Below are 69451 nucleotides of genomic sequence, written 5' to 3' on the forward strand. Positions count from 1 at the left end.
AATATCAAACGATATTGGTCAAGGCCGAGAAGGCAGCTCGTGTTTGGCTAGAAAACCAAGATGTAGAACATGTAGCCGTTTCGGATGAAAATCCGATGTTCTTGCTGAAGGCATGAATCTCACTGACTCTTTTAGCTGTGGTTAAGCATATCAGGAAAAGAGTCTTAAAGGTGAGATCATTCAGGGAGGCTGATTGAAGTGGTTCGAACCTGTCTAACATAAGGAATCTTAGAACCACGTCTAAATTCCAACCAGGTGTAACCAAACGACGCTCCTTCGTGGTCTCAAAAGACTTAAGGAGGTCCTGTAGATCTTTATTGTTGGAAAGATCTAAGCCTCTGTGACGGAAGACTGATGCCAACATGCTTCTGTAACCCTTGAAAGTGGGAGCTGAAAGAGATCGCTCTTTCCTCAGATATAAGAGGAAGTCAGCTATTTTGAGTTACAGAGGTACTGGTCGAGGATACGGATACTGACTTGCACCAGTTTCGGAAGATTTCCCACTTCGATTGGTAGACTCTAAGGGTGGATGTTCTCCTTGCTCTAACAATCGCTCTGGTTGCCTCCTTCGAAAAACCTCTAGTTCTCGAGAGTCTTTCGATACTCTGAAGGCAGTGAGACGAAGAGCGTGGAGGCCTTGGAGTACCTTCTTACGCGTGGCAGACGTAGCAGGTCCACCCTTAGGGGAAGAGTTCTGGGAACGTCTACTAGCCATCAAAGTACCTCGGTAAGTTATTCTCTCGCGGGCCAGAGGGAAGCAACTAGTGTCAACTTTGTCCCATCGTGAGAGGCGAACTTCTGCAGTACCTTGTTGACAATCTAGAACGGAGGGAATGCATATAGATCTAGATGAGACTAATCTAGTAGAAAGGCATCTAAAAGAACCACTGCTGGGTCCGGGATAGGTGAGCAAAGTATTGAGAGCCTCTTGGACATCGAGGTTGCGAAGAGATCTATGGTTGGCTGGCCCCAGGTGACCCAAAGTCTCTTGCATACATCTTTGTGGAGGGTCCAATATGTTGGAATTATTGTCCCTTCCTACTGAGACAATCTGCTAAGACATTCAAGTTGCCTTGGAAGAAACTTGTTACTAGTGAAAAGTCTAGACCTGTTGAACAGGAGAGGAGGTCACTAGCGAACTCGCACCATGTCAGAGAGTAGGTCCCTCCTTGCTAGGAGATGAACATCAAAGCAGGGAGTTGTCCGTGTTCACCTCCACTACTTTGCCTTGAAGGAGAGACCTGAAGCTTTTCCAGGTCAGACGTACTGCCAGAAGCTTCTTGCAGTTAAAATGCATTGTCCTTTGACTCGAGTTCCATAATCCCGAGCATTCCCTACCGCCTAAGGTCGCACCCCAGCCTACGTCCGATGCGTCTGAGAAGAGAACGTGTTTGGGAGTCTGAACAGTCAGGGGAAGACCCTATAAAAGGTTGATAAAGTCCTTTCATCAAGTTAGACCAGACTTATCTTCCGGAAACCGGGATCGAGACCGCTTCTAGCGTCTTGTCCTTTTCCAGTGAAGAGCTAGATGAAACCGAAGAGGACGGAGGTGTAGTCTTCCAAGTGACACCAATTGAACCACGGATGACAGTGTCCTAACCAGACTCATCCACAGCCTGACAGGGCCGTATTCCTTCTTCAGCATCTTCTGGATGGATAGCAGGGCTGGGGGTTGATCGTCTTGTTCAGCCATGTCTTCATCAGAGGGTTCCTCATCCGAAACTGATGAGGAAACGGCAACGGAGTGGGCAACGTCTGACTCGCTGAATCCGGTCGCACTGGTGGATGCGTGTCGGAGCCGGACACAAGATCATGGTACTGCTGCACAGTCTGTGAACTGTCCACCATGGGGATGCGAGGAAGTACAGCGACAACCCGAAACTGTCTAGACTGTCTGGGTAGTGCAGACAACCCCTTATCGGGTTGCTGAGGTTGCCGCACTGCGTCACAACAAGTCACCTCTGCTGGTTGTTGAACGTCTTCCCAGTGACACACTGAACGTCCACAACCACCTCCGAGAGTAGCTTAACGTCAACGTGCGACTGGCAACCCACACTGGGTCGCACCGGTGGAGGAACCATCTCAACTGGCGGACGTGAGTAGGATACCTCAGCGTCAACAGGGCGTACAACCAACCGGTAGGAAGGTCATTGGCAAGAAGGTTCTTCTCCGTAAAAAATCCTCTATCAAGGACTGCATGTCTTGCAACAAAGCCCAAGGTCTATGGGAGCAGGTGTGGCAACAGACGGGGTTAGCGACTGAAGCGGAACCATTTACCCTCCCTGGAAGCATGTTATGCTTTAATTAAAGTCCATAGGAGGCTAAGCAGCTTAAGGCTCCTCTCCAAATGACAGAGTCCTCAAGGGAATATCAGAAGGAGGGAGAACAGCACTTTCTTATCTACAGGAACCATGTCCGAGAAAAGTTAGGTTATCTCAGTGAGGGTTTCACTGGTGCAAAAGCAGCAGACCAGAAGGCAACGTTATGAAACTGCTTGACAGTCTGTGAACTGTCAAAAACTGAACTGTCAACCACAACAGGAGCGTGAGGACATACAGCACTGGTGTATTAGTAGCAGACCAGAAGGCAACGTCATGTAACTGTTTGACAGTCTGTGAGTTGGCAACAACCAAAGTTGTGTGGGGAAGCCTCAACTCCTGACTGACTAGTTTGCTGCGGGCGAGTGGCGGTAACCACAGTGTGTTGCGGAGGCTGACACACCGTGTCAAAACACGGCAGCTTGTGGTAGCTCACGCACGGCAACGGAGTGCTCCGTGTGTCTGTGGGAGTCATCATACATCTGGCAGGGTTGACTGTGCATGGGTGGAGGAGCTCTCACAACAAGAGTGTGGGAGCAGGCAGCCATGCCGGGCGTACAACCGTGGTAGGTGTAGGCCCACGGGTGCATCGTCAACCTTCTCCGCAGTCGGAGTGTGGGAGCTGGCAACAACAAAAGCGGAGTGCTGGTGCGTGGGAGGGACTGCCGTGGGTTGCGGAGCATGCCGTATGGGATGCGGAGCATGCCGTATGGGATGCGGAGCATGCCGCATGGGTTGCGGAGCATGCCGCATTGTGTCAAAACACGGCAGCTCTACAGCACCTTCCCACTGCTGATGCGGTAGCTCACGCATGTCAATGGAGGGTGCAGCATGAACATGCGTCTGGCAGGGTCGACTGCGCATCGGAGGTAGAGCTCTCACAGGTGGAGTGTGGGAGCAGGCAGCCGCAGTATCTGCTGAGCGCACAACCGTGGCAGGTTGTAGATTAACAGGTGCATTGTCAACCTTCTCAGCACGATACTCCTGCATGAAGGAGCAAGCTGAGACTGTATAGTCTGCAGCATGGACCACTAGGGTCTATGAAAGACGGCAACAAACGGAGCTACTGTCCGTTGTGACTGAGGGTCTAAAACAGCTGGTGCGGCAACAGACGGAGTTACTGCCTGTTGCGGTACCACCTTGCCTCTCTTGGGAGGTGTGCAGTCGTCGGATGACTGGAGCGAGTCCGAACTGACCCAGTGGCTACACCTAGGCCGTTGGACTTGCGCGGAAGGGACCGACTTGCACTTAAAAGCTGCAAGATTTGGTCCATGGTTTCTGCGAGAAACCTCTTCCGCAGACGAGGAATAAATGGGCTCTCTCGTCTTTGTGTGGGTGGGGTGATCACGTCGGCAACGTGTGTAGATACACCCGAAACCACGGAGGGAAACGTCTGTTCGTCGACCAAGGCCTGTGGAACCCATAAGTCCTTCGACATTACTTCTCCCCTGGGCTTGGGAGCTTGTAAGAGGTATCGGACTAGGTGAACAACTGGCACGAACAGACGAACCCTCGAACGCAACACTAACACTTTGCCCATATCACTTTATCACTTTTGATTTTCTGTTTGCACTTATTTCACTGAACTCGAAACTTTAAGTGATTTGTACCTGAAACACGCAATCCTATCCTTCATTAAAAGGTAGTAATTGCGAAAACAGTTTTACAATGCAACAGAAAAACATAATGAAAGATAAAGAATTCAGTGGCTGGAAAAGAGACTAAACACTAGATCAAATAAACTACGTTTAAAATCTCTCACCGCATAAAGCCTGGGAACAAGAATAAAACTCTAGAAACGTTTTACCTTCTTCCCCTATAGCGACTAGGGAGAAGAGTAAAAAAAAAAAAAAAAAAACGAGAACAACGTTACCCGCTTGAACGAAACGTTTATTCTCCTCTCTCTCCCTCCGTCTCTATCTCTCTCTCTCTCTCTTGACTTAGAACCTGAGAGATGAGCCCAATTATATATCGTTAAAACATATTATTTGTTAAAGGAAAAAAAACTGAAAGGTTTCCCAAATAAAAAGTTCCTTTATTAGAATTAAAACCATTTAAGCTAAGAAAGAATGAACGAAACGCTAGAATCGGTTTACTCTTACTGCAACGTGAAACCGTGAAATACTCTCTCTCTATCGTAACGATAGAGCGCATGTTGAACGTTCTGAACGTCAACAACTGCGGAGACTAAACTAAACGTTAGTTCATCTTTGAAAACAGTACGAGACTATCAAAGAAATTCTTTCAAAAACATTAAAATTAAAAAAGCATAAATTCTTAAAAGGAAATACGATATGACGGGCTCAAAGTTAATTAACTTCGGTTCCAAGTAAGGACCGCCTACTATTAGGAAAGGTCGCATATAAACAAACATAAAAATTAATTTTTATAAGTTTATAATAAATGGAAAGTTAATCGAAGAGGCCTATAAATGGCGGAGAGATATAAAATAAATCTATAACTTGTGAAGCAAAATTACCAAAAACCTAAACACACTTCCGTCTAAGGGAAGGGTCGGTCATTTAAAAGTGAAAGAGAGGCCATACTCTCTTCGTCACCAACACTTCCGTCTAAGGGAAGGGTCGGCCATTTAAAAGTGAAAGAGAGTCCATACTCTCTTCGTCACCATAATTAAATCTATCCAAAACGAGTTCAAGTTTTGAAATGAAGAAAAAACTCCTGCATAGCGAAAGCTCAAAACTGGAATACAGTGAACCCTCGTTTATCGCGGTAGATAGGTTCCAGACGCGGGCGCGATAGGTGAAAATCCGCGAAGTAGTGACAGCATATTTACCTATTTATTTAACATGTATATTCGGACTTTTAAAACCTTCCCTTGTACGTAGTACTGTTAACAAACCACCCTTTAATGTACAGAACACTTAATGCATGTACTACAGCACCCTAAACTAAAACAGGCACAAATATTAAAGGCGATTTTATATCATGTGTTTCCTAAACACCTAAAAAGCACGATAAAAAATGGCAACCAATGTTTTGTTTACGTTCATCTCTGATCATAATGAAGAAACAAACTCATTTAGTGTACACATATATGTACGTATAGGTTAGTTTTTGCATCGATTATATTGATTATACAGTACTGTATGTTGATTTTTTTATTACCAATGTTTTAGTTTACGTATTTTTCTTAAGACTTCCAAATGAAATCTTTTTCTTTATGACGCCGCCTGAAACGACGGCGTGTACGCTCAGTAAACAACCACGCTCAGAACAAACAAGGCATTTAACGCGCATGATGATAGTGATAAATAATGATACAGTACATACAGTATTTACAGTAAAAGCATTTACAAAATATGTTACCTTACAAATATAAATTATACAGTACTTGTACGTAGCAAAGCAGGAAAACAATTTGAGAGAGAGAGAGAGAGAGAGAGAGAGAGAGAGAGAGAGAGAGAGAGAGAGAGAGAGAGAGAGAGAGAGAGAGAGAGAGAGAGAGAGATTGTTTTACGTACGTAAATGTAAATTTTAAACAAAAAAAATATGATAGGTTACAACATGTAGACTTTTAAAACCTTCCCTTTAACTTAATGCATACAGTACGTACATTACTAAACTATAAAACAGGTTAAAGTAAAAAATAAAGATTGTTACTGTACTCACCACGAAAGAAGTTCAAGAAAAACTTGAATGACGATGGCGATGAATTTGCTGCACAGTAGAAATGATGATGATGAAACTGATGATGTGTTCTACTGTGCAGTCAATGATAGTATTTTACGTCTCTTCAGACGGAGGTGTCTTTTCCTGGGACACCTCTTCAACTTCTTCAATTTCTTCCGAAGGCGTACTAGCAGGAGGAACTGGCTCTTTTTTGCGAGGCTGGAAGAACATTGTGATCGGAAGTTGTTGCCGCTGCTTCTTTTTTCGATCCAAGAGCATCCTGTAGGGAGTCATGATGTCATCGACCTTATTTGAGAATTGCATCGAGCGAACCATATCCTCGTCCCACTCTTGTAACATTTCTTTCGCCTCCTTCATATGGTTGCAGAACTTGGCAAGCCGTTCTAATGTTAAGCCCGTTTCTTCAACATTTTCTTGGGTCTCTTCCTGGGTACCCTCACTCTCTTCCTCACTTGCCGATTTCGTCAGGTCTTCGAGGTCTGCGTCAGTTAGGGGCTGGGAATGGCAGTCCAACAACTCGTCGACGTCTTCAGTCGTCATGTCACCAAACCCGTCACCTCCAATTATGGCAGCCAACTGCACAGATTTCCATATTGCAGAGTGTTGGATTTCCGACGGAGTAAATCCCTTGTCGTCGTAAACAATATCGGGCCACAGCTTCTTCCAGCTCGCATTTACGGTTGCAGGTTTCATCTCTTGAAGTGCCTTTTGAATATTCTGCAGGCACGTGGCTATGGTGTACTGCCGCCAGTACGCCTTCAAGTTGAAGTCTTCATCCTCGTCATCTTGGGCAGCATCCACACACGCAACGAGGTCCGCCAAGGTATTCTTCGTGTAGAGGGCCTTGAACGCCCTGATAACCCCCTGGTCCATTGGTTGAATTAATGACGTGGTGTTGGGTGGCAGGAACTCAACCTGAACGCCCTCACGCGACAGGTCAGTTGCGTGTCCACCAACGTTATCCATAAGGAGAAGGATCTTGAATGGCAAGCCCTTCTCTAAGAGATATTCATGGACTTGCGGGATGAAACACTGGTGGAACCAGTTGGAGGTCAGCATCTTCGTAATCCATGCTTTTTGATTATGCATCCAGTACACGGGAAGGAGATTCTTATTTTTATTTTTCAAAGCGCGAGGATTTTTCGACTTATAAATAAGCCCTGGCTTTAACAAAAATCCAGCAGCATTGCCACACATCACGAGGGTAACGCGATCCTTTAATGCCTTAAAGCCAGAGGCTTTGGCTTCCTCTTTGAACAGGAAAGTTCGCGACGGCATTCTCTTCCAAAACAAGCCGGTTTCATCCATATTAAAGACTTGTTCCGGCTTGTATCCACCTTCAGCGATAATGTTCTTGAAAGTCTGGTTCACGTAAGTTTCAGCAGCGGCAGTGTCAGCGGAAGCAGACTCCCCATGCAGGGAAACGCTTTTCAGGGCGAAGCGTTTCTGAAACTTCGCGAACCATCCTTTGCTTGCGGAAAAACGTTTCTGAGGCTGGGAATCAGTGGATGTCCCTGGTTGAGGATCATCTGCATCATCATCATCTTCAGCATGGTTGCCGTCGTCGTCTTTAGGTTCCTTTGCAGCAAAATTCTCATATAAGCTCAAAGCCTTTGTTTGGATGGTGTTCGTATCCAACGCTATGTTCTTCTTCCGGCAGTCGGCAATCCACACAGCTAAAGCACCTTCCATGCGTACGATCGTTTTATTACGCGTTGTAACGACTCGCTTCGCTGATCTGCTAAAGGTGATTGCAGCAGTCTTTCTAATGTTCGCCTCGTCCTTCTTGATGTAGCGAACGGTGGATTCGTTGATGCCAAAATGGCGGCCGGCGGCCGCGTAACTTCTACCATCTTTTAACATGTCGAGAAGCGTAACCTTCTCAGCTATCGTCATCATCCTTCGGTGGCGTTTAGGCTCACTACCAGCCTTACTAGAAGCAGAACGCTTGGGAGGCATTGTAACAGAAAGTTCAACAAAAAGTTCAACTTAAAACAGTCGCACACAGCACAGATTAAACTTCACAAACTTAAGAACGTCTACTCAGCAATACGCGGAAAGAGAAAGTGAACGATGCAGCCCCGCGAGAACTTTGATGCTGCGGGTAGAAGATGCGGGCAAAACACCAATCACAGGCTAGATAACAAAACTTGAGTTTTGATTCGTCATCTATCAGCGCTTGAACCAATCACAACCCGTCTTACAGTACTATGGCGCGTTGGTTACTCATAGAAGATGCCCCCGCGCATACTGAACGTACGTAGATTAAGTACAATACCGTAATAATAATAAATAATGATAATAATACTGTACAGTAATAATAATAATAATAATGATTAATAATAATAACAATAATAATTTTATTAACAACAACAACAATAATAATAATAATAACAATAATAATAAAAATTTACGTACGCTATTTTACGCCTCTCTCTCTCTCTCTCTCTCTCTCTCTCTCTCTCTCTCTCTCTCGTACGCTTACAGTATTCGAAATGTGATTTTTGCAACAAAGAATATTATTGGATGCAGTACTGTACTACGTACGTATACATACAAAAGATTCATGGAAAAGAAGCACATCCATTACAGTACACACCATTCTAATATGGTATGACTGCATCTGATTTGCGTTTCATGTTCGATTTAATTTTACTACGTACTGAATTATCGTATGATCACATTCTCTTTTCGTGTTTTATTTCTTTCTGTGCTGAATTATATATCATATGTAATGCAATGAACAATCAGTAAGAGCAGATATTACTAATTACAGTATTAATGGAATTACAGGTAACAAAATATCGTATTTGGTTGTCTTCAGATTTCGCGGTATTTTCGAATTTTCCGGAAAATCCGCGATATGTATATATATATGGGTTATGGGAAAACCCCGCGAAGTGGTGAATCCGCGATTGTCGAACCGCGAAGTAGCGAGGGTTCACTGTAGTGTACTTCACCAAAAAGTTGTGAAAACAAATCCAGTTAGGGACGGCGTATTTAGTAGGTCTTGCCTGTGGCACGACAGAGGAAAAATTGAGTTCTTGTTGACAAGAAGTACTTGAGTACCTGCTCACAGATGGCGCTGTTGTGTACACCCCCACCTGTATAGCGATCGCTGGCGTATCCCGACCTTAGATTTCTGTCGGGCAACAGAGTTGACAGCTACATGATCATCGGGTAAGATTAATATTGAAAAATGATTTGTTCCAACATGAATACTTACCGAGAACTACTTTCTTAGGAGTTACTGGTAACCTCCTCTCTACCGACCAGAGTTTTGCGTAGATTACCCCCCACCCCGCTTTCTAAGGAGGCCTACCCCCGGCATTAAGGAATGTGCCCTGAGGGTAGGCTTATCGTAGGTCGATGCCCGGCTGGGTCAGCCTCACCAGTAAGTTCTATTGGATTAGCACAATGCTAGCAAGGGAAGAGAGGCCCTCGGGGAAGGAAGGGAGGGCCATTACCCGAAAGTAGTTCTCGGTAAGTATGTTAGGAAAAATAAAAATTACTTAAAATTTTTTATTTGTTCCACACGAATACTTACCTCGAACTACTTTCTTAGGAGACTTACACTTTAGGAGGCGGGAGTGCTATTCTGACCCCCTGACCCGGGACGTGGAGGCCAAGAGGCCCAGGGATAACGGGACCTACTAGAAAGCGGATGCGAGGGTAACTGCACAAAAGTTCACGTTAGTGTCTAAGTACTCACCTTTTGAAAAACTTCTTCTGACGTTCCTTCCAGTAGCGTAGTCGTGAAGAATGTGTTATCTAATGGTATCAGTCGGTACTCCCCGAAGACGTCCAGTCAATGTGCCCGGTTACCCAGCTCCCCGGCCCGAGACCTCGGCTGACGGAAGGGAGGGTTCACCGACGGAGGACTCCGCCTATAGGAGAGTGGTGGGCCTCATCAGAAGGCACCACAAAATAGAGGAACCTACGGCTACGGACGAGGATCACTGGAGGTCAAGCTTATTGAGGATCATGCAGACTCCTACCCAACCTAAGATGTCTCTAGCACTTCCTCTAGCCCGAGACCTAGTCCTAGGGCAGGAGTATGTGGACAAGGTAGTGGCTAGCAATGCCGAAGCCCCCAAAACACAGAGTTCCTCGAAATTACTCCAGGGCCTCAGAACCCAAGGCAAGGTCTATGTGCCAGCGGGACGACGCCCAGGCCCCTGTAAGGTGGAGTCAGCCATTGACATCCTGAGTCAGGGCGTCTCAGATGATAGAGCCTCTTCGGCCCCGGTCTGTTTCTCGCCAGCAACAGCCTCCATGATGGAGGAAATGTCGAGGGATTTGGTGAACGTCTCCTCTTGGCTGGACTGGTGGGCTTCCACTTTGGTAGGGGTACAAGCCTCTTTCGACCCCGCGGACCCTGAACAGCAAGGCCTCCTGAGAGACCTTATTACCTCCGGGGGTAAAACCCTTAAGTCTGTGACGTATCAGTCGCTCGCTCTGACGGCTAACTGGGTACTCCGTAAGTGAGACACTACTGGCGAAGGTGTCTCGGAAGGTACCAGACAGGGAAGCACGGGCCATTCGGAGCCTACCCTTGTGGGGAGAGTCCTTGTTTCCCCTGAAGGAACTAGAGGCCATCATGGAGAAGGTCTCGAAGAAGAAGGAGGCTAGCACCCCCAGACCTACGACTTCTAGGAGACCACCCTACAAGAGGTCCGTCTCGGATAGTGCCGCGACATCCCAAGCCTCTCCCAGCACTACGAGGAGAGAGGCTCCCTCTTCCTCCTGGTCCGCAACGCCTCAGCAACCCCGCAGGGGAGCGCCAGCGTCCTCAAGCTCCTTCAGGTCGGGTTACTCTGCCTCTAGGAGAGGCAGATCAGGCCGCTCCTCCAGAAGAAGATAGAGTGGGAGCCCCCCTATCCCCGCCCAAGCCTCGGGTTAGGGGATGCCTCAGACGTCAATGGCAAGCATGGAAGGCTCAAGGAGCAGAGCCTTGGACAGTGTCCGTACTAAAGGAGGGCTACAGACTTCCGTTCTTAACGGAATCACCCCCTCTTATCCCGGCCAGCCGGACGGAATGGCTAGCTCCCAAAGACCCGTTAAAGAGGACCGCCCTTCAAGAGGAGGTATCCTCCATGTTAGAGAAGGGCGCCATGGAAGAAGTTCTTCTCCCAGGGCCAGGTTTCTACAGTCGCCTGTTCCTGGTAGAGAAAGCGACCGGGGGGTGGAGACCGGTTATAGATCTGTCGGCTCTCAACAAGTTCGTCAAGAAGACGGACTTCAAAATGGACACTCCGAAGTCAGTCCTGCTGTCCTTGAGGGAGAAAGATTATATGATGACCATAGACCTCAAGGACGCATACTTCCAAATTCCGGTCCACCCCTTGAGTCGAAAGTTCCTCCGGGTGAAATGGGGTTCCCAGATCCTGCAATTCAGGACCCTTTGTTTCGGTCTGTCAACAGCGCCCCAGGTGTTCACGAGAGTCTTCACGACTGTCTCAGTGTGGGCTCACGAACGGGGCATTCGCCTCATCAGATACCTGGACGACTGGTTGCTTCTTTCCGCCTCAATGGTCCTCTTGGAGGAACAAGGGAGAAGACTCCTCCAGTTTTGCAAGGATCTGGGCATTGTAATCAACCCGAAGAAGTCAAATCTATCCCCATCCACCAGAATGAACTACTTGGGAATGACATTAGACACCATTCTGGGAAAAGCATTCCCTTCGGAGGACAGGATAAGAAACCTCAGGCACATCATTCAGCCATTCCTGTTGGAGCGCCCCACGAGGGCGAAAGACTGGCAGAAGCTGATAGGGCACCTGGTCTCATTGGAGAAACTAGTTCCCCAAGGGAGGGTAAGGCTCAGATCCATACAACGGAACCTGAAGAACCTCTGGTGCCAACTGTACTCGCAACAGGTGCTAATCCCAGTCCTACCAAACACGAGACCCTCCCTGGAATGGTGGTATTGCCGGTCGAACTCACTCAAGGGGATGCCCTTCGGGACCTGTCCACCCGAGTTACTACTGTTCACAGATGCCTCCAACCAGGGATGGGGAGCCCATCTCCTCAACGAAACGGCATGAGGGACCTGGTTGGACGGGGAGAGAGAACTCCACATCAATGTCCTGGAGTTGAAAGCAGTCCAGAAGGCTTGCCTACACTTCGCGAGTCTACTAAAGGGAAACACCGTGGCGTTGATGTGCGACAACGCCACGGTAGTGGCATACATAAAGAAACAGAGAGGCTTGAAATCGAAGGAGTTGTGCGATCTCACCATAGAAATTCTAGATTGGGCAGAAGAAAATCAAGTGGTGGTGTTAGCAAGGTTCATTCCCGGGAAGAAAAACGTTCTGGCCGACGGCCTCAGCAGAATGGGCCAGATAGTAGGGACAGAATGGTCCCTTCTCCCAGAAGTAGCCAAGCTCATCACTCAACGCTGGGGTTCCCCGGTGATTGACCTCTTTGCAACAACCTCAACGCCCAACTCCCAGTCTATTGCTCCCCTGTACCAGACCCGAAAGCAGCCTTAGAAGACGCTTTTCAGCACAAGTGGGACAATCTGGATGTGTACGCCTTTCCCCCCTTTCACGTTGATAAGACAAGTGCTCAACAGAGTAAGGACAGCCCGAAACCTAAAGATGACTTTGGTAGCGCCCTGGTGGCCGGAGAGAGAGTGGTTCGCGGATCTAAAAGACCTATCGAGTCAACCGCCGTGGCCTCTGCCCGTCAGGTCAGACCTTCTACATCAGCCTCATTTTCTCAGGCTCCACGACAACCCATTCTCCCTACGTCTTCACGCCTGGAGACTATCGAGCGGCTCCTGAAGAAAGAAGGATATTCTTCCTCCACGGCTAAGAGAATGTCTCTATACCTGAGAAAGTCGTCAGCCGCGGTCTACCAGGCTAAATGGGCCTCCTTCACGAAGTGGTGCTCTGAGAGGCACATTAAACCTCTTAAGGCCTCTGTCCCAGACATAGCAGATTTTCTGGTATTTCTTAGAGACAAAGTGGGAATGTCAATCCCAGCCATAAAAGGAGTTCGAGCCGCCTTAGGCCAAGTCTTCCTCCTGAAGGGCATCGACCTGGGGGCCTCGAGACATATAGCGATGCTTGTCAAAAGTTTCGAGCAGTCCTGCCCCCCACAGGTGAGTAAGGTGCCCCAGTGGGACTTAGCCAAGGTCCTGAAGATGCTGTGTCGTCCCCCCTTTGAACCCTTGAAGGATATCGTGGACAGAGATCTCACCCTCAAGGCCGTCTTCTTGCTGGCCTTGGCGTCCGCTAAGAGAGTGGGCGAGATCCATGGTCTGTCATACGACGTTTCTCATTCGAAGGGTTGGAGAGAAGTATCCTTCAAGTTCGTGCCTTCTTTTGTGGCTAAGACTCGGAACCCAGCAGTCTGGGATCCGAAGTTCGAAGGTTTCTCAATTCCTGCCATCCCTAAGACGGGTAATGCAGAAGATTTAAAATTATGCCCTGTACGAACTGTTAGAAAATACCTAGAAAGAACAGCTCATCTCTGCCCAGGCATCAAGAGCCTCTTCGTTTCCACAGGTATTAATAAGAAACAAGTTTCCAAGAACACCATTTCCTTCTGGTTGAGACAAGTTATTGCCAGAGCCTACAAGGAAGATGGCATAGCAGTGCCAGGCACCCCCCGGCCTCATGACATCAGGGGCCTCAGCACCTCCTTAGCCTTTGAGAAAAACATGGCAGTGGGTCGGATCCTGCGAGCAGGTACTTGGTCGAACCAGTCAACCTTTACTGCCCATTACCTCAAGGACTACTCGAGGAAGTCCTCAGACGGTTTCTCCATTGGAACAGTCATCTCCGCCCTCCAAGCGGTGTAACGATAAAAGCCCCAGGCGCGATCAAGGCTAGCAACCGGTAGGCACAAGTGCGGTTTCCTACCTCCTGCCCAGTTGCTTCCTTGCCTCTTCAGGGAGTACCGACTGATACCATTAGATAACACATTCTTCACGACTACGCTACTGGAAGTAACGTCAGAAGAAGTTTTTCAAAAGGTGAGTACTTAGACACTATCGTGAACTTTTGTGTAGTTACCCTCGCATCCGCTTTCTAGTAGGTCCCATTATCCCTGGGCCTCTTGGCCTCCACGTCCCGGGTCAGGGGGTCAGAATAGCACTCCCGCCTCCTAAAGTGTAAATCTCCTAAGAAAGTAGTTCGAGGTAAGTATTCGTGTGGAACAAATAAAAAATTTTAAGTAATTTTTATTTTTATAATAAAATAAATTTTTGAATATACTTACCCGGTGATTATATAAGCTGCAGCTCTGTTGCTCGACAGAAAACTCTACGTTAAAAATCCGCCAGCGATCGCTATGCAGGTAGGGGGTGTACTTCAACAGCGCCATCTGTCGTGCAGGTACTCAGTACTCAATGTAAACAAAGAACTCAATTTTCTCCTCGGTCCACTGCGTCTCTATTGGGGAGGAAGGGAGGGTCCTTTAATATATAATCACCGGGTAAGTATATTCAAAAATTTATTTTATTATAAAAATAACATTTTTCAATATTTAACTTAGCCGGTGATTATATAAGCTGATTCACACCCAGGGGGGTGGGTAGAGACCAGCAATAATTGTTTACATTATTATGAGCTAAGGATTTTTTATTTCATTTTAGCAGTTATTCAAAAATAACAAACATAAAATAAATAAGTACCTGGTAAGGAAGTCGACTTGAACAATTACTCTGCCTTTTTAAGTACGTCTTCCTTACGGAGCCTCGCGATCCTCTTAGGATGCTGAGCGACCCCTAGGAGCTGAAGTATCAAGGGTTGCAACCCATACTACAGGACCTCATCAAAACCTCTAATCTAGGCGCTTCTCAAGAAAAGAATTTGACCACCCGCCAAATCAACCAGGATGCGAAAGGCTTCTTAGCCTTCCGGACAACCCAAAAACAACAATAAAAACATTTCAAGAGAAAGATTAAAAAGGTTATGGAATTAGGGGAATGTAGTGGTTGAGCCCTCACCCACTACTGCACTCGCTGCTACGAATGGTCCCAGGGTGTAGCAGTTCTCGTAAAGAGACTGGACATCTTTAAGATAAAAAGACACGAACACTGACTTGCTTCTCCAATAGGTTGCGTCCATTATACTTTGCAGAGATCTATTTTGTTTAAAGGCCACTGAAGTTGCGACAGCTCTAACTTCATGTGTCCTTACCTTCAGCAAAGCTTGGTCTTCCTCACTCAGATGGGAATGAGCTTCTCGTATTAACAGTCTGATAAAATAGGATAAGGCATTCTTTGACATAGGCAAAGATGGTTTCTTAACAGAACACCATAAAGCTTCTGACTGTCCTCGTAAAGGTTTAGTTCGTCTTAAATAGAACTTAAGAGCTCTAACAGGGCATAAGACTCTTTCTAGTTCATTTCCAACCATATTTGATAGGCTTGGAATATCGAACGATTTCGGCCAAGGACGAGAAGGTAGCTCGTTTTTGGCTAGAAAACCAAGCTGTAAAGAACATGTAGCCGTTTCAGATGAAAATCCGATGTTCCTGCTGAAGGCGTGAATCTCACTGACTCTTTTAGCTGTGGCTAAGCAAACCAGGAAAAGAGTCTTTAAAGTGAGATCTTTAAAGGAGGCTGATTGTAGTGGCTCGAACCTTTCTGACATGAGGAATCTTAGTACCACGTCTAAATTCCAACCAGGTGTAGCCAAACGACGCGCTTTCGTGGTCTCAAAGACTTAAGGAGGTCCTGTAGATCTTTGTTGTTGGAAAGATCTAAGCCTCTGTGACGGAAGACTGATGCCAACATGCTTCTGTAACCCTTGATAGTGGGAGCTGAAAGAGATCTTTCTTTCATCAGGTATAAAAGGAAGTCAGCTATTTGAGTTACAGAGGTACTGGTCGAGGATACTGATACTGACTTGCACCAGTTTCGGAAGACTTCCCACTTCGACTGGTAGACTCTAAGAGTGGATGTCCTCCTTGCTCTAGCAATCGCCCTGTCTGCCTCCTTCGAAAAGCCTCTAGCTCTCGTCTTTCGATAGTCTGAAGGCAGTCAGACGAAGAGCGTGGAGGCCTTGGTGTACCTTCTTTACGTGTGGCTGACGTAGAAGGTCCACCCTTAGAGGAAGAGTTCTGGGAACGTCCACTAGCCATTGAAGTACCTCGGTGAACCATTCTCTCGCGGGCCAGAGGGGAGCAACTAACGTCAACCTTGTCCCTTCGTGAGAGGCGAACTTCTGCAGTACCTTGTTGACAATCTTGAACGGGGGGAATGCATATAGGTCTAGATGTGACCAATCCAGTAGAAAGGCATCTATATGAACTGCTGCTGGGTCCGGGATCGGTGAGCAATATATTGGGAGCCTCTTGGTCATCGAGGTTGCGAAGAGATCTATGGTAGGCTGGCCCCATGTGGCCCACAGTCTCTTGCACACATCCTTGTGTAGGGTCCATTCTGTTGGAATGATTTGTCCCTTCCGACTGAGGCAATCTGCCATGACATTCAAGTTGCCTTGGATGAACCTCGTTACTAGAGAAAGGTTTAGATCTTTTGACCAGGTGAGGAGGTCCCTTGCGATCTCGTACAACGTCATAGAGTGGGTCCCTCCTTGCTTGGAGATGTACGCCAAAGCCGTGGTGTTGTCCGAGTTCACCTCCACCACTTTGCCTTGAAGGAGGGACTTGAAGCTTTTCAAGGCCAGATGAACTGCCAGTAGCTCCTTGCAGTTGATATGCAACGTTCTTTGACTCGAGTTCCAAGTTCCCGAGCATTCCCGACCGTCTAATGTCGCGCCCCAGCCCGTGTCCGATGCGTCCGAGAAGAGAACGTGGTTGGGAGTCTGAACAGCCAGGGGCAGACCCTCTCTGAGGCTGATACTGTCCTTCCACCAAGTCAGGGAAGACTTCATCTTCTCGGAAATTGGGATCGAGACCGCTTCTAGCGTCTTGTCCTTTTTCCAGTAAACAGCTAGGTGAAATTGAAGGGGACGGAGGTGTAGTCTTCCTAACGAAACGAACTGTTCCAGGGATGATAGTGTCCCTATCAGACTCATCCACTGCCTGACTGAACATCGTTCCTTCTTCAGCATGTTCTGGATGCATACTTGGGCTTGACTTGTTCTGGGGGCCGACGGAAAAGCCCGAAAAGCTTGACTGTGAATCTCCATCCCTAAATACACAATAGTTTGGGATGGGACCAGTTGAGACTTTTCCATATTGACCAGGAGACCCAATTCCTTGGTCAGATCTAGAGTCCACTTTAGATCCTTCAGACAGCGACGACTGGAAGAAGCTCTTAGAAGCCAGTCGTCCAAATAGAGGGAGGCTCTGATGTCCGCTAAATGAAGGAATTTGGCTATATTCCTCATCAGCCTCGTAAACACAAGAGGAGCTGTGCTTAGGCCAAAGCACAGGGCTTGAAACTGGTAGACAACCTTTTCGTAAACGAATCTCCGAAAAGGTTAGGAGTCTGGGTGGATGGGGACGTGAAAGTATGCGTCCCTTAGGTCTAAAGAGACCATCCAGTCTTCCTTTCTGACCGCTGCTAGAACGGACTTTGTGGTCTCCATGGCGAACGTCTGCTTTGTGACAAAGACATTCAGCGCACTGACGTCTAGCACCGGCCTCCACCCTCCTGTCTTCTTTACCACTAAGAAGAGACGGTTGTAGAAGCCCGGGGATTGATGGTCCAGGACTTTGACTACCGCTCCCTTTTCTAGCAAGAGAGACACCTCCTGCTTCAATGCTCGTCTCTTGTCTTCCTCTCTGTACCTGGGAGAGAGATCGATGGGAGACGTTGCTAGAGGGGGTTTTCGTACAAACGGGATCTTGTACCCCTCTCTGAGCAACTTCACAGATTGTGCATCTGCGCCTCTCTTCTCCCAGGTCTGCCAGAAGTTCTTGAGTCTGGCTCCCACTGCTGTCTGAAGAAGGTGGCAGTCAGACTCTGCCTTTAAAGGACTTGGAACCTTTCTTCTTCCCACGTCTCCCTTCGGCACGAGCACCTCCTCTGCTGGAGGCTCTGCCACGAAAGGGCGGAATGAATCTGGACGCTGGAGTGTCCATCCTGGGTCTTGACAAGGTAGGCAAAGGGGTGGCTTTGCGGGCAGAGGACGCAACCAGGTCATGTGAGTCCTTCTGAATCAAAGAAGCAGCAATCTCCTTAATCAAGTCCTCTGGAAAAAGGCACTTTGAGAGAGGAGCAAACAGAAGTTCTGATCTTTGACACGGTGTCACTCCAGCTGACAGGAAAAAGCAAAGGTTCTCACGTTTCTTGAGGACCCCGGATACGAACGAAGCCGCAAGCTCACTAGATCCGTCACGTATGGCCTTGTCCATGCAGGACATTATGAGCAAGGAAGATTCCTTGTCAGAAGGGGAGATCTTCCTGCTCAAAGCTCCCAGACACCAGTCCAAAAAGTTAAAGACCTCGAAGGCTCTAAACACTCCTTTCAACAGATGGTCTAGGTCCGAAGGAGACCAGCATATCTTAGAGCGTCTCATGGCTAGCCTGCGGGGAGAGTCTACCAGACTTGAGAAGTCGGCCTGGGCAGAGGCAGGAACTCCCAAGCCGAGAACTTCTCCCGTGGCATACCAGACGCTCGATCTGGAAGAGAGTTTCGCAGGGGGAAACGTAAAGGCTGTCTTCCCTATGCTCTTTTTGGACTGCATCCAATCTCCTAAAACTCGTAAAGCTCTCTTGGACGAGCGGGCGAGGACGAGTTTCGTAAAGGCAGGCGAGGATGACTGTGTACGTAAAGCAAACTCTGACGGAGGAGAGCGTGGAGCCACAGACACAAACTGGTCCGGATACATCTCTTTGAACAGAGCAAGAACTTTTCTAAAGTCCAAAGAGGGTTGCGTGGTCTTGCGTTCGTCAAGGTCCAAATGTGGTTCATCAACGTGTGCCGCATCGTCATCATCAGAGAGTCCATCATCCGAGAATTGAGGAGGAAGCGGCAAAGGAGTAGGAATCGGCTGGTCAGCTGAGTCCGGTAGCACGGGTGCACGCGTGACTGAACCGGACGCAACGTCATGGAACTGTTGCCCAGTCTGTGAACTGGCAACAACCATAGCAGCGCGGGGACGCATAGCGTCTACTCCAGACTGTCTAGTCTGATGTGGGCGAGCAGAGGCAACCACACTGGGTTGCGGAGGTTGACGCACCGCGTCAAAACAAAACAACTTAGACTGTTGTTGTACCTCGCGAACGTCAACAGAAGGTTCCGTGCGTCGCTGAACGTCAACATGCGGCTGGCAGGGTACACTGGAACGCATGGGCGGCGGGACTCTCTCAGCTGGAGTGCGGAAGAAGGTCGCCTCAGCGTCCACAGGACGCACAACCGTGGTTGGTTGTAGGCAAGAGGTTGGTTCAGCATCAACCTTCTCCGCACGAAAGTCCTGCATTAGTGACGTTAACTGAAACTGCATGGTCTGCAGCAAAGACCACTTAGGGTCTACAGGAGCAGGTGCGGCGACAGACGGTGTGACTGCCTGAGGCGGTACCGCTTTGCCTCTCTTAGGAGGTGAGCAGTCGTCAGAAGACTGCAGCGAGTCCGAACTGACCCAGTGGCTACAACTGGGCCGTTGGACTTGCGGGGAAGGGACCGACTTGCGCTTAAGAGGCCGCGAGACCTTGGTCCATGGTTTCTTACGAGAAACCTCTTCCGCAGACGAGGAATAAATGGGCTCTCTCGTCTCTGTGTGGGTGGGGCGATCTTGGGTAGATACGCCCGAAACCACGGAGGGAACGTCTGTTCGCTGATTAAAGCCTCTCGAACCCTTTGGTCGTACGACATTGCTTCTCCCCTGGACTTGGGAGCTTGCAAGAGGTCCCGGACTAGGAGGACGACAGGCACGAACAGACGAACCCTCAAGCGCAACACTATCCACAACACTATCACTCACTTTATCACCACCCACTGCACTCTTACACTTCAGCTCCTTGACGTCCGCCATGAGCTGGTTACGGTCACTAGCCAAGGACTCGACTCTCTCACCTAGAGCTTGGATGGCACGCATCATATCTGCCATCGAAGGTTCTTGAGTGCCAGAAGGGGGATTAGGAGCAACCACTACAGGGGAAGGAATAGGTTGTGGGGCATGAGGAGAGGAAAATTCAACGGAGCGAGATGAACTTCTCCTGACTCTATCTCTCTCTAGCCTACGTGTATATTTCTGGAATTCGATAAAATCGAATTCCGAAAGCCCAACGCATTCCTCACATCGATCTTCCAATTGACAGGTTTTATCCCGACAATTGGAACAAACGGTGTGAGGATCGATAGAGGCCTTCGGAAGACGCCTTGAACAGTCCCTAGCATTACACTTCCTGAATTTAGGGACTTGAGAAAGGTCAGCCATTTTGAATTGGTCAAAGGGGAATTCAAAAACTATCCAAAGTCATCAACAAATAATCCGATATCAACAAAAGAATGCAAGGATTTATTGAAGATAAAGCCTGCAAAGCGAAAGCTCAAAACTAGAAACGTGTACTTCACCAAAAAGTTGTGAAAACCAATCCAGTTAGCAACAGCGAATTAGTAGGTCTTGCCGGTGGCACGACAGAGAGAAAATTGAGTTCTTTGTTTACATTGAGTACTGAGTACCTGCACGGCAGATGGCGCTGTTGAAGTACACCCCCTACCTGCATAGCGATCGCTGGCGGATTTTTAACGTAGAGTTTTCTGTCGAGCAGCAGAGCTGCAGCTTATATAATCACCGGCTAAGTTAAATATTGAAAATTTTATTTTTCCTAACATACTTACCGAGAACTACTTTCGGGTAATGGCCCTCCCTTCCTTCCCCGAGTGCCTCTCTTCCCTTGCTAGCATTGTGCTAATCCAATAGAACTTACTGGTGAGGCTGACCCAGCCGGGCATCGACCTACGATAAGCCTACCCTCGGGGCACATTCCTTAATGCCGGGGGTAGGCCTCCTTAGAAAGCGGGGTGGGGGGTAATCTACGCAAAACTCTGGTCGGTAGAGAGGAGGTTACCAGTAACTCCTAAGAAAGTAGTTCTCGGTAAGTATTCGTGTTAGAACAAATCATATTTCAGACACAACCATTAGTTTTGTAATATTTGCAATTAACTACTTTACTTTTTCTCTGTTAGGATGGACAAAATATTTCCACTTGTCTAATGAAATAAGGTGCCAGTTTTTTTATTGATTAATCAGTTTTTTAAAATTCAATAACCCAAAGATACATATTCATGATATCTTCCTTCCAATAATAACCAAATCAGCTCAGCTAATCCTTTTGCCACTGCTGATTATTTTCATTATCCAGATGCTGAAGTAAAAATGGCAACTCTTTACAGACAACTTTCCCTTATAGTTGCTCTCTTCCACTAAAAATTATAGGCATTAGCAAAAAACCTAGAAAAGTTACAGTAAAATTTGATCTCACAATAAAAATGTTAGTTTATTTAAAAACAATGATTTAGTCATTGTAATTATGGTATATCCAAATTTTAAGTGACATATTTGTTTATTCAAAAATCTAAATTCAGTAGAGAAACAACTTAGGAATTGGATAAAACATGAAAAGACTCTTCCAGACTCGGTATATATCTAATCTTGGTAAAATTTACATACTTCTTTCTGTGATCTGTTTAACATATCAGATCAAAGAAGAATATCTCTAGTATGGCATGGCTAAAATAAATTAGGACAATAATGAAATAATAAAACAATATCTGAAAATTATAATTTATTGCGAATCAAATAAAACTCCACTTATCTCAAACACAGCATCCTATGAAGCCTTATTTTGATTTTTTCCAGTTTACTCCAAAGTTCAAAATGGATCCGAGAATTTCAAATAATCTACAATAGCCCTTTATTATAAAACTAAATAACATCGATCATTTTACTCCCTGCTTGCTTCGCCAACTGACTAGTCTCTCCGTGCTGAAAGTCTACACCTTTCAATATTTACATGAAAAAGGTTATCTTTCCGTTCAAAATACAGGAAATGAAATTGATCATAGAGGAAAAGTTATTAATCAAACTATAAAACTTTTGCTAATACTGACTTAACAAATGCTCTACAGTAATATGAAAAAGTACTCCATCTTTCACAAAATAAGTTTCGAAAACAAATAATGTTGAAGCATTCCACTTTCAGAGAATGTAGTGATAACTGTTGAATGGTGGGGAAAATGCTCTTCACATTCAGTAGTAATGGATGCTATTCAAATCATAATGCCACTTCCACATCCTAACGATTACAGTTGAAAATCTACAAAACTATAATTTTATCCTACATCGTTTCAGATTTAATTCTATATTCCCCTCCACCCCTGTTACCACCAGTCTGCCAACTACCCGTTCCACTGCCCCCTCGATCACCAAATCCTCCGCTACCGCCTCTATCGCCAAATCCTCCGCTACCTTCTGTCACCAAATCCTCCGCTACCGCCTCTATCGCCAAATCCTCCACTGCCTCCTCTATCACCAAATCCTCCACTGCCTCCTCTATCACCAAATCCTCCACTGCCCCCTCAATCACCAAATCCTCCACTGCCTCCTCTATCACCAAATCCTCCACTGCCTCCTCTATCACCAAATCCTCCACTACCGCCTCGATCCCCAAATCCTCCACTACCTCCTCTATCACCAAATCCTCCACTACCGCCTCTTATCACCAAATCCTCCACTACCGCCAAATCCTCCGCTGCTCCTTCGATCGCCGTATCCACCGCCGCCACCAAATCTACTTCCACCACCATAACCACCTCCTCCTCTGCCACCATAACCACCACCACCTCGGCCTCCATAGCCGCCGCCGCCTCTGGCCCCGTATCCTCTTCCGCCACGTCCACTGCTCCCCATGTAGCCTCCACCGCCTCTTCCACCAAAACCTCTATTGGCTGTATACACTCCTCCAGGTTTGAAACCTCCCTGCATATCACCGCCTGTGAAATTTGATAAAATGCATCGATGTTAATGAAACGTTCTGGAATAAATCAATTTAATTGATGTTAATGAAACATAATAGTATATTGTAAAACTTTGTAGTAAACAAGAAAGTATAGATTCACTTTATAGTTTGTAGTAGTTATAACAGCTAAGGAGGGTCCTCAACAAACATTTGGAGATACATACTCGTTCAACTTAACTCCTAAATCTGGGATATTGTGGATAAAGTTTATATACTTTAATAAAACAATAATACTGTACATCATTTAACCCTTTTACCCCAAAAGGACGTACTGGTACGTTTCACAAAACCCATCCATTTACCCCATGGACGTACCGGTACGTCCTTGCGAAAAACTATTTATATATTTTTTTTAATATTTTTGATAATTCATTGAGAAACTTCAGGCATTTATTGAGAAACTTCAGGCATTTTCCAAGAGAATGAGACCAACCTGACCTCTCTATGACAAAAATTAAGGCTGTTAGAGCAATTTAAATAAATTATATTGCAAAATGTGCTTGAGCAAAAAAAAAATAACCCCTGGAGGTAAAGGGTTGGAAAGTTCCAAATAGCCCGGGGGTAAAAGGGTTAATACAGTAAACAAATCAACATTTTCAATAACCTGATATTTATTTCGCATGAAACAGGTCTATTTGTTGACTTTTATAGCTTGATATCAAAGGCATGGGAGTCGGGTTAAGCCAACACCAGGCCAAAATTTAAGAAAATTAAGACTTCCATATAGCTTCTTGGAACCTATTAAGCCTGTAACTTGAAGACCTATTATCTAATAGCCTAGCATGCATTAAAGTAAATTAGTGTGGACAAACAAGCTTATATTCATTCTAAGGCTTGGTTATTCGTGTCAACCATATGTATACTTGCATCCACATGGGTTCCTCCTAAAATTAGCGAGATTTTATCATACAATGTAAAAATGATACCTACCACTGGGACCATCGTCGCTCCTCATTCGTTTGTTTGGAGGCCCTCCGCCGAAATTGCTGAACTGGCGAGGAGGTCTAAACGAGTTTTGGTTTCCCATTGAAATGGGTTCCATTTCGTGCCTGCCCGCATTAAGTCTGCTCAATTGACGTACACAATTCAAAATCTGAAAACATAGAATATGATATTTTTTATTATTAGAGAGAGAGAGAGAAATACTCCATTGTCAAGCCAATTTTTTTTTTCTTTTCACAAAAACCTTTAACAATATATTAATCTAACCTGCTCGTCAAGATGATTTGGCTCGGTTATGTGCTCTGGAGTCGTGGTGCCCCTTACGATCAAAGCATCGATGGATGGTCTCAAAGTTACGATTTTTGCAGCGATCTCCGGATCAATATCCAAGTTTATCCGGCCATCCAAACGTACCTGCCGAGATAACGGTGACAACATTAGGTGGTGTCCTACACTGCATGTTGTACGAATGAATCCTTTAAAGTTCTCTGGCATCCCGACATTGAAGATCATTGACACCAATATAGTTTGTGAATAAAGAGTAAAAGAATATTCAATTAAAACCATAAAAGTTAAATAGCATTCAGAAGACCTGCTTCTGATATAAATTCAAAAATGCTGCTAGAATTATGTGACACATCACATCCAAGGATCTTGGCAAAGATGATACTGCATGTTGAATTAACACATCACGTTTGATTACACATTAAACAAATGTATGCCTCGATATACATGTTATACTTAGAACTATTTGTATAACACACCTGAGCAGGCAGGGGGGAGGACACCTCTGAAACCCCTTAGTCTTGGCTCCAATATTTGCAAAAGATAAAATAAAAATTACCCTGCATTGATAAACCATTAGAGCCAGGCAGTAGAATATACTTTCCCTTAAGTTCTCTTCCCTAACTGATTCATATGTGTGAGTGAATTTGAAAATATTATGATGGCCAAAGTTGAGGTATTGGCTCCAGTAAATTCTATTTGATCACAATGGTATTTTCATTATAAAATAAATTTTTGAACATACTTACCCAATAGTTATATATAATTAAAGCTATATATATATATATATATATATATATATATATATATATATATATATATATATATATATATATATATATATATATATATATATATATAACTACCGGGTAAGTCTTATGATTAAAAATGTTATTTTCATTAGTAAAATAAATTTTTGAATATACTTACCCGATAATCATGTAGCTGTCAACTCTGTTGCCCGACAGAATTCTACGGAGGGATACGCCAGCTATCACAATACTAGAAGGGGGTGTTCTTACCAGCGCCACCTGTGGCCAGGTACTCAAGTACTTCTTGTTGACACCTCCTCAATTATTCCTCGGTCCCACTGGTTCTCTATGGGGAGGAAGGGAGGGTCAATTAAATCATGATTATCGGGTAAGTATATTCAAAAATTTATTTTACTAATGAAAATAACATTTTTCAATATTAAACTTACCCGATAATCATGTAGCTGATTCACACCCAGGGGGGTGGGTGAAAACCAGTGTACAAGATTAAAGGATAGCTAAGTATCCCATATTTCATATAACAGTTATCTCAAATAACAATGAAATAATAAGTACCTGGTAAGGAAGTCGAATTGAACCGTTACTCTGTCTCTTTTTTAAGTTCGTCTTCCTTACTGAGCGCAGCGTTCCTCTTGGAGGCTGAATCAACCCAAAGGTGCTAAAGTATACAGGGCTGCAACCCATACTAAAGGACCTCATCACAACCTTTAACCTCGGCGCTTCTCAAGAAAGAATTGACCACCCGCCAAATCAACAAGGATGTGGAAGGCTTCTTAGCCGACCGAACAACCCATAAAAAGTATTCAAGAGAAAGGTTAAAAAGTTATGGAATTATGGGAATGTAGTGGCTGAGCCCTCGCCTACTACTGCATTCGTTGCTACGAATGGACCCAGGGTGTAGCAGTACTCGTAAAGAGACTGGACATCTTTGAGATAGAATGATGCGAACACTGACTTGCTTCTCCAATAGGTTGCATCCATAACACTCTGCAGAGAACGGTTCTGTTTGAAGGCCACTGAAGTAGCCACAGCTCTCACTCCATGTGTCCTTACCTTCAGCAAAGCAAGGTCTTCTTCCTTCAGATGAGAATTTGCTTCTCTAATCAGAAGCCTGATGTAGTAAGAAACTGAGTTCTTAGACATTGGTAGAGAAGGCTTCTTGATAGCACACCATAAGGCTTCTGATTGTCCTCGTAATGGTTTTGACCTTCTTAAATAGTACTTAAGAGCTCTAACAGGGCAAAGTACTCTCTCTAGTTCGTTCCCCACCATGTTGGACAGGCTTGGGATCTCGAACGACTTAGGGCAAGGACGGGAAGGAAGCTCGTTTTAGCCAAAAAAAAAAAACCGAGCCGCAAGGAACATGTAGCCGTTTCAGATGTGAAACCTATGTTCCTGCTGAAGGCGTGGATCTCACTTACTCTTTTACCTGTTGCTAAGCACACGAGGAAAAGAGTTTCTAATGTGAGGTCCTTAAAAGAGGCTGATTGGAACGGTTCAAATCCTGATGACATTAGGAACCTTAGGACCACGTCTAGATTCCAGCCTGGAGTGGACAACCGACGTTCCTTTGAGGTCTCAAAAGACCTAAGGAGGTCCTGTAGATCTTTGTTGGAGGAAAGATCCAAGCCTCTGTGGCGGAAAACCGCTGCCAACATACTTCTGTAACCCTTGATCGTAGGAGCTGATAGGGATTTTACGTTCCTTAGATGTAACAGGAAGTCAGCAATCTGGGTTACAGTGGTACTGGTTGAGGAAAACTGCATTGGCCTTGCACCAGCTTCGGAAGACTTCCCATTAAGACTGATAGACTCTGAGAGTGGATGTCGTCCTTGCTCTGGCAATCATTCTGGCTGCCTCCTTCGAAAAGCCTCTAGTTCTTGAGAGACTTTCGATAGTCTGAAGGCAGTCAGACGAAGAGCGTGGAGGTTTGGGTGTACCTTCTTTACGTGAGGTTGACGCAGAAGGTCCACTCTAAGAGGAAGGGTCCTGGGAAACGTCGACCAGCCATTGCAGTACCTCGGTGAACCCTTCTCTCGCGGGTCAGAGGGGAGCAACCAACGTCAACCGTGTCCCTTTGTGAGAGGCGAACTTCTGAAGTACCCTGTTGACAATCTTGAACGGCGGGAATGCATACAGGTTGAGATGGGACCAATCCAGCAGAAAGGCATCCACGCGAACTGCTGTTGGGTCTGGAATCGGAGAACAATACAAGAGGAGCTTCTTGGTCATCGAGGTAGCGAATAGAACTATGGTTGGCAGACCCCACAGGGCCCCAAGTCTGCTGCAAACATTCTTGTGAAGGGTCCACTCTGTGGGGAAGACCTGACCCTTACGGCTGAGGCGATCTGCCATGACATTCATATCGCCCTGAATGAGCCTCGTTACCAGCGTGAGCTTTCGATCTTTGACCAAATGAGGAGGTCCCTTGCGATCTTGAACAACTTCCTCGAATGAGTCCCTCTCTGCTTGGAGATGTAAGCCAAGGCTGTGGTGTAGTCGGAGTTCACCTCCACCACCTTGTTAAGCTGGAGGGACTTGAAGTTTATCAAGGCCAGATGAACTGCCAACAACTCCTTGCAATAGATGTGAAGTGTCCTTTGCTCCTGATTCCATGTTCCCGAGCATTCCTGTCCGTCCAGTGTCGTACCCCAGCCCGTGTCCGATGCGTCCGAGAAGAGACGGTGGTCGGGGGTCTGAACAGCCAAAGGTAGACCTTCCTTGAGAAGAATGCTGTTCTTCCACCACGTTAGAGTAGACCTCATCTCTTCGGAAACAGGAACTGAGCCCGTCTCTAGCGTCATGTCCTTTATCCAGTGAGCAGCTAGATGATACTGAAGGGGGCGGAGGTGGAGTCTCCCTAACTCGATGAACAGGGCCAGCGATGAAAGTGTCCCTGTTAGACTCATCCCCTGCCTGACTAAGCATCGGTTCCTTCTCAGCATGCTCTGGATGCATTCTAGGGCTTGGAAGATCCTTGGGGCCGACGGACAAGTCCGAAAAGCTCGACTCTGAAGATCCATACCCAAGGAAACAATGGTCTGGGATGGAACGAGCTGAGACTCCTCAAAATTGACCAGGAGGCCCAGTTCCTTGGGCAGATCCATAGTCCATTTGAAAATCTCCAGACAGAGACGACTTGTGGGAGCTCTTAAAAGCCAGTCGTCTGACGGAGCCGGACACAAGATCATGATACTGCTGCACAGTCTGTAAACTGACAATCATGGGCAAGCGAGGAAGTACAGTGACAACCCGAATCTGTCTAGACTATCTGGGTCGTACAGACAACTCCTTAACGGGTTGCTGAGGTTGCCGCACTGCGTCACAACAAGTCCCTTCTGTTGGTTGTTGAACGTCTTCCCCGTGACACATTGACTCCGTAAACAAAAATCCTCTAACAAGGACTAAGCTTGGACTGCATGTCATGCAACACAGCTCAAGGTCTATGGGAGCAGGTGTGGAAACAGACGGGATTAGCGGCTGAAGTGGAACCATTACCTTCCCTGTAAGCATGTTATGCTTAAATAAAAGTCCATAAGAGGTTATGCAGCTAAAGGCTCCCTCCAAATGACAGAGTCCTCAAGGGAATATCAGAAGGAGGGAGAAAAGAACTTTCTCATCTACAGGGACCTTATCCTAGAAAAGCTAAGTTCTCTGAGTGAGGGTTCACTGGTGCAAAAGCAGCAGACTAGAAGGCAACGTTATGAAACTGCTTGACAGTCTAGTGAGTTGGCAACAACCCAAGATATGTTGAGAAGCATGCGGTAAGGTATGCAGAGCATGATGAATGCAGAGTATGCTGTATGCAGAGCATGCTGTATGTAGAGCATGTTGTATGCATAGCATGCTGGATGCAGAGCATGCTGTATGCAGAGCATGTTGTATGCAGAGCATGCTGAATGCAGAGCATGCTGAATGCTGAGCATGTAGTAAGCAGAGCCTGCTGTAAGCAGAGCCTGCTGTAAGGAAAGCAGAGCGTGTGCATGGCGTTTAACATTTCTCAGAAATTCCATGACCAGTGCTAGAGTGCTTTATGCATGCTTGCATGGGGTTTAAAAATCAACATAATGTTTACCTTACATTCATAACTCATGATTCATATTTTTGCCATGGTTAGAAAATGGAGGTAAGGTATGCTGAACAGCAGAGTCAGAACGAGCTGGAACAACAACAGTGGAAGGTGCAGAAAGTTCCTGTTCCTGTGGTATGAGTGGAGCGTGAAGAGACCGAGGTTGCGCAGAACAAGGTAAAGTTCCCGCAAGCAGAGGTGTCTGAGGCGCAGGATCAGGGTGCACGGGTTGAACTCGGTGCAGCAGCTGAGGAGACTGACTCACAGGTGGAAGAGGTTGTACCTCCACCGAGAGTTGCACCACCGGTGGAGCAGCCAGGGGAGGAGGAGGAAGAGTGGGGTAATCCTCCTGATCCCAAACCGAAGGTTGCCTTAAAGAAGGCTGAGGCTGAACAACACTGGGAACAGCGAACACAGAAAGAGGTTCAACATCGTACGCCTGGCAGATGGTGCTGCGACTGGGTGCAGCGAGTGCAGGCGGGTTGAGCACAGGCTGAAAGGGTGCAGGGGAGGTGCAACACTCTCAGCCCGACACTCACACAACAGGTCCGAAAGCTGTGCTTGCATGGACTGTAGTAGAGTCTACAACATCGTACGCCTGGCAGATGGTGCTGTGACTGGGTGCAGCGAGTGCAGGCGGGTTGAGCACAGGCTGAACGGGTGCAGGGGAGGTGCAACACTCTCAGCCCGACACTCACACAACAGGTCCGAAAGCTGTGCTTGCATGGACTGTAGTAGAGTCTACAACATCGTACGCCTGGCAGATGGTGCTGCGACTGGGTGCAGCGAGTGCAGGCGGGTGCAGCACAGGCTGAACGGGTGCAGCCGGTTGGTGCACCACCGGTGCAGGCGGGTGCAGCACAGGCTGAACGGGTGCAGGCGGTTGGTGCACCACCGGTGCAGGAGGAGGAGGAGGTGCAACACTCTCAGCACGACACTCACGCATCAGGTCCGAAAGCTGTGCTTGCATGGACTGTAGTAGAGTCCACAACATCGTACGCCTGGCAGGTGGTACTGCGATCAGGCGGAGCGAGCATAGGGGGGGGGGGAGTGTAGGCGCACTCTCAATCTCTTCTGCAGACGAGCAAAATAAGGGCTCAATCGTCTGCGGGTGGGAGTGACGGTCTCGGTAAGACACGCCCACAACCACCGAGGATACTTCTGTGCGCCGATCAAGGCCTGCCGAACCCTTATGCCCTTCGACATTGCTTCTCCCCTGGGCTTGGGAGCTTGCAAGAGGTCCCGGACTGGGAGGACGACTGGCGCGCACAAAAGTACCCTCACGCATAACACTGACATACTTTGCGCTAATCACTTATCACTTTGATTTCTGTTTGCACTTATTTCACTGAACTCGAAACTTTAAGTGGTTTGTACCTGAAACACGCAATTCTATCCTTCTCAAAGGTTAGTAATTGCGAAAACAGAATTACAATGTAACAGAAAAATCTAATGAAAGAAAATTCAGTGGCTGGAAAGAGACTAAACACTAGATCACTCTAGAAACGTTTAGTTTCTTCCCCTAAAGAGACTAGGGATAAGAGCAAAACGATAACGACGTTACTCGTACGCCTGGCAGGCTTGAGGGAAACGTTTATCCTCTTTCTCCCTCCGTCTCCTCTCTCTCTCTCTCTCTCTCTCTCTCTCTCTCTTGACTTAGAACCTGAGAGAAGAGCCCAATCATATATATCGTTAAAACATATTATTGTTAAAGGAAAAAACTGAAATATTTCCCAAAAAGAAAAGTTCCTTATTAGGATCAAAACCATTAAGTTAAGAAAGAATGAACAAAACGCTAGAAACGGTTACTCTTTACTGCAATGTGAAACCGTGAACATTCTTTCTCTATCGTAACGATAGAGTGCAAGTTGAAACGTTCTGAACATCAACAACTGCCGAGACAAACAAAACGTTAGTTCAACTTTGAAAAAGTACAAGACTATCAAAGAAATTCTTTCAAAGACCTTAAAATAGCATAATATGTTAACAGGTAAAACCGAAATGACGGGCTCACGATAATTAACTTCGGTACCAAGAAAAGACCGCCTACTATTAGGAAGGTCGAATATAAACAAATATAAAAATTAATTTTAATAAGTTTATAATAAAAGGAAGTTAATCGAAGAGGCCTATAAGAGGCGGAGAGATATAAAATAAATCTATAACTTTTGTTAAGCAAAATTAAGAAAGAGAGTCTATACTCTCTTAGACACCAACACTTCCGTCTAAGGGAAGGGTCGGCCATTGAAAGGTGAACGAGAGTTCATACTCTCTTCGTCACCAAAAATAATCAAATTAATTCCAAAAGCTAACTAAGCTAAAATAGAAGTTTCCAGTAAAGCGACAGCCGAAATCAAAGAGAAATACTTCACCAAAGTCGTGAAAATACTCCAAGAACATAAGCGTATCCCAGAACGTCTTGTCAGAAGCACGACAGAGGAATAATTGAGGAGGTGTCAACAAGAAGTACTTGAGTACCTGGCCACAGGTGGCGCTGGTAAGAACACCCCCTTCTAGTATTGTGATAGCTGGCGTATCCCTCCATAGAATTCTGTCGGGCAACAGAGTTGACAGCTACATGATTATCGGGTAAGTTTAATATTGAAAAATGGTATTTTCATTATAAAATAAATTTTTGAACATTCTTACCCGGTAGTTATATATATATAGCTTTAATTACATATAACTACCGGGTAAGTCTTATGTTTAAAACCGACTGTTCACGCAAAAAACGATCACTAAGGGTTTGAAAGTCTGAAACCCAGTTCATTTCTACATGGATTGCAAATTACGACAAATTTAAGATATATTGAAAGAAAAATCTTGGAAAAAATGTTTAAAGTCTGATACTAATAAAGAAACATAATATAGGATATGGTTCTAAAAAGGGTACAGTAAATAACTGTGAAAATGACAAGTATCTAGCCAAATAAGAAACGGGTAACCATTTCCTTCTCTTATTAATTTTAATACTGTACATGACCTAACATTCAAATACATTAGAGACAGTAGGAATATCAGAGAATTATGGTGAACCAGTTTTTTTGTATTATTAAAGTTTTAATTTTTATAATTAACCACAGTTTATAAAAGCTTTGTCTCTTTACGGAGATGATACTATTGTACACACAAATTTGGAACAATATGCAAATAAAATTATTTTATTTTGTAAAACATATTAATCCCTACAACTGTGATTTTAATAAAGGTATAACACTGAAATTTTAACAAAAGAGTAATTGATAAAAACCATCTACCCCCCCCCCCCAAAAAAAAAAAATATCTAACTATACTCACAACGCCCTCGACTGCTTCAACTCTTCGAGCACCGAACAGCATCAAATGTATTGGAGTTACCATTGTCATCTGCTTGCAAGAGACGGCTTGCGTACGGATCTGAATTAATATAATACACAATGTCACTGTAATGTTATTATAAGAACATGAAATGTTTGGAAATAAGTATCGTTTCTACATAAACCCAAAAAATACAATAGTTTGTAGACTCCCTGTGAAATAGTTTTAGGAAGCGTAGTAATTCCTATAATCCTGCAAATCACTAGAGAAAATTAGAAAATTAATGCTATTTTTATCAGAGACTGATCATACAATTTCAATGGAAGCTTCTGAAAGATTGGTTAACAATAACTTACCCTATCAAAATTTAAAGTCCAAAGGAACAATTTTATAGTAATGGTAAAAACTAACCTAAAAACACAACTACATAAGGAGTGTTTTACAATAGTTAGTTACTAAATGAAAAACATTATTGACATTCCCGTTTTTCCTCTAACCATCAAACTTGCTTGTTTTTACATATTCCAAATTGATAAAAAAAAATTAATTAATTGACAAAGTATCATCATACATTAGTTCCACAAGATTCTCACAATATTACCAATAAATGAGAAGACAAATTTTCTTTCTGAAAGACTTAACGCCATCTTGCTTCCAATAAATTAACCTTTGACACTTTTCCAATCTGGATGCTTTGGTAAAGAGCGATTATAAGGCATGCTATAAAAAATAGGCAAAGTTGAGCAAGAAAAGAATGAAGAACTGAAGGTAGGAAGCACGGCAGCTGGAACCCATGGGAAGCTAATCTACATTTAGTACCGACAACTGTACCAAAATGAGACATATTAACCCTGGATAGGTACGATGGGTCGTTCGCGACCCCGAGCGTCAAAAAAAAACAGGTTTTTCTCACGTGACTCACCCCCGTGACTGAATTTGTGAGTGATCGACCTGCAGGAGGTGTCTCCCCTACACGCTCTAGTAGTGTCCAGATGTGCATTGCTGTAGCTGTACTCCTTCCCCGATTTCTGAGACGCGTCGGGGTCGTTCGCGACCGAGTTTACCCTTCTAAGGTAGTTTGCATAATTATCAAAGTTATTACGTATTATGAAATTGTCGTAGAATGGTGCAACTTGTATAGGTATCAGTTGTGGAAAGTCTTGGTGGATTGTTTGGCTACCATGTGCATGATTTTTTTTTTAGTTAAAATGTCGTTCATCACCACGAGGACCATTTTACCGCGAGTGCCCCTTTTTCATTTTTTTGCCAAGTCATTTTTCCGTAAGATATTGCCAAATAGTGTCGTAAAACTTTTGCTTGTTTAGTGTTGGAAAGTGTGTCTAGATGATCTGGCTACCCATGCATGACTTTGTTTTTGTCAGATACGACGTAGTTATTGGTATATTGGGTATTTAACTGCGGTTACCAATTTCTGTTTTTTTTCAATATTTGTAAAAATTGTAGTAAGGAATTGCCGTATATTATTCATTTTTTTTTTCATGTTTATGTGTTAGAAAGTGTGCCTTGATGGTTGGGCTAACACGTGCATGTCTTTTTTTTTATCTGAGATGCCGTATATTAGAATGTCGGGCATTTTACCGCGAGTACCCCTTTTTCATTTTTTTTCATTTTTTTGCCAAGTCATTTTTCCGTAAGATATTGCGAAATAGTGTCGTAAAACTTTTGCTTTTTTAGTGTTGGAAAGTGTGTCTAGATGATCTGGCTACCCATGCGTGATTTTGTTTTTGTCAGGTACGACGTAGTTATTGGTATATTGGGTATTTAACTGCGGTTGCCAATTTCTGTTTTTTTTTCAATATTTGTAAAAATTTACTACGTAGTAAGGAATTGCCGTATATTATTGATTTTTTTTTCATGTTTATGTGTTAGAAAGTGTGCCTTGATGGTTGGGCTAACACGTGAATGTCTTTTTTTTTATCTGAGATGCCGTATATTAGAATGTTGGGCATTTTTCCGCGAGTGCCCCTTTTTATTTGTTTTGCATTTTTTTGCTTAGTCATGTTACCGTAAGGAATTGGCAAGTAGTGTCGCAAAACTTATAATTTTATAGTGTTGGAAAGTGTTTCTAGATGATCTGGCTACCCATGCCTATTTTTTTTTTAGCCAGATATGGCGTATATATATAAGTATGTGTTCGATTTTCCTGTGATTGCCATTTTTTCGTTTTTTCCCATTTCTTTCAAAATTACTACGTACTAAGGAACTATCACAGAGTAATGATTCATTTAGATGTTTATTTGTCGGAAAATGTGCCTTGATGGTTTGCCTAGCACGTGGCTGAAATTTTTTTTTTCTGAAATGCCGTATATTAGAATGGCCATTTTTCCACGAGTGCCCCTTTTTATTTGTTTTGCATTTTTTTGCTTAGTCATGTTACCGTAAGGAATTGGCAAGTAGTGTCGCAAAACTTATATTTTTATAGTGTTGGAAAGTGTTTCTAGATGATCTGGCTACCCATGCCTATCTTTTTTTTTTTTTAGCCAGATATGGCGTATATATAGGTGTGTTCGATTTTCCTGTGATTGCCATTTTTTCGTTTTTTCCCATTTCTTTCAAAATTACTACGTACTAAGGAACTATCACAGAGTAATGATTCATTTAGATGTTTATTTGTCGGAAAATGTGCCTTGATGGTTTGCCTAGCACGTGGCTGAATTTTTTTTTTTTTTCTGAAATGCCGTATATTAGAATGTTAGCCATTTTTCCGCGAGTGCCCCTTTCTATTTGTTTTGCATTTTTTCGCTTAGTCATGTTACCGTAAGGAATTGGCAAGTAGTGTCGCAAAACTTATATTTTTGGGCTCAAGCCATGGCGTCCTGATGGAAGGTTCCTGTTTGGTAGCTTCCTTGGGTATAAGACTACTAAGATATTCCCAGAGAATTTAACCACAGGTTATCACAGAATTCTAACTTCTGGAGCGAGTATCTCAAAGGTTTCCCTTTAAGACATCGTAATACAACAGGGGACACGCATGTCTGGTCGTGCCACATAGCTATCTCCACCCCGAACAGAGTTAACGCTTCGGTGTGTAAGGGCTGAGAATAGCTGGGAGCCGTTCCACAGCTAATCTCACTCGTGGCTACTACTGATACTCGAGACGTAAACAAACGGACGCCATTGCTCTAATGACGTCACGCGCGTCTTTATCCTTTGTTTAGTAGCTGCCCTACTGAGACGGATTTTCCCTTGTGTGAACTTTATCGTTTTGCATCTTCGCTATGTCGTTACCTTCAGCCTCGCCTTCTTCTGGAAAGTTGAGTACAAGGTTCCAGTATTGTTTAATTAAGCTCTGGCCGTAAAGTAAATATTATTTTGCGAAATAATTGATGTTTTGTGGCAGAGCTGTGCCTCTACCGGACCCGCCATTTTATGGCGTCGTTGTTGTTTTGCATGACTTATTTAGTTAGCCACAACAACGCTTCCGGCCTTATATACTAATCGAATACATTAGTTTATTTAGTCTTCATAGCTAGGAACTTTTATATCGTGTTTAGACGCTTTTTATCGGTCATCGATTGACCTCATACCAGTCGGCTACTATAGCCCCCAGGCCAGGAGCCTATATACAAGTGTTCATGCATGATTTATCAGTGATCCTAGACTACGTTATGAAGATAGTGGCATTATTATTTTACAATACTTTTGACTAGTGATGCAAATGTTTTCGCCTTCAGGGACCATATAGGGGATAGGCTAGTCAGTGATTCTTACTAGCCTAACCTAACCTTAGGACCCCTATATGCTTCCTTCATCCCCTGCCTTGGCATTCCCTCTAATTAGCCTTGATCCCTTTTCTGAGTAAAGGGATTTATTGTCTAATAGAGTATTATATCGCCTCTCAGTCCTCCCTAAAGGAATGAACCCCCTTTAGGATTGCGTCTGAGAGTGAGGTTAGGCTAGCCTACCTCTATGGCTAGGATAGTCTGCGACTTTCCTGCGATAGCGATACGTCTTCTTCCTTGCCTAGTTCAGGACTTTTAGCCCTGATCTAGGTCGGGTTAGGAAGGTTTCTCTGTTCCATGCTGAAACTGTACTCTTGCACCGTTTTAGCCGATCAGCCTAATCTTAGGTTAGGGAGTGTCCTCCCTTCCCTTTGTGGCCGCTCTGGTACAGAAACCCTTCCTGGGAAGACCCCTCTCTTCTCCCTCCCCACCTATCTCTTGTATAGCCTAGCCTATGCTTAGGTTAGTTTATACTCATCTGTCCCCTGTCCTACAACTCCTCCTTAGGGTGGATGAGTAGGGCTACCCGAGCTTCCTTGTGCAGTCCGCTCTGGTACATATACCTTCATAGTGTCCTATAAGGTTAGTTCCTAGTGTAGCTCTGCATAAGGGAGTCTCCCCCCCCCCCCCATCTTGGGTGTTCCCTAGTCCTCCCTTGGACTACCTGCTCCCGGTCCCTAGTGACCCCTGCATATGGATGATAGAGCCTGTCTCTATCATGGGTACACCCCCTCAGGGAGGGGGAGGGATGTCTGGAACCCTGAAGGTACTTCCTGCATCCTTCCCCCCCTCCCCCTGTCTCTCTATCTATCCGGGTGCCGGTCTCTTGCCGCCTCTTATGCCGGCAATACCTGCCTCTTGGTGACTTCCCTACCCTTGCCGCCAGCCCCCCGTGTTCCGAGGGACTGCCGGCTGCCGCCGGCTACTACCGGCGGCTCTCCTACTCCTATCTAATCGTCCGCTTGCCGGTCGATCTCCGGAGTGCCGGCATATACTGCCGGCAACCCGATACTACCTGTACCATCCTTACCCCAGTCACCAATCCGGCATCCTCCGGCTGCCGGAGCCGCCGCTCCCTGCCGGCGTGCCGCCGTTGTGCCGGCGGCCGCCATCCTGGTATCTAACTGACCTTTGAAAATTGTCTGTTCTAATGCCAGAATCTATGCTGGAGCGAGCTCCGGCGTGCCGGCGGCTTGCCGGATACCCCGGAGGCGTCAAGAATACTTGCACCCCCTCTCTGTAGCTATCATAAGACTAAGATAGCCCTACCTGGCAAATAGATAAGCTGCTTCGCTTCTAAGATCAGTACCTAGTACTGCTCTATTAGTGATCATGCTGTCTCTTTGCATTCTTCTATTTCCAGCATGCTATGTGCATCTTAGCACGGCTGGTTGCCAGAAGCAGTTACCCTTAATGAGACCTTCTGGCTCTTATCTGGGAACCGAATGAATTCGATCCCAACCTTGTCCTTGGCTTTCCATGGAGTTCCAATATAATGGGAATCCTAAGAAACTATATCCAATGATCTCGGTCATTTGGATTATCCCAGGACCAAGCCTATGGTAACCAGCCGGGCGAGATGCATGGAGCGTGTTCTCCTTTACTGTTTCACTCTCTATGCATCACACCTTCTGTAAGTTAAAATTAATGATTAATATTAACTTAATTTAAGAGCCATTCCTATGACTCCCCCATACTCATTTTCTCTTTCTTCCACAGGAGGAGCAGATGAAGTGCGATTTCGCATACTGTGCCGTGAAACGCTCCCAGTTTTACGGACATACGGCGTGCAGGACTCACGCCCCTTGCTCAGACAAGAAAGGGGATTGGAAGTTCTGGAATCCACTGGAATGTACGGTCTGCCAGGCCTACCTAGTTGAGGCCTTCCATAACCCTCCCTCAGCGGAGGTTAGAGACATTGCTCGTGAGAAACTGCGCAAGTGGGTGCGTGGTTTTCAGAGGAATGCCACTGAACCGTACCTGGCCACCGAAGAACTGAGGTCCCTGTTGTTCCCTAAGGCCTCCCCTGATTCAGTGGTTCCAAAGGAAGCAATCCCCACTGTCCAAATTACGGTGGAACCTGATGTGGTCATGGCTCAGTCCATGCACGAGTGTCGCCTAGATTCCGAAGAGGATGAACAGATCTCTGACGTCTCGGAAGACACGGAGAAGACGCTTATGGCTCAAGGAGCCGAAGAGGACGAAGACAAGGTGGAATACACCGAGTCGGAGATTGGAGCTACTCCCTCGTCCATCCCTCCGCCTACTCCTACACCGACGGATGTGTCCATTCCGTCTACCTCCTCGACCCCGGATCCTTCCTCTTCTACACAAGAACTGATCCGACTGATTAGAGCTGTCATGGACGACAGACTGAAGGAGAACCAGGAGTCCATCAGGTCTATGATTGGATCCAGAGAACCGAAGAAGATCTCGGTTAAGGATCTCCCAGCTTGCTCTCATGCCAACCCGTGGAGGTATGCAGAGCATATGGTTATTGCGACCGGCAGGATCTTTGTTAGTGACAAAATCGGCACGGTCCCGTTGGAAGATGTGGAATTCTTCCCAAGCTTCGAGGCCTACCCGGACTGTTACGTCCGGCTTCGTTCTGAACCTGCCTCGAAGGAGGAGACCGAACCTAAGGAAGAGATAGTGTTCGATCTCGCAAAGGCCCAGGCTATGCTAGCCTCCGCATTTAAGAGCAGGGGCTTTACCTGCTCTAAGCTTCCTGCCTTGAGCAAGAAGCATCCTACTTATGTCGCTCCCGACACTGCGATTCTTCCATTTTTGGAAAAGGCCTTGGCTGCATGCCTTAAAGCGGCGGAAGAAGGGAAACCCTGCCCTGCACTGGAGGAGTGCAGACCCTTCTCCATCGTAACGCCCCCTGACACTAGACAATGGAAAGATGTCCAACATACTTTCGTTGTGGGTAGGCTCGATCCTGACGTTGCCGGACGTCAGTTTAATGAAGACCTCCCTAAGCTCAATGATCACCTCCTTCGCCGGGAACAAGACACGAAGGAGAGGCTTGCAGCGTCTCTTTCTCATCAAGTCCAACTTGAAGTTATGGCCTGTGACACAGCAGTACCCGATCACTACATGGTACTGGCCAAATCCCACTTACTCACGGTAATGAAGGACTTGTACCATTTCATAAAGGCTCGTAGAGCCTGTCGTGAATTCGTGTTTGTCGGTGCCACCGTGAAACACGAACCCCGGAGGCTGATTTCCTCCAACATCTGGGGAAAGCACCTGTTTCCTTCGGACCTTGTCAAGGAAATAACGGACAGAGCCGCCACGGAGAATAGGAACCTTCTCCACAAGTGGGGCATGTCCAGGAAAAGGAAAACCTCTCAGGACGATGGACCTCAGCCTAAGAGGAAACCTCAGAAACCGAAACCCCAGCAACGTCAACAAAGACGTCAGTTTCCGGGACCCGCTACCTCCCAAGTGGTTGCCCAACCACAACAGACCTTTCAATTGGTCCCCCAACCGGTGTTGTCACAGTCACCGGTCTTCACCCCTGCCTTTGAGCAGCCATCCACTACCTTTCATGCCAGAGGTAGAGGCTCGTCCAGGGGTGCAAGCAGAGACGCCTCTCGTCGTCCCTCCAGAGGTAGAGGAGGAAAGGGAGATAGCGGCCGAGGCAACAAGTCCTCGGGACACCAGAAGCAATGAAGTGCTTCCGGTGGGAGGAAGACTCCGCCAATTCCAGGATCGTTGGACCTTCGATCCTTGGGCACACAGCATCATCAAGAACGGTCTAGGCTGGAGTTGGGTGCAACCACCCCCAATCTTCCAGCGGTTCTTCCAACAATCGACCCCCATTCTGGAAGAATATGTTCTAGACCTCTTGAACAAGAAGGTGATAAGGAAGGTAAAGTCCACCAGGTTCCAAGGGAGACTGTTTTGCGTTCCCAAGAAGGACTCAGACAAGCTCAGAGTCATTCTGGACTTATCCCCCCTCAACAAGTTCATAGAGAACAACAAATTCAAGATGCTGACGCTTCAACAAATAAGGACCCTTCTGCCTCAAGGTTCCTACACGGTCTCTATAGACCTGGCGGATGCCTATTGGCACATTCCAATGAACCATCACGCTTCCTCCTACCTAGGATTTCGACTCCAAAGGAAATGCTACGCCTTCCGGGCCATGCCATTCGGCCTCAATGTGGCCCCTCGGATCTTCACGAAGCTGGCAGACGCCATAGTACAACAGCTCCGCCTAAGAAACGTCCAGGTGATGGCCTACCTCGACGACTGGCTAGTCTGGGCTCCATCGCCCGAAGAGTGTACAAAGTCTTGCGACGAAGTTACCCAGTACCTAGAACACCTGGGATTCAAGATCAACGAGAAGAAATCTCGCCTCTCTCCGGCTCAGAAGTTTCAGTGGCTGGGAATCCACTGGAATCTTCAGTCACACCGCCTTTCCATCCCCCAGAAGAAAAGGAAGGAAATAGCAGGGTCTGTCAAGCGACTACTGAAATCCAAACGCATTTCAAGACGACAGCAGGAACGAGTTCTAGGCTCTCTACAATTCGCCTCAGTGACAAACCCAGTGCTTCGTGCACAGCTAAAGGATGCCGCGGGAGTCTGGAGACGATCGGCATCCATCGCTCGAAGAGACCTCAAGAGACGGCTTCCAAACAGACTTCGACGCCTCCTAAAGCCGTGGTCGGAAGCAATGGCCCTGAAAAGGTCCATTCCTCTCCAACACCCTCCTCCTTCACTCAACATCCACACGGATGCCTCACTGGAGGGCTGGGGAGGTCACTCCCACCTGAAACAAGCTCAAGGGACCTGGTCTCCACTATTCAAGACGTTCCACATAAACATCTTGGAGGCCATGGCGGTCCTTCTTACTCTGAAGAAGCTATCCCCGCCGCCCTCGATCCACATCCGTCTAACCCTAGACAACTCGGTGGTAGTTCGTTGTCTCAATCGCCAAGGCTCAAGATCGCCCCAGATAAATCAGGTGCTTCTCCCAATCTTCCGTCTGGCGGAGAAGAAGAAGTGGCACCTGTCTGCAGTTCACCTACAAGGATTCCGCAACGTGACAGCGGATGCTCTATCTCGGACAAACCCGATAGAGTCGGAATGGTCTCTAGACGCAAGATCATTCTCCTTCATCTCTCATCAAGTCCCAGAACTTCAGATAGATCTCTTTGCAACGAGCGACAACAATCAACTTCCTCTGTACGTAGCCCCGTACGAGGATCCCAAGGCAGAAGCGGTGGACGCCATGTCACTGGACTGGAACAGATGGTCCAAGATATACCTGTTCCCTCCCACCAACCTTCTGTTGAAAGTCCTCTCCAAACTGAGAACCTTCAAAGGGACAGCGGCCCTAGTGGCTCCCAAGTGGCCCCGGAGCAACTGGTACCCCCTGGTCCTGGAGCTGCAGCCCAAGCTGATCCCTCTCCCGGGCCCAGTTCTCTCTCAACAAGTACAGAAGTCGACTGTCTTCGCTTCATCATCGAAAATCAAGGACCTTCATCTCATGATTTTCTCTCCCTTGCCGCAAAGAAGAGGTTTGGGATCTCGAAGAAAAGTCTAGACTTCCTAGAGGAATACAAGACCGAATCCACGAGACGGCAATATGAATCATCCTGGAGGAAATGGGTCTCCTTTGTTAAAGCAAAAAATCCTAAAGAAATCACCATTGATTTCTGTATGTCCTTCTTCATTCACCTTCATGGACAAGGATTAGCAGCCAATACGATTTCGACCTGCAAATCGGCTTTGACTAGACCAATTCTATACGCTTTCCAAATTGATCTGTCCAGCGACATCTTTAACAAACTGCCGAAAGCATGTGCTCGCCTACGCCCAGCACCCCCTCCGAAACCGATCTCCTGGTCACTAGACAAGGTGCTCCATTTCGCCTCCAACTTGGACAACGATTCATGCCCCCTCAAGGATCTGACTCAGAAAGTTATATTTTTATTTGCTCTCGCCTCGGGAGCTCGAGTCAGCGAAATAGTGGCATTATCAAGAGAAGAGGGACACATCCTGTTTGCTGATTCAGGAGAAGTGACCCTCTCCCCTGATCCGACGTTTCTCGCCAAAAATGAATTACCCACCAAAAGATGGGGCCCTTGGAGAATATGCCCCCTGAAGGAGGATGTCTCTCTATGTCCAGTAGAGAGCCTCAAGGTCTATCTTCGCAGAACTTCAAACTTTGGTGGAGGCCAACTCTTCAAAGGAGAAACATCGGGCAGCGACCTGTCACTGAAACAATTAAGAGCGAAAATCACCTACTTCATTCGCAGAGCGGATCCGAACAGTACACCCGCTGGTCATGATCCTAGAAAAGTGGCATCTTCTCTGAACTTCTTTCAGAGCATGGACTTTGAGAGCCTTAAAAACTTTACGGGCTGGAAGTCCTCGCGAGTTTTCTTTAAACATTATGCGAAACAAGTGCACGAAATCAAACATTTTGTGGTAGCCGCAGGTAGTGTTATGAAACCTGCACCTAACTCTGCGTAGAACAGTGAGTTACTTGGGACTCTAACTCTTCGGGTGCCTATGTTGACCCTCGAGTGATTCATAGTGATGTCTAAAAACACTTAGTGCTTTTATAACTGTTCTTATCCCAGGTGAAATGTCATAGTGTTACACAAGTGCCGCATGCCTTGAGCATGATGTGTTATTTAAAGACTTGCGTTCCTCGAGAACGAGTACCTACTAATCCTGAAATTCCCTTTCAGATTCAAGAGCAAGCCTTTATTTCTATGTACATTATTATTACTGTAAATGAACTTTACTTTTGCTGTAAATTATTTAATTTCTGCATTGTGAAATAAAATTTCTATTTTATTACTTATGCGTCTCTTTCAGCTCCTACTTACTATGAAATACATACTGTCATAGTTTTATTTACTCCTCCTTTCTTATGGTCATGAAGAATTTAAGATGTCCATTCCTAAATTATATTCACCTTGCCTCAGTAAGGTTCCTACACGAATACTTACTTCTGATAATCAGGAGATGAACTCTACGCACAGTGCCCAACCACCACTGGCCTACTTCAGAATGTTCCTATACAAATATCAAACATTCTGCTTCATCTCTAAGCTCTTAAAAAGTTCTTCTGTCAAGATGAATAGCCCTTCAATACCACTTTGACGTCGGCATAGCCCATGGGAACTTCCTACCAATGGGGGGCAGGATATTTCGTTCCTATGGTTCTTACCTAAGATTACTTTGCTGTTTTGTCAATGCCTAGGCACTTAACTCTGGGGGAAAATCTACCACGATACATTGATTCTCTGGTACTCTTCCATCAGGACGCCATGGCTTGAGCCCAAAAAACGGATTTTGAGCGAAGCGAAAAATCTATTTTTGGGTGAGATAGCCATGGCGTCCTGATGGACCCTCCCTACTACTTCGTTCAGTTTGCTCCCACCCTACACAATTGTATCATGGTGATGGGCAGCAACTGGCGCCAGGATAAAGACGCGCGTGACGTCATTAGAGCAATGGCGTCCGTTTGTTTACGTCTCGAGTATCAGTAGTAGCCACGAGTGAGATTAGCTGTGGAACGGCTCCCAGCTATTCTCAGCCCTTACACACCGAAGCGTTAACTCTGTTCGGGGTGGAGATAGCTATGTGGCACGACCAGACATGCGTGTCCCCTGTTGTATTACGATGTCTTAAAGGGAAACCTTTGAGATACTCGCTCCAGAAGTTAGAATTCTGTGATAACCTGTGGTTAAATTCTCTGGGAATATCTTAGTAGTCTTATACCCAAGGAAGCTACCAAACAGGAACCTTCCATCAGGACGCCATGGCTATCTCACCCAAAAATAGATTTTTCGCTTCGCTCAAAATCCGTTTTTTATAGTGTTGGAAAGTGTTTCTAGATGATCTGGCTACCCATGCCTATCTTTTTTTTAGCCAGATATGGCGTATATATAGGTATGTGTTCGATTTTCCGGTGATTGCCATTTTTTCGTTTTTTCCCAATTCTTTCAAAATTACTACGTACTAAGGAACTATCACAGAGTAATGATTCCTCTAGATGTTTATTTGTCGGAAAATTTTGTTTACTTTTTTTTTGATTGAATATCATCAAATTTTTTTTAGCTAAAATATTATATTGTTTTACATTTTTTTTTTTTTTTCGATTTTATTTCCCTTCAAAAAATTTTTTTTGGGTCAGAATTTCAATTTTATAGTCCTAAAATAATCGACAATTATCCAGCAACCCACCATACAATTTTTATGCATATCCAATAATAATTAGATTAGTAAATAACACCTTGAAATTGACATACCCTTCCTAAATTTCAAGTGGCAGATTAGGGAGTCTGAGTCAGTGTGGTTGGCGGCCATTTTGTGGACATATCCGAAGCGTAAGCTGCCCTATCTACATATATTCTTGTTCCCTATAGAATTTGTGATATTTTGGTATATTTTTACCTGCATAAATATCATATTATATATTAAATATATGTATTTTTTTACGAAATTTCTAAGTACTCAAAAAATTACCTTTAGATATGGCCCCTGATATAAATGTAATTTACAAAATAATGAAGATTTTTTTACATATTTCTATTTTAGGATAACATATGTTTATTCCCTAAAAAAATTAGCCACTTCCTATTTCATTTGGGTACCCAAAAAAATTCATGAAATTTGGACAAATTATTTTGGCCAAAAAAAAGTTACTCTTTTTTTCTCATTTCAGATCTTCACCTCCATGGGTCTGACTTCATCCAAAATACATCAAGATGTGTCCTAAACATTCAAGAATCAATTCCTATAAGGATTTGTGTATATATGTATAAACTTTTTTTTTATGAATTTTTATGTCAGGTCTTTTTTTTTCTACTTAATTTTTTGAAATATTTATAATAAATAGTTTTTCTGCAGATGAGTAGTATTTATTTTTACAGTTGTTTTAAGCATTCATTGAAGTTTTTTTTGGCAAAAGAAAAAAGGAGGTTACTGCAAAAACTGATTTTTCAAGAATTTTTTTCTGGGTCGAACCTGTGACGGCCGGCGAAAAAGTCCTTCTTTGTACTTTTTCTGATATAAATCTTCCAAATATACCAGAGAAAATTAAAAGCATGGAATGCAGAGGTTACAACCCTCGCGCGAGCACCTTGTTGGTGTCGTATATCTAACAAGGGCGTTTGTAAAACACTATTCACAGGCTGTCTTCCATTTAGATAATCCCTTCATCAAAGGGGGAGGGCCGTGACAGGCCCTAGAGAATACAGTTGGGTTACCCTACCGACACCCACCACTCGCGCTCACTAGGTCATCCTTCTGTTTTGGACTTGCCAGCAAAGTTGATAAGTGTTTTGCCCAGTGTTTTTCGAAGTGATTGTCGTTAATTCAACATGACTGACGTTGATACTTCACCCTTACCAATGTTAAGTACCATAGTTTGTTTTGGCAGCTTTTGACAGTACCGGGCATTTGTTCTGTTTCCAATATGGTGGTTTTTAGTTTTGGAAGCGATTGTCTTGCCGAGGTATCGGCAGCCATTTTGGGTTATGTTCGCTTCGGTAAATATTCTAGTTAATTTTGCCCATCTGGTACTCTGTCATCTTGGTTATATCACTTACGTTTTATGGCCTTTTAGTGTTATCATTAATTTTTACTATGGTATTTATTTGCTTGCAAGTCCAATTTGGACCTACGAAGAATAGCGATTTAAAGAATAGCGAATTAAAGTTTAGCGATTTAGTCTGTTAGTTTGTTCTCGCCTCAGAGGCTTCGATTTAGACTATATCCTTGTTTTTTTTTTTTGTTACGTTATTCTTCGTTCTTGGTTATTACTAAGAAAAGCAATCAATTTTTTAATGTTCTTGTTTTATTGTGTGATGTTAGTTTTTTATTATGTAACCTTGAGAGCGAAAACAGAGACTGCTCGTTCCCTGTTCTACAGATATGAGTTATCCCTTCTCTCGTTTTCTTTGTTAGCTCGAGTAAGAGAGGTGAATTTCCCGTTCTCCGTTTTTATACGATCACGAGTTATTCAAGCCTCCTCTTAGTATCAGAGTTGATGATAGTACGTTTAATATTATAAACGTTTTTATTGATGTGGTTACTGTTAATATAGCTAACACTATTAATAGGTACGTTAGTGTATGAGTCATTAATTGGGGTCGTTTTATACCGACACCCTTAGCTCCAGAGTTATGCTTAGCTCCGCCTTGAGTTATGCTCCGCTATATGGATACTCATTGGGTGAGAACTAGTTAACGTTCAGGAGCAGATTTTTGGAGTGCAACGGTGAAATCCGGCACTCGGACTCCGGCTGAAGCCTTTTACACACGAACCTTTGTCATGTTTGATCATAATTACACCGTTACGGCCGGCTTCACGGGAGATAACACAATCATTCATTGAGATTAATGTTATCGTACCGGGAACGGTCACGATATCACGGTGACGGGCCTTTGCTACCGGATCTCCGGTACAAACAGAGATCAAGCAGACGGCCAGAACCGGAGTTAACAATGTGATACCGATGAAGACTTCACAGTTTCATTATTACGGTCCCTTTTTCATCGAATCTCCGGCTTCACTGGAGATAACACAAACATTCAGAATGTTATCGTACCGCTGAGGATCACGTTTTCACGATGACGGACCTTTGTCAATAGTTCTCCGTTACAAACAGAGATCAATCAGACGATCAGAATCAGGGTATGAACCCCTTTTTCATAAATAATCACAATATCGTTATTACGATCCTTTTCATCGAATCTCCGGCTTAACCGGATATCGTACAGGCGATCAGCATTGAGGTTAATATTAGTTTTCCTCTGGTGTTCACGTTGTCACTATGACGGACCTTTGTACCGGGGATTGTTACCGGTGCTCCGGTACAGACAGAGCTCACTCAGACCACGGGGGGCCAATCTCTTGTTTTGCTGTAAAGGAAAGGATTCAACATGAATACAAAGTAAACTGTACTTACTTTAATGACACTTTGAATTTGCGTTGGTAATATTCATTAGTTATTCTTGAAAGTCCAAATAAAAATATATGAACATAACTATGCCTATATTTATGCATATATTTAATTCTAACTGTATAAATATGGATAAATATCCATACAACATCGTGTTCAAATAGAAATAAATTGATTATGCCTATATTTATGCATTTTCAATTCTAACTATGCCTAAATATGAATAAATATCCATACAACATAGTGTTCAAATAGAAATAAATTGATTGTGCCTATATTTGTGCATATTCAATTCTAACTATACCTAAATATGAATAAATATTCAAACATCGTGTTCAAATAGAAATAAATTGATTATGCCTATATTTATACATATTCAATTCTAACTATGCCTAAATATGAATAAATATCCATACAACATAGTGTTCAAATAGAAATAAGTTTCCACTCAGTACTGGGAACCAAACGTTGGCCCCTTCTAATGAAGGGCCGGGTCGAGACTAACCATGCCATGAGAGGCTATCTACTGTTCCTTGAAACTCTGGTCAGTGAACAGATGAATCAATAGAATACTAATAGCCAGTAAATAATGTTAGACCCGGTTCTGAACGTCTGAGTCAGGGGTGGCCAACCTGTGGCGGATGCGCCAACAGTGTCACATTTCATGAATACAAGTGTCGAACTATACCCCAAAAGATAGTACATTAAATGATTTTTCTTTAAAATTGATTTTTATGAGTTATACAGCTGATCCCAGCCTGTGAATAGGATCATTAACCAAAGTTCAAGGAACATCCAGACTTATGTCCCCTTTCTTTTACAGAAGGTTCGCCTACATGGTTCCCGTCAGGATGATGATGAATCTCTCTGGCCTGCAAGAGAGGCTCTCCGCCCTTGGTTATCAAGGTTGGGAAGAAATGCTCCATCTAGAGGTCCCTATCTCCTCAGAGTGTCCTCTCTAAGGTTGGACGACGACCCCATGGACGGGCAGGTAGGTGGGGATGAATTTTGAGCCTTCAGCTTTGCAATTACCTACGTCACCGACCTAGGACCCTTAATGGATCCTGATGTTCATGTTACCCTGCATAAACCGTGACTGCTAAAAGCAACACATTCTAGGGAAAACCAAGGGGCTATGACGGAGCTCAAAAGTATGGTAGTGAGTCAGATCCGTTCAGGAACTCAGAAGTTTCCCCCTACAGCCCCAGGCATATCGAAGTAACCTCCTTCGATAAAAACAACGCATAGAGTTTTGCCTTACATGTTCCATATATAGATGGTACCATAAATCTGGATGGCATAGACATACTCCCTCTGGGGGACCTAGAATTTACTCCCAGGTACTAGAATTCCAGTTCAACGGATTCATTCGATTGAAAGAGATTGCCTTGGTTAGGTTAGACAAGGTACCGAAGGTAACAGTATTATTTCCTAAAGGGCAGGCCCGATCTGTCTGGACCAGGATGTTGTCAGTCTGGGGGTTACGATAATTCCAAGATCTGCCCTTCCAATTCGACCTACACGTTTGATGGTCTGATCGGGTTAGTTGTGGGAAATACGTTCTGTCTGAGGCCTCTATCAGACAGGAATCGATAGTCGGTTACCCACTCGTCATCACAGCCTCCCTCCGATTCGACGTCTATGCATCCAAATCCCCCTCATCAGGTGGTCTACCTCACTGATTCCCCAGGTACACAGCCCAACCCCGTTGGGATGTTTTACCTGCATACAGCCCTAGATCCGAACCCTCAGGCTCCTCTCGTGGACACCAGAGAGGAAGCTACAGGAGTAGAAGACAGTCTCGCCATCGAGACGGACCTAGAAAAAAGGGGGCTCGGAGAAGGAAAGTACCTAGATTCACCCCCTCACAACGCGGTGGTCCCGGTAGGGGGTAGACTTTACCACTTTCGAGACCATTGGACCTTCGGTCTGTGGGCTCATAGCATAATCTCTAAAGGTTTGAGGTGAAAATGGCCACAAGGTCCTCCTCCTCCACCAGTGACCTTCTCCCAGAAATCCACTCCCATCCTGGAAGAGTACACCACAGGGTTACTCAAGAAGAAGCAATCAAACGGGATCGATCACTGAAGTTCCAAAGCCACCTGTTCACAATTCCGAAGAAAGGCTTGGCGGCATTGAGAGTGGACCTGGACTTGTCAAGCTAAACTCTTACATTCTCTGCGACAAGTTCCGGATGTTGACTATCTCTCAGGTACGGACCTTACTTCCCCGTAGGACCGTCACCACCTCTGTCGATCTTACCGACGACTATTATCTTGCGCCTTTAGCTCGAAACTTCTCTTCTTATCTGGGTTTCCGCCTAAGCAGGAAAGCCTTTGTGTTCAAGACATGCCCTTTGGCCTCAACATTGATCCCAGGATATTCACAAAACTAGGAGAGAGAGTGTTAGAACAACTCAGGAACCAAGAGATACAGATCATTGCTTATCTGGCCGGTTGGCTCATTTGGGCCCGGCCGGTCATAGAAGGCAACAGAGCTACGAAGGAATTATTCCAATTTCTCGACAACCTGTGATTTCGGGTCAAACTCCAAAAAATCTCGCCTGCAACCATCAGGCCACTTAGAATGGTTAGCCATTCAGTGGGACCTTTCGAAGCACACGTTGTCTCTCCCTTCCAAAAGGTAAGAGGAATAGTTTCCAAGATCAAAAAATTTTCTCAAACACAAACAGGTGTCCGAAGAGCCTTAGAAAGTATCCTCGGACTTTTCCAATTCACTTCAGTAACAGATCTAATAAAAGCCAAACTCAAAGACATCAATCGAGTTTGGAGAAAGAGAGCTACAGTACCTATAAGAGACATGGTCTCGAAGATCCCCTCTGTCTTGAAAATGAGACTACGCCCATGGTCCGAACCGAAGGACCTCTCCAAATCGGTTCCTCTACAATTCCCACCTCCACAAGTGACATTCCATACAGCCGCGTCTCTAAGTGGATGGGGGGGATTACTCCGAACATCAGATGTTTCAGGTTCTTGGTCACTCTCCATGAAACAGTCCCATATCATTGTTCTCAAAGCCATGGCAGTGTTCTTGACCCTGAAGAGAGACTCTCCTCCGAGGTCGACCCACATCAGAGTAGTGTCAGACAGCACAGACGCAGTACACTACGTCAACAGGGGAGGATCCAAGTCACCCAACCTGAATCAGATCCTGGTCACTATCTTCGCCTGGGCAACAGAAGAGAACTGGTTCCTGTCAGCACCTCACCTAGCGGGAGGCCAGAATGTGAGAGCGGACTCACTATCCAGGACGGATCCACTGGAGTCAGAATGGTCTCTAGACATAATTTCATTCCGGTGGATACTCAGGCTCGTTCCAAGCCTCCAGGTAGATCTATTCGTAACTCAGATGAATCACTAACTTCCTTGTTATGTGACCCCAACCCTGGACCCTCGGGCTTATGCCATGGACGCATTACCCCGGGATTGGAACCATTAGAAGAAGATTTCCCTATCTCCCCCAGGGAATCTTCTAAAAACTTTTACACAAACTACGCTCCTTCCCGGGCGCAGTGGCTTTAGTACCACCTCACTGGCCAAGAACAGTTGGTTTCCTCTCCTCCTCGAGTTGAAACTCAGTCCCATCCGGATCCCGTTCCTCAAACTGACCCGAGTATCCAAACTCACTGTGTCAGATTACTCAAGGATAGCCAAAACTCTAACTTTGTGGACTACAGGAAGTTGGCAGCTCGTAGAGATGCGAACATTGAACCGGAAACGATCTCTTCATCGAATGGGACAAAAAAGGGACTCGACAATTCGCCAATATGATTCGGCCGTTAACAACTAGTAGGTCCCCTAAGAGTGCAGACCATACTCGTATGTCCCCGCATTTAGCCATCTCTTTCTTGAGGTTCCTATTTGACAAAGGCCTAACAGTTAGCACTTTAACCACCATCAAGTCAGCTTTGAAGAAGATCTACCTTGTTGGGTTCAACATTAACCTAGCTGATTCCTATTTTTCATCAACCCCAAAAACATGTGCTAGGCTTCGACCTTCGGTTCGGCCACAAAAGGACTCTTGGTCTATGAACGGTGTTCTCAAACTTGCGATGGACACGGACAATGAATCCTGCTTTTATATCACTCTTCTTAGGAAGACTTTATTTCTAACGGCTATGGCCTCAGGTGATGGAACATCAGAACTAGCAGCTCTCACGAAACCCGGAAAACATAGATTTCCTCCCTTCAGCCGAAGTACTCCTTTCCAGACAAAGCTTCCCTAGCTAAAAAATGAGGATCCGCAAAATAGGTGCTCCTCTCGGAAGATTATTCTTCATCCCCAGGATTTTTCTCCGTGTACAGTCACACTCTCAAGCCCCTTTTTAGCTAGAACTGCCACCCGCTCGTCTGGCTCCTTGGTTATCAGGGAACAAGGAGGTACTATTTCCATTCACGGTATCAGGCAACAAATCCTCTACTTCATTAAACATACTAATCCGGAATCATTTCCCCAGGCTCATGATATACGGACAGTAGATGCCTCCAACAATGATTTCCAGAACAGGGACTTTGATGATTTTAAAAAATATACGGGTTGGAAATCCCCTATGGTTGTCAAACGCCAATATCTAAAGATCTTACAGGCCCTTAAATACCCAACGATGGCAGAGGGGAGCCTTATCTCTCCCCATTAATCTCCTCTTCTTCCTTTCTTCCATCTCTTCTCTTCTCCCTCCTACCCGCCACTCACACCACGTCGCCGCTCTCCTTGGTAGTTCGTTAGCCCTATGATATTTGCCATGTTTAATTCCTATGGTTTAACTGTTATTGTAGTTACCGTTCCTTTAATGTTTAGATATACTTAGACATGTAAGGTTTGATGCCTTTTGCGATTCGACACTCAGTTGGTTCCTTGTCGTCATTATTATTTAACCTTACGTTCCCTATGTCATTTGGCTGGTTGGTAATTGGACGGTTACTTTATTATATCATAGTATTGTCGTACATGGTGATTGTATTCTCCTCATTATGTTATTAATTTATTGGGCTTGGAAGGCATTCTCTGGTACTTTTTCGCCGGCCGTCACAGGTTCGACCCAGAAAAGGGATTTTGACGAAGGAAAAATCTATTTCTGGGGAGAGACCTGTGACGCCCGGCGAAACCCTTCCCGATTATTTTTGTACGGACCCACCCTTTCCTTGCCAAGCCATATGTTCTTGCAGAAGGATGACCTAGTGAGCGCGAGTGGTGGGTGTCGGTAGGGTAACCCAACTGTATTCTATAGGGCCTGTCACGGCCCTCCCCCTTTGATGAAGGGATTATCTAAATGGAAGACAGCCTGTGAATAGTGTTTTACAAACGCCCTTGTTAGATATACGACACCAACAAGGTGCTCGCGCGAGGGTTGTAACCTCTGCATTCCATGCTTTTAATTTTCTCTGGTATATTTGGAAGATTTATATCAGAAAAAGTACAAAGAAGGACTTTTTCGCCGGGCGTCACAGGTCTCTCCCCAGAAATAGATTTTTCCTTCGTCAAAATCCCTTTTTGGCGTCGGGGTCGTTCGCGTCCGAGTATACCCTTAAAGGGGTGTCCGAGGAGCGTACCTATCCAGGGTTAAGATGAATGTATTAACAACCATTCAAGTTTTTAAAGATTTTCCTCTTACAGCAATTGCCAGTTTCTTATAATACTTCTGAAAGAAAACTTGGAGCTGTTCAATCTACCGAAACTTCTAGCTTGGATGAAAAATTGAGCGAGGCATACTAATCATTCAGTTCTAATAAAAATGTTGAAGGCAATTACCAACACTTTTACCCCCATTGGACGTACTGGTACGTTTCACAAAACTCATCCCTTTACCCCCATGGACGTACCGGTACGTCCTTGCAAAAAAACTTTTTTTACATTTTTTTTTTCATATTTTTGATAACTTTATGAGAAACTAAAGGCATTTCCCAAAATAATGAGACTAACCTGACCTCTCTATGATGAAAATTAAGGCTGTTAGAGAAATTTAAAAATATATATATCGCAAAATGTGCTTGAAAAAAAAAAACGCCTGGGGGTTAAGGGTTGGAAAGTTCCAAATAGCGTTGGGGGTAAAAGGGTTAATACAATTATCAACCTCTTATCTATACTAAATATCTAGCCAAGTTAGATTTACAAAAATAAAAATAACATAACCCTTAAAAAAATAATTCAATTAAACCACAATCCAAGGACATTTCAGTGGATTTGTTTCTGAAATTTTAGCTAGTACTTTTGAGAAATTTTAGCTAGTACTTTTGAGAAATGCAGAACACACAAGAGGAAATTCAATTATTTACCTTTTCTCCAAATACAAAATATGGTGATGGATACTGAATCTCCCTGTTACTGCAATTCACGGAAGATTTGTGGATGAGGGCGGCTTTGGACTCTTGAGTTAACACCTGCAAGATGTAAATAATTATGCATAAAAAAATTACTTGGATAAATTCTTTAAGGATGCATGCTAAACCATTATACAACCTAATTTCATATGAGCAACTATAAACACTATCAACTATAGTCCATTTCTTTTAGCGATGCAGATTTGCACCGACTCGCAGCGGTGCCCTTTAAGCTCGGAAAAGTTTGCTGATCGCTGATTGGTTAGAATTATCTTGTCCAACCAATCAGCGATCAGGAAACTTTTCCGAGCTAAAAGGGCACCGCTGCGAGTCGTCGTAAATCTGCCTCACTAAAAGAAATGGACTAAAGTTTTACATGGGCAACTGGCTTCTCAACACAAGCTTACATAGAAATAATTTCAACCCACCTTTCGTTTCTCCTTGTGGACACAAACGTTGGGGTAATGTCCCAGTGTCATGAGGCCTACAATAACATCAACCTTGGGGTCTGGGCCAACAAAATTATAGGACTGCGGGAGAAGACACTCCTCTGGAAAGCCAGCGGATACCATCAAGTCTTTGAGCTGGTTCTGTAAGAAAAAAAAATCAGTCTAGATGATGTGGAGTTGTGAAAGAGAGGGAGTTACGAACCTTCCCAATGTGTAAATATAATCATAAATTCCTAATTACACTGGGTAATTCTTGACTTATGACGTATGCGACATATGACGATTCGACTTTACGGTGATTTCACAAGTCTATCGGAAATACTTCGCTTATGGGACAAATACTTACTTGAAATAATCTATTTTCTTGTATAGAGTAAACCCATTTATCTTGGTAAATTATTATTTTCTTTTACTGACAATATACAGTATCCATTTTTGGTAAAAAGTGCATTAAGAAAATTTTAATATCTGTCGAGTTCATATCATACGTTTGGTGACACCACATTACCGGCGGCAAGCAATACAGTGATTTCCTTCCATTAGGCTATCAATTAGTATTAGTATTCTCATTATCGAAATATCAAGTAACAAAATCGACTTAGGACGCGTCTCCCGGTCCCTATCTCCGTCGTAAGTCGACGACTACCTGTACATGATAAATTATTACCTTAGCTTCCCAAGTAACACGCAGGGTTGGCATTGAAAGTCCCTTGTAGTCGCAGAAGTTGATCTCTGCATCTTCCCCTCCTAACCGAGCTTCTTCCCAACAGTTGAATGCATTGAGGGCCGCGATGTGATCGCTAAAACGGTTGCCCGAGAATGCTTTTTGGAATGGACTTAGTCGCCTGAATTCAGGAGCTGTGGACAATAAAAATCAACCATGAGACAAAATCAGGGCACCACAAAACATGACAAATTTGAAGATAATTTGTATTTTTCCTAATGATAAAAATCTTTAGCTATTTATTAGAGGCATTAGTTAAACCAAAAGTAATAGCTCTAACAAATGCCGTAGGTTTGTATTCCAGTTATGGAACAAATGTAAGATTTAATATTTTCAATTTACATCAACTAAAATTGCATTCTTCAAGATAATTAAGTAACGTGAATCAAAAGTATTGTAAGATATTGTGCTGTACTTACGAATGATGAAAATTTCTGGGGAAGTGGAATTATGGGCCGCAATTGTACACATGGCATCGCCACAGAAGAAAATAGACCCTAATATCACCATCTTTCCTAAACGTGGCTCAATTGGTAAACGTGCCAATATGCGACCCAGGGGTGTCAACTCATCGTGTCTGTCCAAACACTTCATTTCTGTAAGATAGAGGATGAAATATAATCAGTATAACCATTCTGCTTTAAATCTATGGTATGATTTAAGAAAAAATTATGAGATTTAATCAACAAAAGGAGGGTCACCAAGAACTCAATCTCTTCTTGGATTCGCAACGTCAAGAGTTTGCTCTCAGAGACCCTCCTCCAACTCATGATGTCAGGGGCGTCAGTACGTTCCTGGCATTTAAGCGAAACTACTCAGTTTCTCAAGTTTTACAAGCGGGCGTGTGGAAGCATCAAACAACCACCACTGCCCACTAAGGTAATGAAACACTGACAAACTCGATAAAGCATTAACTAGGTAACTCATTCCCATTCAAGTGAAACGTGCAAATCTGAAAAAATAATGCCATTTTCCTAGAATACAAAGCTAAGTTATCACCTGTTCCCTAACTTCTATTTTGTCTACTGTATTTACAAAGCCCTTGGAGCATGTGATGCCCTTCTTAACATTCCCAATACTGTACAAAAAAGTTGAATTAGTTGGAGTTAGGATTTCTTGAAAATTACTTGGGCTTACATTTTAAGAAAAGTGCTGATGAATTTCAAGATCTGCAATATTACAAGGATGCAAAACCTTATCATTTATATGGTGACTCAATCCTTAAGTGGGAGGTATTGTCCACGAATAAAGTCCGCTTCACTACCACATTAGGAAGCAGAAGACATAGTAAATATAGTGAATGTATGTGTGCCATGTTGAGAGAATTGCAAATGGCAGGCTGCTAAAGGTGATGAATGCAAGTACAAGAGAAAGGCCAAGGTTTGGGTAGATGGATGGTGTGAAGAAAGCTCTGGGTGATAGGAGGATAGATGTGAGAGAGGCAAGAGAGCATGCTAGAAATAGGAATGAATGGCTTCTTCCTCCGGTGCCTTGGATGACCACAGAGGTAGCAGCAGTAGGGGATTCAGCATTATGAAGCTACATCTGTAGTGGATAACGGGGGAGGGTGGGCTGTACCACCCTAGCAGTACCAGCTGAACTCGGTTGAGTCCCTTGTCAGCCTGGGAGGAACATAAAGAGGAGACATCCCCTTTTTTGTTTCATTTGTTTGATGTCGGCTACCCCCAAAATTGGGGGAAGTGCCTTGGTATATGTGTATGTATGTGTGCGCTACACACATACATATATGTATATAAGGATATAATTCAAATGATTCAAAGAGACCGTTCACAGACAAGCCTACTTTTAATGAGGCTTTCCTGGCCATCGAATGATACCACTGACCAACTACTAGAGAACTAACGTCACTATACGGTATAGCTCCTATGTCTCTTCCAGCCTTCAAGATTATCACAATACATTTCCACCAACTTCCAAGTAGAGTTTTAATTAAAGTATACCCATTTACTTCACCAAAAGAAATTTATTGGGGGTTCTTACCTACAATATATATGAATTGTGTTTTCTGAATTATGAACACTGTACAGTACCTCAAATTAACAAGTAGGAAGCTAGAAACTCCAGCTTGATAGTGAACGAATATATTAAACAGTAACTATTTCGAAAATTTTACAAATTGAAGTCAATCAATTATTCTTAGTCAATAAATTGAATCATGCTTTGTACCGAAGTGTTTGGCCTGTGTGACATGAATCTATACTATAAAACATTAGGATGTAATTTCACTGATATCGCAAAAACTTAAAATATCCTTAAATAAAGGAAAATCGCCATAAACAATATACGAGTCAACCATCATCATAAAATCCCAAGATTTCAAACAATAAAGGAATCAAATCATACAATACCTCTTAAAACAACCTCCGCTTCAATCACAGCATCAATGGGAGGAGCTTGCACAGCCTTAGAGAGGAACTCCCCGATGGATCCAAGCCGCAACAGTTTGATTGACAGGGACACCTCGTGAAGAGGAGTTCGGAACATCTCGGGAGTCATGTGTTCGTCGAGGCTTTCAAACCGGGCCTGTGAATAAGCGTTCAGAAATACTATAAAACCCTAAAATAATAATAATGATTTTTGCTAATAAATAAAGTTTTTGATCAAATGACTTGAAATTTTTATATGATGAAGCTATTATATGTTTAAAACTTTATAGAAATGTTGTATTTTGAATAATTAGATGAAAAAAATGCAGGATATAATGGACGGTCCCCATAAATCAAGTTAAAGTACTGTTGCCACAAACTATAAGTCTAATTATATCATTAATTTTAAGCCGAAGGCCAGGAACCAAGACTTAGCACATCTAGATATTAATGTTACTAGCCATTAATTTTAAGGTTTTGAAAGTCGTTTTTCTGCAAAGACCGCTAATCATACATGGTCTTACTTCAAAAGACTCATATTTGTCTAAACAAGTAACAATTATTCAGGAGGAAAAAGTCCACAAGTCAGCTCTTTCCTGCGAGAGATGATCAATTACCCTGTTGGTAACTTTCCGCTGAATTAAAAGTTTATCTCGGCTGCCTTTCCTCCTGTTTTACTCATTTTATCCTCAAAATTGAATCGAGGCTTTAACTATAATAAGCATTTATCACATTTTGTGGAATAAAAAAAAATTAAAAATGCGGGAAATCACATTTGAAAATAGACAATATTCAAATAGATTCAATTACTTCCTTTTTTAAAGTTATCTTAACACCATTTTTGCATTTCCTTTTTTAAAGTTATCTTAACACCATTTTTGCATTTAAAAGCTCTTTCTATCTATTATTCAGCCTATATAATGTTCATTCAATTATAATCTTAACCTGGACATATTTGCAATTGAGTGATAAACCCTTGTTATAGGGAATAACTTAATTATCCATTTCTTTATTGTTACAAATTAATAAGTAACAAGATTTATAGATTATCCATATAAATATGGGAGGATGAGAGAATTGTACCTAATATTCTATGCTCTCAATAACTTCTGGCATTCTATTTAATTGTAAACAGCAAGCCGAGATTTGCTACAATCATATTTATAATTTTAGTTTTAGAAAGATTAAGAAGTCCTACATTAATAAATTTCCATTCTCTCTGTGAAGACTATAGCCCTGACTTGTTCTCTTCATAGCCTTGCTAAATCCCATAGTGTACTGTATAATAATTGCACTTTCAAAAATAAAAGAAAAAAAATAATACTGGTTAGGCTACAACCCAATTTGGAAGAATAAGATGCTACAAGCCCTAGAGCTTCAACAGGAAAAGTACCCCAATAATTAAAGGAAATAAGCAAATAAAATATAAAAGTAATGAAAAAAGAACATTAAATACTAAATTTTTAAATCAGTAACAAGATTAATCATAAACTATGAAAACACTTATGACAACCTATTCAGCACAAAAAGGATTTGCAACAAGTTTAAAATTCTGATGTTTCACAGATTTAACATCTGCCATTAATATAAAATATTTTAAAATCCTACATAAACTATGAAAAGAGACACGTCACCCTATCCAGCACAAAAAGAATTTGCATAACTCTAAAATTCTGATGTTTCACAGATTTAACATCTGGCAAAGATTAAGTACTCGAGTAACAGTCTGATTTTATCCAATCCAAACTTACTCTGCTGCAAAGATGGAAGCAGAAGCCAGCCCTGACTCTCCCCGCTCGACCCTTCCGCTGCTCGAGATTCGTACGCGATGCCCAGACGGTGGCGTAATTCGTCATGTTGTTATGGGATGTGAAGAGCTTCATCTTCGCCTTGCAAGAGTCGATCACAAAGACGACATCATCGATGGTGATGGAAGTTTCGGCAATGTTGGTGGCAAGAATAATCTGGAAATTAAATGGTAAAATTTATTGCATAAAATATATAAATCAATTTGCAAAATAAAATAAATTATAAAATATATCTAATTAGCCACTTGGAAAAGAATAACATTATTAAAAACACGGCTAACAATGCAGTCTAGCCCTAGTTACATGATTTGGTGGTAAAACTCATTCCATAAAACACTTTAATCAATTTGCAAAATAAAATAAATTATAAAACATATCTAATCGGCCATTTGGAAAAGAAAAACATTAACAAACACAGCTAACAACGCAGTCTAACCTTAGTAACACCGTTTGGTACAGGATCAAACACCCTTTTTTGGGCTCAAGCCATGGCGTCCTGATGGAAGGTTCCTGTTTGGTAGCTTCCTTGGGTATAAGACTACTAAGATATTCCCAGAGAATTTAACCACAGGTTATCACAGAATTCTAACTTCTGGAGCGAGTATCTCAAAGGTTTCCCTTTAAGACATCGTAATACAACAGGGGACACGCATGTCTGGTCGTGCCACATAGCTATCTCCACCCCGAACAGAGTTAACGCTTCGGTGTGTAAGGGCTGAGAATAGCTGGGAGCCGTTCCACAGCTAATCTCACTCGTGGCTACTACTGATACTCGAGACGTAAACAAACGGACGCCATTGCTCTAATGACGTCACGCGCGTCTTTATCCTTTGTTTAGTAGCTGCCCTACTGAGACGGATTTTCCCTTGTGTGAACTTTATCGTTTTGCATCTTCGCTATGTCGTTACCTTCAGCCTCGCCTTCTTCTGGAAAGTTGAGTACAAGGTTCCAGTATTGTTTAATTAAGCTCTGGCCGTAAAGTAAATATTATTTTGCGAAATAATTGATGTTTTGTGGCAGAGCTGTGCCTCTACCGGACCCGCCATTTTATGGCGTCGTTGTTGTTTTGCATGTCTTATTTAGTTAGCCACAACAACGCTTCCGGCCTTATATACTAATCGAATACATTAGTTTATTTAGTCTTCATAGCTAGGAACTTTTATATCGTGTTTAGACGCTTTTTATCGGTCATCGATTGACCTCATACCAGTCGGCTACTATAGCCCCCAGGCCAGGAGCCTATATACAAGTGTTCATGCATGATTTATCAGTGATCCTAGACTAAGTTATGAAGATAGTGGCATTATTATTTTACAATACTTTTGACTAGTGATGCAAATGTTTTCGCCTTCAGGGACCATATAGGGGATAGGCTAGTCAGTGATTCTTACTAGCCTAACCTAACCTTAGGACCCCTATATGCTTCCTTCATCCCCTGCCTTGGCATTCCCTCTAATTAGCCTTGATCCCTTTTCTGAGTAAAGGGATTTATTGTCTAATAGAGTATTATATCGCCTCTCAGTCCTCCCTAAAGGAATGAACCCCCTTTAGGATTGCGTCTGAGAGTGAGGTTAGGCTAGCCTACCTCTATGGCTAGGATAGTCTGCGACTTTCCTGCGATAGCGATACGTCTTCTTCCTTGCCTAGTTCAGGACTTTTAGCCCCGATCTAGGTCGGGTTAGGAAGGTTTCTCTGTTCCATGCTGAAACTGTACTCTTGCACCGTTTTAGCCGATCAGCCTAATCTTAGGTTAGGGAGTGTCCTCCCTTCCCTTTGTGGCCGCTCTGGTACAGAAACCCTTCCTGGGAAGACCCCTCTCTTCTCCCTCCCCTCCTATCTCTTGTATAGCCTAGCCTATGCTTAGGTTAGTTTATACTCATCTGTCCCCTGTCCTACAACTCCTCCTTAGGGTGGATGAGTAGGGCTACCCGAGCTTCCTTGTGCAGTCCGCTCTGGTACATATACCTTCATAGTGTCCTATAAGGTTAGTTCCTAGTGTAGCTCTGCATAAGGGAGTCTCCCCCCCCCCCCCATCTTGGGTGTTCCCTAGTCCTCCCTTGGGCTACCTGCTCCCGGTCCCTAGTGACCCCTGCATATGGATGATAGAGCCTGTCTCTATCATGGGTACACCCCCTCAGGGAGGGGGAGGGATGTCTGGAACCCTGAAGGTACTTCCTGCATCCTTCCCCCCCTCCCCCTGTCTCTCTATCTATCCGGGTGCCGGTCTCTTTCCGCCTCTTATGCCGGCAATACCTGCCTCTTGGTGACTTCCCTACCCTTGCCGCCAGCCCCCCGTGTTCCGAGGGACTGCCGGCTGCCGCCGGCTACTACCGGCGGCTCTCCTACTCCTATCTAATCGTTCGCTTGCCGGTCGATCTCCGGAGTGCCGGCATATACTGCCGGCAACCCGATACTACCTGTACCATCCTTACCCCAGTCACCAATCCGGCATCCTCCGGCTGCCGGAGCCGCCGCTCCCTGCCGGCGTGCCGCCGTTGTGCCGGCGGCCGCCATCCTGGTATCTAACTGACTTTTGAAAATTGTCTGTTATAATGCCAGAATCTATGCTGGAGCGAGCTCCGGCGTGCCGGCGGCTTGCCGGATACCCCGGAGGCGTCAAGAATACTTGCACCCCCTCTCTGTAGCTATCATAAGACTAAGATAGCCCTACCTGGCAAATAGATAAGCTGCTTTGCTTCTAAGATCAGTACCTAGTACTGCTCTATTAGTGATCATGCTGTCTCTTTGCATTCTTCTATTTCCAGCATGCTATGTGCATCTTAGCACGGCTGGTTGCCAGAAGCAGTTACCCTTAATGAGACCTTCTGGCTCTTATCTGGGAACCGAATGAATTCGATCCCAACCTTGTCCTTGGCTTTCCATGGAGTTCCAATATAATGGGAATCCTAAGAAACTATATCCAATGATCTCGGTCATTTGAATTATCCCAGGACCAAGCCTATGGTAACCAGCCGGGCGAGATGCATGGAGCGTGTTCTCCTTTACTGTTTCACTCTCTATGCATCACACCTTCTGTAAGTTAAAATTAATGATTAATATTAACTTAATTTAAGAGCCATTCCTATGACTCCCCCATACTCATTTTCTCTTTCTTCCACAGGAGGAGCAGATGAAGTGCGATTTCGCATACTGTGCCGTGAAACGCTCCCAGTTTTACGGACATACGGCGTGCAGGACTCACGCCCCTTGCTCAGACAAGAAAGGGGATTGGAAGTTCTGGAATCCACTGGAATGTACGGTCTGCCAGGCCTACCTAGTTGAGGCCTTCCATAACCCTCCCTCAGCGGAGGTTAGAGACATTGCTCGTGAGAAACTGCGCAAGTGGGTGCGTGGTTTTCAGAGGAATGCCACTGGACCGTACCTGGCCACCGAAGAACTGAGGTCCCTGCTGTTCCCTAAGGCCTCCCCTGATTCAGTGGTTCCAAAGGAAGCAATCCCCACTGTCCAAATTACGGTGGAACCTGATGTGGTCATGGCTCAGTCCATGCACGAGTGTCGCCTAGATTCCGAAGAGGATGAACAGATCTCTGACGTCTCGGAAGACACGGAGAAGACGCTTATGGCTCAAGGAGCCGAAGAGGACGAAGACAAGGTGGAATACACCGAGTCGGAGATTGGAGCTACTCCCTCGTCCATCCCTCCGCCTACTCCTACACCGACGGATGTGTCCATTCCGTCTACCTCCTCGACCCCGGATCCTTCCTCTTCTACACAAGAACTGATCCGACTGATTAGAGCTGTCATGGACGACAGACTGAAGGAGAACCAGGAGTCCATCAGGTCTATGATTGGATCCAGAGAACCGAAGAAGATCTCGGTTAAGGATCTCCCAGCTTGCTCTCATGCCAACCCGTGGAGGTATGCAGAGCATATGGTTATTGCGACCGGCAGGATCTTTGTTAGTGACAAAATCGGCACGGTCCCGTTGGAAGATGTGGAATTCTTCCCAAGCTTCGAGGCCTACCCGGACTGTTACGTCCGGCTTCGTTCTGAACCTGCCTCGAAGGAGGAGACCGAACCTAAGGAAGAGATAGTGTTCGATCTCGCAAAGGCCCAGGCTATGCTAGCCTCCGCATTTAAGAGCAGGGGCTTTACCTGCTCTAAGCTTCCTGCCTTGAGCAAGAAGCATCCTACTTATGTCGCTCCCGACACTGCGATTCTTCCATTTTTGGAAAAGGCCTTGGCTGCATGCCTTAAAGCGGCGGAAGAAGGGAAACCCTGCCCTGCACTGGAGGAGTGCAGACCCTTCTCCATCGTAACGCCCCCTGACACTAGACAATGGAAAGATGTCCAACATACTTTCGTTGTGGGTAGGCTCGATCCTGACGTTGCCGGACGTCAGTTTAATGAAGACCTCCCTAAGCTCAATGATCACCTCCTTCGCCGGGAACAAGACACGAAGGAGAGGCTTGCAGCGTCTCTTTCTCATCAAGTCCAACTTGAAGTTATGGCCTGTGACACAGCAGTACCCGATCACTACATGGTACTGGCCAAATCCCACTTACTCACGGTAATGAAGGACTTGTACCATTTCATAAAGGCTCGTAGAGCCTGTCGTGAATTCGTGTTTGTCGGTGCCACCGTGAAACACGAACCCCGGAGGCTGATTTCCTCCAACATCTGGGGAAAGCACCTGTTTCCTTCGGACCTTGTCAAGGAAATAACGGACAGAGCCGCCACGGAGAATAGGAACCTTCTCCACAAGTGGGGCATGTCCAGGAAAAGGAAAACCTCTCAGGACGATGGACCTCAGCCTAAGAGGAAACCTCAGAAACCGAAACCCCAGCAACGTCAACAAAGACGTCAGTTTCCGGGACCCGCTACCTCCCAAGTGGTTGCCCAACCACAACAGACCTTTCAATTGGTCCCCCAACCGGTGTTGTCACAGTCACCGGTCTTCACCCCTGCCTTTGAGCAGCCATCCACTACCTTTCATGCCAGAGGTAGAGGCTCGTCCAGGGGTGCAAGCAGAGACGCCTCTCGTCGTCCCTCCAGAGGTAGAGGAGGAAAGGGAGCTAGCGGCCGAGGCAACAAGTCCTCGGGACACCAGAAGCAATGAAGTGCTTCCGGTGGGAGGAAGACTCCGCCAATTCCAGGATCGTTGGACCTTCGATCCTTGGGCACACAGCATCATCAAGAACGGTCTAGGCTGGAGTTGGGTGCAACCACCCCCAATCTTCCAGCGGTTCTTCCAACAATCGACCCCCATTCTGGAAGAATATGTTCTAGACCTCTTGAACAAGAAGGTGATAAGGAAGGTAAAGTCCACCAGGTTCCAAGGGAGACTGTTTTGCGTTCCCAAGAAGGACTCAGACAAGCTCAGAGTCATTCTGGACTTATCCCCCCTCAACAAGTTCATAGAGAACAACAAATTCAAGATGCTGACGCTTCAACAAATAAGGACCCTTCTGCCTCAAGGTTCCTACACGGTCTCTATAGACCTGGCGGATGCCTATTGGCACATTCCAATGAACCATCACGCTTCCTCCTACCTAGGATTTCGACTCCAAAGGAAAAGCTACGCCTTCCGGGCCATGCCATTCGGCCTCAATGTGGCCCCTCGGATCTTCACGAAGCTGGCAGACGCCATAGTACAACAGCTCCGCCTAAGAAACGTCCAGGTGATGGCCTACCTCGACGACTGGCTAGTCTGGGCTCCATCGCCCGAAGAGTGTACAAAGTCTTGCGACGAAGTTACCCAGTACCTAGAACACCTGGGATTCAAGATCAACGAGAAGAAATCTCGCCTCTCTCCGGCTCAGAAGTTTCAGTGGCTGGGAATCCACTGGAATCTTCAGTCACACCGCCTTTCCATCCCCCAGAAGAAAAGGAAGGAAATAGCAGGGTCTGTCAAGCGACTACTGAAATCCAAACGCATTTCAAGACGACAGCAGGAACGAGTTCTAGGCTCTCTACAATTCGCCTCAGTGACAAACCCAGTGCTTCGTGCACAGCTAAAGGATGCCGCGGGAGTCTGGAGACGATCGGCATCCATCGCTCGAAGAGACCTCAAGAGACGGCTTCCAAACAGACTTCGACGCCTCCTAAAGCCGTGGTCGGAAGCAATGGCCCTGAAAAGGTCCATTCCTCTCCAACACCCTCCTCCTTCACTCAACATCCACACGGATGCCTCACTGGAGGGCTGGGGAGGTCACTCCCACCTGAAACAAGCTCAAGGGACCTGGTCTCCACTATTCAAGACGTTCCACATAAACATCTTGGAGGCCATGGCGGTCCTTCTTACTCTGAAGAAGCTATCCCCGCCGCCCTCGATCCACATCCGTCTAACCCTAGACAACTCGGTGGTAGTTCGTTGTCTCAATCGCCAAGGCTCAAGATCGCCCCAGATAAATCAGGTGCTTCTCCCAATCTTCCGTCTGGCGGAGAAGAAGAAGTGGCACCTGTCTGCAGTTCACCTACAAGGATTCCGCAACGTGACAGCGGATGCTCTATCTCGGACAAACCCGATAGAGTCGGAATGGTCTCTAGACGCAAGATCATTCTCCTTCATCTCTCATCAAGTCCCAGAACTTCAGATAGATCTCTTTGCAACGAGCGACAACAATCAACTTCCTCTGTACGTAGCCCCGTACGAGGACCCCAAGGCAGAAGCGGTGGACGCCATGTCACTGGACTGGAACAGATGGTCCAAGATATACCTGTTCCCTCCCACCAACCTTCTGTTGAAAGTCCTCTCCAAACTGAGAACCTTCAAAGGGACAGCGGCCCTAGTGGCTCCCAAGTGGCCCCGGAGCAACTGGTACCCCCTGGTCCTGGAGCTGCAGCCCAAGCTGATCCCTCTCCCGGGCCCAGTTCTCTCTCAACAAGTACAGAAGTCGACTGTCTTCGCTTCATCATCGAAAATCAAGGACCTTCATCTCATGATTTTCTCTCCCTTGCCGCAAAGAAGAGGTTTGGGATCTCGAAGAAAAGTCTAGACTTCCTAGAGGAATACAAGACCGAATCCACGAGACGGCAATATGAATCATCCTGGAGGAAATGGGTCTCCTTTGTTAAAGCAAAAAATCCTAAAGAAATCACCATTGATTTCTGTATGTCCTTCTTCATTCACCTTCATGGACAAGGATTAGCAGCCAATACGATTTCGACCTGCAAATCGGCTTTGACTAGACCAATTCTATACGCTTTCCAAATTGATCTGTCCAGCGACATCTTTAACAAACTGCCGAAAGCATGTGCTCGCCTACGCCCAGCACCCCCTCCGAAACCGATCTCCTGGTCACTAGACAAGGTGCTCCATTTCGCCTCCAACTTGGACAACGATTCATGCCCCCTCAAGGATCTGACTCAGAAAGTTATATTTTTATTTGCTCTCGCCTCGGGAGCTCGAGTCAGCGAAATAGTGGCATTATCAAGAGAAGAGGGACACATCCTGTTTGCTGATTCAGGAGAAGTGACCCTCTCCCCTGATCCGACGTTTCTCGCCAAAAATGAATTACCCACCAAAAGATGGGGCCCTTGGAGAATATGCCCCCTGAAGGAGGATGTCTCTCTATGTCCAGTAGAGAGCCTCAAGGTCTATCTTCGCAGAACTTCAAACTTTGGTGGAGGCCAACTCTTCAAAGGAGAAACATCGGGCAGCGACCTGTCACTGAAACAATTAAGAGCGAAAATCACCTACTTCATTCGCAGAGCGGATCCGAACAGTACACCCGCTGGTCATGATCCTAGAAAAGTGGCATCTTCTCTGAACTTCTTTCAGAGCATGGACTTTGAGAGCCTTAAAAACTTTACGGGCTGGAAGTCCTCGCGAGTTTTCTTTAAACATTATGCGAAACAAGTGCACGAAATCAAACATTTTGTGGTAGCCGCAGGTAGTGTTATGAAACCTGCACCTAACTCTGCGTAGAACAGTGAGTTACTTGGGACTCTAACTCTTCGGGTGCCTATGTTGACCCTCGAGTGATTCATAGTGATGTCTAAAAACACTTAGTGCTTTTATAACTGTTCTTATCCCAGGTGAAATGTCATAGTGTTACACAAGTGCCGCATGCCTTGAGCATGATGTGTTATTTAAAGACTTGCGTTCCTCGAGAACGAGTACCTACTAATCCTGAAATTCCCTTTCAGATTCAAGAGCAAGCCTTTATTTCTATGTACATTATTATTACTGTAAATGAACTTTACTTTTGCTGTAAATTATTTAATTTCTGCATTGTGAAATAAAATTTCTATTTTATTACTTATGCGTCTCTTTCAGCTCCTACTTACTATGAAATACATACTGTCATAGTTTTATTTACTCCTCCTTTCTTATGGTCATGAAGAATTTAAGATGTCCATTCCTAAATTATATTCACCTTGCCTCAGTAAGGTTCCTACACGAATACTTACTTCTGATAATCAGGAGATGAACTCTACGCACAGTGCCCAACCACCACTGGCCTACTTCAGAATGTTCCTATACAAATATCAAACATTCTGCTTCATCTCTAAGCTCTTAAAAAGTTCTTCTGTCAAGATGAATAGCCCTTCAATACCACTTTGACGTCGGCATAGCCCATGGGAACTTCCTACCAATGGGGGGCAGGATATTTCGTTCCTATGGTTCTTACCTAAGATTACTTTGCTGTTTTGTCAATGCCTAGGCACTTAACTCTGGGGGAAAATCTACCACGATACATTGATTCTCTGGTACTCTTCCATCAGGACGCCATGGCTTGAGCCCAAAAAACGGATTTTGAGCGAAGCGAAAAATCTATTTTTGGGTGAGATAGCCATGGCGTCCTGATGGACCCTCCCTACTACTTCGTTCAGTTTGCTCCCACCCTACACAATTGTATCATGGTGATGGGCAGCAACTGGCGCCAGGATAAAGACGCGCGTGACGTCATTAGAGCAATGGCGTCCGTTTGTTTACGTCTCGAGTATCAGTAGTAGCCACGAGTGAGATTAGCTGTGGAACGGCTCCCAGCTATTCTCAGCCCTTACACACCGAAGCGTTAACTCTGTTCGGGGTGGAGATAGCTATGTGGCACGACCAGACATGCGTGTCCCCTGTTGTATTACGATGTCTTAAAGGGAAACCTTTGAGATACTCGCTCCAGAAGTTAGAATTCTGTGATAACCTGTGGTTAAATTCTCTGGGAATATCTTAGTAGTCTTATACCCAAGGAAGCTACCAAACAGGAACCTTCCATCAGGACGCCATGGCTATCTCACCCAAAAATAGATTTTTCGCTTCGCTCAAAATCCGTTCTCTGATCTTCACGAGGTAATTGAGAATGTAATGGCAAAACAATATAATCCTGGGAACCTGAAATGTGATAAGAAAATTACTTCAATTACAAGACATTCTAAATTTTAAACTAATCTTGATAAACAAAAATCTAGCAACTGTAATTTCCAGAAATAAGGATGATTTAAATATATTTCAATCGTTTTGAATTTTATAGATTTAACTTCAATATACAACTTCCTCAAAAGGCAGATAAAATAAATATCCCGCTACAAGACACAACAAGGAAGTTTTACTAATCAAACCATTATCATTAAATGTCTTTTGGAAATTCTTAGAATATACGTGCATTTAAGGTTTAAAGGCCGCTCATGAATGGCAGAGGTAAGGGTCAGTAACATTGCCCTATCAAGCAGGACAATGCCTAAGACTGACCATATATACATATGATCAGCACCCAAGCTAAGATAAAGGAGGGCCAGGCAATTGCTACTGATGACTGCAGATAGATCTATAGGCTCCCCCAAAAACCCCCCTCCTTAACTCACAAGTTTGAGCGAGACTCGAACCCGTCTGACGTTCAAGGGTCAAGGACGTTATCGCGTCGGCCACCACAACCCCAGTAGATAAAAACTAGATTAACTTACTAAACACCGGATGATGGGTTAAATGCTTCATTAGAGCAAATATAAGATTCCAACCAGGTAGAAAAACCAAAACTGCCCCGGGACTGTTGAGGCTACGTATGTACTTCAGCAACGCCTCGATCAATTCGAAGCTCAGGTCCTTCTCGCTCATCATAGCCAAGGCACGTTTTGTTTCCATCGAGTACTGGTCTGAATTCACGTAGTTCATATTTTCCTCAGGTTCGTCCCCGGGCAGATCGTCTTCCTTGTCCTATGGAGAGACAACAATAACCAAAAGTCTTTGGAATTTTAAATTCAATATTAGACTTATCATTATTACTAGCTAAGCTACAAACCTAGTTGGAAAAGCATGATGCTAGAAGGCCAAGGTCTCCAACAGGGAAAATAGTTCAGTGAGGAAAGGAAATAAGGAAACAGACATAGTGTGCCTAATGTCATGAGAAGAGATGAACAGTATATTGGGAGCAGAGTGATGGAAATGGAGGTACAGGAAAGGAGAAGGGGAGGGAGATCAAAGCAAAGGTGGATGGACTGTATCAATGATGACCTTCGATCAAAGGAATTAACTGGTGATGAAGTGTGGGACAGAGGTAGATGGAGAACGCTGGCCAGAAACATCGACCTAACATAAAAGTGGGAAAAGATGCAGAGAAAGAAGATATAGTGTGCCTAAGTGTACCCTCAAGCAAGAGAACTCTAACCCAAGACTGGTAAACCCAGAAGGGAGAAGTCCTTGTATCAGGTAAATTCCTTTTCAGGTCAAAAAAAAAAAAAAACTACTAGGTAAATCAACATCAATATTCCTGAAACTCAAAAGGATATTAAAATTTACAAATTTAAAAGCAATAATGCTTTACATGGGAAGCTCATCTTTTTGCCGTAACTTCAGTAAAACAATTAATAGATGTCTTACGCACTTCATTTTCTGTGCTATTTATCTCAAAATATCACAAATTTTAAGTAATTTGTATTT

At 44.6% G+C, this 69451-nt stretch overlaps 1 protein-coding gene across 1 annotated transcript; it reads right to left on the reverse strand.

The window, feature by feature from the left end:
• Nucleotides 1–21614: 21614 nt before the first annotated feature.
• LOC137648895 (ATP-dependent RNA helicase A-like) lies at nt 21615–59083 on the reverse strand. The gene is made up of 12 exons (XM_068382069.1): nt 59048–59083; nt 58555–58767; nt 56786–56960; nt 54836–55012; nt 54360–54550; nt 53672–53833; nt 53199–53303; nt 32227–32325; nt 24070–24216; nt 23791–23953; nt 22580–22834; nt 21615–22524 (listed from the first exon to the last, which is right to left on the reverse strand). The coding sequence occupies exons 2-12, from the start codon at nt 58684–58686 to the stop codon at nt 22421–22423; spliced, it is 1710 nt and encodes a 569-aa protein (XP_068238170.1). The 5' UTR covers nt 58687–58767; nt 59048–59083; the 3' UTR covers nt 21615–22420.
• Nucleotides 59084–69451: the final 10368 nt, after the last annotated feature.

The sequence above is a fragment of the Palaemon carinicauda genome, chromosome 10, assembly GCF_036898095.1.
Source record: "Palaemon carinicauda isolate YSFRI2023 chromosome 10, ASM3689809v2, whole genome shotgun sequence".
Taxonomy (NCBI): domain Eukaryota; kingdom Metazoa; phylum Arthropoda; class Malacostraca; order Decapoda; family Palaemonidae; genus Palaemon; species Palaemon carinicauda.

Coding starts and splice junctions, on each gene's coding strand:
- LOC137648895 (XM_068382069.1), bottom strand. CDS start 58,686: ATGAAGCTCTTCACATCCCATAACAACATGACGAATTACGCCACCGTC. Junction 55,013..56,785: donor AGCGGAGGTTGTTTTAAGAG/GTATTGTATGAT, acceptor TCTATCTTACAG/AAATGAAGTGTTTGGACAGA. Junction 32,326..53,198: donor ATTTTGTATTTGGAGAAAAG/GTAAATAATTGA, acceptor ATATTAATTCAG/ATCCGTACGCAAGCCGTCTC.